General features: G+C 43.1%; 1 protein-coding gene across 3 annotated transcripts; it reads right to left on the bottom strand.

Moving 5' to 3' along the window:
* Window positions 1-7,217: 7,217 nt before the first annotated feature.
* LOC148012128 (Tetratricopeptide repeat (TPR)-like superfamily protein) lies at window positions 7,218-52,147 on the bottom strand. Of its 3 annotated transcripts, none has more exons than XM_087668869.1 (7): window positions 51,462-51,600; window positions 10,513-10,689; window positions 9,976-10,266; window positions 9,636-9,878; window positions 8,431-8,555; window positions 8,238-8,336; window positions 7,218-8,087 (listed from the first exon to the last, which is right to left on the bottom strand). In XM_087668869.1, exons 2-7 carry the CDS (start codon window positions 10,609-10,611, stop codon window positions 7,670-7,672), a joined length of 1,275 nt encoding a protein of 424 aa, XP_087524995.1. In that variant the 5' UTR covers window positions 10,612-10,689; window positions 51,462-51,600; the 3' UTR covers window positions 7,218-7,669. The 3 variants fall into 3 exon arrangements, with proteins under 3 accessions (XP_087524995.1, XP_087524993.1, XP_087524994.1); XM_087668867.1 differs by lacking the exon at window positions 10,513-10,689 and adding an exon at window positions 51,980-52,147 and having other exon boundaries at window positions 7,219-8,087; window positions 51,462-51,858; XM_087668868.1 differs by lacking the exon at window positions 10,513-10,689 and adding an exon at window positions 51,980-52,127 and having other exon boundaries at window positions 7,219-8,087; window positions 51,462-51,832.
* Between the last annotated feature and the right edge of the window lie 19,942 nt (window positions 52,148-72,089).

The raw sequence follows: 72,089 nt of genomic DNA on the forward strand, positions 1-72,089 counted from the left end.
AGTCACTACTCAGAAGGAATTTGGCGCCACATAGGGTGGGTCTCTTTGAGACCACCATTTGGCCAATCACTCCTCTTAGACCCGTCATAATCTGGGCTCCTAGTTCGGCCATTGTAGCGCGGTTTTTAAACCAATGTTCTTCAAATTGACTTCGACCCTTTGATTGTTGCTTAAGTTGCTCTATCTCTAAGAGATTTGTTGGCAAAGTGCTTCATTGAATGTCACAGTTAAGCGTAGTTCATTGGCCTCCTCGTCAGAGATGAGTTGCATGCGCTTATGTAGGAGCGTGTCATAGTGCATGTTAAGACATTCTTGCTCTTCCCAGGATAGAGGACATGGCAAGTATGCCTCAAGCTGATCCTTAGGGAATGTGCCCATGTCTGCAAGGACGTAGACGTGTGTGAATAATTTGAGTTTAGCGTCCAACTCGATCAAGCACTCTGTGACACTTCTATGTTCTATGAAGGCTTGCTCGATAGCTATTTCCTGTAAGGTTCTAGGAGTTTCTCCAGGCTTTAGAATCTGGGGGGTCAGGTCTAGATGAGCAAGATCGGTCAATGCTAGGTTTGCTTATATTCTCGGGGTTTTCTTGTTTTTCCTTAGGCTTTGCTGCTATTGTGTCATGGTTCTCCTCGGATGTGACTAGTATAAATTTGTCACCCTATTGTGACAATGTTGTTTCCACTCTTGATTGGCCAATGCAAGTTCTGTCGTTGACGATGGATTGAATGTTGCAAGCAACCGTTGATGGTACTGGTTGCTTTGACTTATCAGAACACATGAATGTGTCTGAGGTTTCACCATTGTTAGGAGAGATGGCCATGGGTTCCTTAGTAGGTGGACTCAATGCTTTATTCCCAAGCCCTTCCATGCTCTTGGTCTCCGTCTTCTTGGTGTCCCCAACCACTTGTAACTACCATTGTTTTCGCTATTTTCTTCCCTTTTTCTTGGTCAATGAAGGTGTATCCCTTAGAGACTCAAGATCCTGAACTAGGTCAGTCGTTGATGTGTTTGGTTGGGCCTCAGCTTTCTCTTTCTCTGGTGTGTCCTCACGGGACGTAGCTGCGACCTACTGGACAACCTTCCTAGGTTGTTTGGTTAGATGTGCCATCTCCTTGGCCACATCTTCGAGAGGTTTCTCCTCAAGCCTAAGCTTTAGGTGCTTTGACAGTGCTAGAGGTGTGAAGGATGTTGATTGTAACACCTCTTCCACAAGTGAATTGCTAAGGACATGTTCTGCAAGAGACATCGTCACGGCCAAAGGCTATGATGACTGCTGTGATTCCTAATTGGAAGTAGTAGCGGCTAGTTTAGTGGATTGGCTATTGTTGGTGGATTGCGATGCCAAGTCCTTAGGCAAATCAGAAGTGGTCGTGTCTTCTGTTTCCCTTTGAGTATTCACTCGTGTAGATCGAGCATCAGTTGAGCTAGTCACAGTGGATTGCACAAGCATATCCTTAGGCTGAGAACTAAGGGTGGTGTCATGTCCCACCTCTTGGACATTTGGAAGTTTAGATGAAGATAGAGATTGGGACTGAGCAGCTGCACTTGGCGACTGCTGCTATGCTTCCTGTGTTTGTTTAAGGAAAGAGGGTGTAGGAGATTTGGGGCTCCTAGGTGGGCTTAGCACTAGCTGAAAGATTTGCTCATGACTATTAGATGACTCTACCATTTGCTTTGAGCAATTAGCCTTATCATGAGCAACATTGTGCCTGTGGCGCTCATTATCCTTTTGGGAAGTCAAAGGCTCCTTGAGCACTAGCGACTTTTGTACACACTCGACAATTACATCTGATATCCCCTTGTTAAGCACGCTAGGCTGAGGATCTACCTTTTGAATAGTCCCGTTTGGTTTCTTGATTTCAATCGTGAGGGGCTTAGTCACTCCAATGTTTTTGACTTGAGACTTGTTTTTTCGTTTAGACTTTCTCCTGCGCTTCTTCGCTCTTGATACATCCTGGCCTTCAGCTGTCAGAGGTGGTTTAGCAGGGGGTTTTGGCACCCAAATCCATCAATTACCTGCATAATACCCTTGAGCACATAGCAACGCTTTGGATATCCATCGCAGCGTTGTGCTGGCTCTCCATTGATGCCTTCGTCTATATGGCTCGGGCTTCTTTTGTAATCTTCTATGATATTTATAGGCCCAAAGCCTATCCTTGGCATTGTCGGCTGACCTTCTTATTTCAAGCATGGCCTCGCTCACTGGTTCTCTCTGTTCAACATGTGCCTGTATCAACTCTTCCAACAAGTCCTTGCTCTCGTTAGTAGGCTTGCTTGTTATGTCAGTACATTCCTTGTCTTTCCCTTGAGGTTCGATGAGGTCGCCCTTGCTAAAGGTTGTGACTATCCTCACACCCGGTAGTGTCAAGTGTATCCTCTGTGCTACGTAATCAGCTTCAGACTTTGTCGCCCTTTTGAAGGGTCATCTTAGGAGGGTTTCCTTTCCACAACTAGCACTATTTGGAGGAAGATGAAATAGAATAAGCAAGCTTTCAGTTTCAATAGTTACAAGGATTTTTCACTTTCCTATGAGTGCTTGTGGGTGTCCCCCGTATTGACTAAGAGTTGCATTAGTCGGTGGTCTTAGGAGGGTTTCCTTTCCACAACTAGCACTATTTGGAGGAACATGAAATAGGATAGGCAAGCTTTCAGTTTCAATAGTTACAAGGATTTTGCACTTTCCTATGAGTGCTTGTGGGTGTCCCCCGTATTGACTAAGAGTTGCATTAGTCGGTGTGAGCTCTAGTTGGCCTAGCAGAGTCCATGCTTCATAGGTCAAGATATTAAAATATGCCCCTTCATCGATAAGATCATCAACACTGCTCTCTTTTTGCGGTGAGCTTGACCCTAAGATAAGCAGGTGGTACTATGTCTTCATCTTCTGGGTCTTGGCTTGTAAATTTAAGCCTTCTCATGTATGCCCTTGAGTCCCCAACTACCCAGCTAGATTTGGATTCTCTGCTGATATCTTGGGTCGTTTGTGTAGTGCCGTTCAAGGTGCATCTATCCTCAGGACTGTCATGTCGAGTCATTCTTGTAGTTGTAGCTTGATGTTGTTCCGTTTCGTTCTAACTAGATGCAGTCTGAATGCAACCTATACATGTTTTTGTGGTGTGGCCTTTTTGCCCTTATTGGCTAGATTGGCCCATTAAGGTTCTAGGGCTTCTTGCTGTGTCGTCTTTTTTGGTTTAGGTTCATTTCAGGGTTTATGACTCCACTAGTTGCCATTAATGCGCTAACTCTCTCAACAACCTACACAAGCTACTAAGCGGTCGTGTCTCGTGCATTCGCCTATTCCTTGCGCCAGAATTGAGTTCTGGGCATCGAGATGGCTTACCAAGGTTTGCACAATTGAGATCTAGTTGGGTCTGGTTCAATCTTCCAAAAAAATTGCAAAAATCTAACTCTGCCCAACCCGTCCAAATTGCAGGGGCCAAGTGGATTCATACGGGCCGAGGGCCGAATAGGAACAGTGGCCGAATTTGTGACTCAGACGGCCGAATGGACATGGCCAAGGGCCGAGTCAGTTTAGTGGGCCAAGTCGATCGTTCAGATGGGCCGAGTCAAATAGGGCCAAGTGGAAATGGCCGAGTTGGTTTGGGCCGAATCCAAACAAGGCCAAATGGTATGTTGCGACGGGTCGAGGCAAGAGGGTGGAGGGCCGAATTTAAAGGAGTTGGCCGAGTTGTCCATTTGGACAGGCTGAATTGGCCAAATGCAAAAGAGACAAGGGTCGATTCTGAGACTCGACCCAAGCCAACTCGGATGGGTTGAGTTGCAAGTGACGACAGCAACACCGAGGATAATTTCGTTAAATCCAATGTTCCAAGCAATCACAAGGTACACAAACTTCCAGATCACAAGGACGTAGGAGGAAGGGTTTGATATACCTAACGCATGCGAAGAACTCCCCGACGGCAAGATCAATTTGAATCACCAATGAAAGCGCTCTCTCTCTCTCTCTCTCTCTCTCTCTCTCTCTCTCTCTCTCTCTCTCTCTCTCTCTCTCTCTCTCTCTCTCTCTCTCTCTCTCTCTCTCTCTCTCTCTCTCTCTCTCTCTCTCTCTCTCTCTCTCTCAATGCTAGGGTGAAAAATGAGCTCCTTTATGGTCTCCTTGCCTCTTATTACCCTGCCCAGCTCTCTCTCTCTCTCTCTCTCTCTCTCTCTCTCTCTCTCTCAATGCTAGGGTGAAAAATGAGCTCCTTTATGCTCTCCTAGCCTCTTATTACCCTGCCCAGCTCTCTCTCTCTCTCTCTCTCTCTCTCTCTCTCTCTCTCTCTCTCTCTCTCTCTCTCTCTCTCTCTCTCTCTCTCTCTCTCTCTCTCTCTCTCTCTCTCTCAATGCTAGGGTGAAAAATGAGCTCCTTTATGGTCTCCTAGCCTCTTATTACCCTGCCCAGCTCTCTCTCTCTCTCTCTCTCTCTCTCTCTCTCTCTCTCTCTCTCTCTCTCTCTCTCTCAATGCTAGGGTGAAAAATGAGCTCTTCTATGGTCTCCTAGCCTCTTGTTACCCTGCCTAGGCCTGCATTCACCTTAGTCTTGCTCCTCTTACCAGCATTTAACCCAAAATTTTCATTTTTTGTCCTTTTCCGCGTTTCAGCCTGTTATACAGCAACACAAAACCCTACTGCATGCTCAAATATTTTGCTTCTATCCTACTTAAATGCAAAAAATAATAATAAAGAGTACCTACGCTACTCCAACCTACCTTTCCAATTCAAAAAAACCAAAAACCTACTTGCTAAGGAGATCGAATACCTCTTCAAACTCCCTCCCTTCCTACCTATCTACCTCAAGCATTGGTTCAGGGAAAACCCTACTTCAATGCTCGATTCGAAGCACGCAAGCGCTCAAGGGTTGAATCCATGAAGCTCTTCTCCCTGCTCCTCCAACTTCTCACAGCTCAGCTCTAGCTCACGACAAGTGCATAAGTTCATCTCCCACTTCTTCTCATTGTTTACCTTAGTAGCCATGGCCAAGCAGCACCTACCCTGCTTCAAGCTCTCATATCTCTCTCTACAAGCCAACTCTCACTAAGCTTCCTTCTAGAGAAGTGTTCCCCTGCTAGTAAACATTTTATGTATTACTTAAAACATCAACATACCCCCAACTATAGCTTAGCATTGTCAATTTACTCAAGTTTTGCCATGTGTGTCTTCCATAGCCAAGATGACCCAGTCAACTTGGAGCTTCTAGATCTCATCACATAGGCCATATCTTTGAGAAATTTCTTCCAAGGAGATCTTCTTAAGCTCACGACGCCCCTCTCCATTATCTCATAGCAAGGCATTGTGCATTATATAGCTTGGCATTGTCGTTTTTGGAGCTCGCTGTCCATGTCAAGCCTAGGTCTGTTCCCACTTTCTTCTTTCTCCTCGCACTGCGATCTGGCTCAAATACATAGGTCTTTTGAAGCCCATGTCAAAAGCTTTCTTTTCATAAAAAAAGTTTTCAAAATGATCAGTATCTAGCTCACACAGAGAGAAAAAAAGCAAGTTCTCCCAAAAACCCTAAGTGCAAACTCCATAGCCAAAAACTTGAAAGCTTGGCATCCTTGTTCTTTTCTCACCACCATCATCGTCATTTTGATCATTCTGACATTAACTCTGAAGTCTATTGTTGCAGATCTAGAAGTACCCAAGGAAGCTTAAAATTTACCCAACAACATCAAGCCCAATATCAAGATCTTCAAGACATAGTATCTATTGATACTCAATCAGTGTCTCTTGGCACGTGTATTTAGCTCACTCATGAACACGCTATTCACTAATTTTATCTCAATTGTTCAAAAACTCATTCTCGGTACTTCTAATGATCTAAAGCCCTATTGATCAAATCCATTTGTAAGTCTCAATTTGACAGGATAGACACTGCCCGAGTGTTCTCGTGGTAAGACCTTCCCATGCCTTTAAAAGGGAAATATTTTATGCATAAATGCCAAGAAAATCCAATGCCAGTGTAATGCCAAGCCATTTCAGTGAATATCATCATATAACCACCACTCATCCAAAGCTTCAAACTCTATGTATCCAAGCCCAATGTCATAATGTGATGTCAAGCAATGCATTCCAACATGTCCCAAAGATATCCAAAGAGAAATATATATGTCTTGCAAAGGTGCATGCAACCCCCAAATCTATGTATCCCAAGGATTAAGTCATGTCAAGATACATCAATGTACATGTTTGCATCCATCTCAAACTCACTGAGAAAGAAGACCAAAAAGACCTCACAAAGAAAACTAGGGCATAAGATAATAAAGAACAAGTCAAAGACGAAGAGCATAAGACCAAGACCAACAAAGATCAAAGATTGGAACAGAAGACCAACAAGATAGATGACATCACCAAAAGAAGCCACAAGAAGATGAAGAATATACTTTCCACTACTGATAACAAAGAGTTTTTCCCATAGTGGATCTTTATTTCCCGTAGTGGATGGAAAAACCCTACCAATATATAAAGTTTCAAGCCTTAACTTGACTAGGCTACCAAAGAGCTAGTCTCCTGCAAAAACTAAATGTTGCCTGTCACAAACACAATGAATATGCTTCCATGAACGTGATCAAGTTGATACCCTTAGAAATGCAATGCAAAATAGCCCAAGCTCCTCTATCTATGATAAAATGATGAAGCTCACAACTACGAGATAAAATGCATGAATACATAAAATTCCAATAATTACGTGATGTATCACTTGATCTCAATAAGTGTTGGACAGTTTATGATGGATATTAGAGCACTAAAATGATCAAAACACTAAAATGGATCAAAGATGAGTTTTCATGATTAAAATAGCTTTTAAAAAGTCATTCATATTGAGCCCATTGGTAGCAATACTATCTAATTTCCACATCCTCATGTGAACCAATGCTTGCTGAATTGTGTTTCTCGCCTATCACGTGTGTAGAAACCAAATGTTACGTTCCATGAGCAGAGTGAATAGGCCTTCTTACATATGATCAAGTTGATGCACTTTGAAATGCAATGCAAAATAGCACGAACTCCTCTATCTATGATAAACTGACGAGGCTCACAACTAGAAGATGACGTGCATGAATACATGAAATGTTAATAATGATGTGGTGCATCATCAAATGTCAACGAGTGTTGGATGGTTTTATGGCGGATGTTCAAACACTAAAATCGTAGATCCAATGGATCAAAAATGAGTTTTCGTTATTAAAATAACTAAACAAAAGTTGATCATTTTGATGCTTTCTACTTAACAATAAACATGAACCTTTTTTTGTTATTAACTCGCTAATTCTCACTCTTCTCGTAGAAGAAAGAGAATCATGATATAAACCCTATATTTGAGAGATGGTTACAAGAAATTGCTCTTGAATGAAAGATATCTAATCAAAATGGATGGATCTAGCACATGCCAAACTTGCTACACAAGCCCTCATTAAATGACTCAAGACTCTGAATAGCTCTAATTTGGACATCACTAAGGTATTTAAGCACTTTAGGGCCGAAGTCTGCTTTTACTCCGCCTGAGGTGTTAAACATGCCTGTATTTCACCCAATAAGCGTATCCCAATTCTGAAGAGCATCTCCCTGATGGGTTCCTCCCTTTGTGTGTGTGTGTGACAGAAACAGGCATTTTCCTTACATCCAGTGAGAAATACAGGTAATACATAAGGAATGTGAAATAAGCATAACTTTATTTTAATAGACTCTCAAGAAACTCTTGAACCTCTTGCTGTCTCTCTACGGCTGCAGGTAACCCTAACAGTGATCTGCGCGCTCTTTCATCTGGTAAGTGACCTTCTTCAACCATCTTCTTAAACCATGATTTCGCCCTACCTAGACTGTCGTGTCTTCCAAAGGCCTGGATCATAATAGTGAACACTGTCTGATTCGCTTTTAGACCTTGCGCAATCAATTTGTTATAGCTTTTGAGCATTCCGTCTAGATCCCCCACTTCGGCATAACCTTTGATCAAGGTGCCATAGGTCACAACATTAGGCTCCACTCCTGCAATCTTCATTCGTTCAAATACCTTCTGAGCTTTCTCCATGTCAGCGACATTCACATAAGCATTCATTAATGTTGTGAAGGAGCGCACATCAGGGGTACAACTGCAACGAGAAGGCACTATTGAATGCTCAGCAGATATAGCGATACATTTTTTGCCATTTGACACCAGAACTCAAAAAATATCAATCAGTTACAATCAGAGCTATGGCTCACACAAATCATTGGAGCTCAAAAGTCGAAAGCTATTTTACCCATCACGTCGCATCTGTTTGAGAGTGGACTCTGCCTCTTCCACCATTTTAGAATTTGCAAGCGCATCCAAAAGGACATTGTAAACAGTGCCATTAGGCCTGCAAAAGGGGTCAGATGCTCTAAAGAGTTTAACAGTAATCATGTTTGACAAAACCAGGTGTTTCAAAATTTCAAGTCAGGCACGAAAGTAACCTGATCCCAGAAGCAATCATTGTCTTGAAAAAGTAACATGCCTCCTCACCCCTCCCAGCTTTGGCAAATGCATTCAATCGAGAAGCATAGGTAAACACATCTGGATCAATGTTGGCTCGCTGCATCTGACATGGGATGAGTAAATACCTGTCAGATATAGCCAGGAAGCTACATCAGAGCATCCCATTACTAAATGTCTATTTATGTTAAAGAAAAAGCACCTGGGTTAACACCTTTTGGTCAATGGTGGTAGGAGATGCAATTAACCTACAAAGACATACTATTCCTACCACTACAGATTCTTGAAAAATTGAAGGATTCAGTGAAGGAGGCAAAAGCTAAGTCGAGCACATCACAATAGGCAGCCTCTTTTCCAGGAATTAATTGTGATCATATACCTATCAATACGGTATTGATGAATGATATTATCAACCTCTAATACCTGTACAGTCTATAGACAACCCAACAACCGTCAAGATGATAGCAGCTTGAGAGAGAAGCAAGTAATAGGGATTGGGGAGAAGATTAGTCAAATGTAAATGCTGTATATTATCATGCACAAACAAGCCACAATCTGCAACTAAATCACAGAAAACTTAAAAAGAGTGAACCTCTCACCTTGGAGGCCAAGCTGGCCACTTATGGAGACATGATTACAAGGCTGGAAATAAATTGAGACTACTAATAGGAAAAGCAGGAAGGACACACCTCTGACAAGAACACATACAGTTCAGAGGGAGGATGAAGCAAAACACAGCTTGACACACAGCAGCCTGCACCCTGATCCTTGAGTGTGCCGATGTGATACAATTTACAATAATTCATATACCAGAATAAACTGGATAGAAATTCCAGTGGTGCTTTGTGGCATCATGTGCCACCTTAAATGGGTGAAATCTGGACATGACTTACTGCTACGTGACAATATGTCTAACACCTATTGCTACCTCAAAAGGATAGATAACTTATATGCACCATGTCATAGGACCACTACTTGTTGCACCTTCCAGAGAGACATTGCAAGCACTGCAAAGTCACGACTCATGTCACTCATCATGAGAATTTGGAGGCAGGCTCTACCCAAGTACCAAGACCATGGAATATATGTGATGATATGAGGAGTGTCATCAAGCAATCACCTTAATTGCAGTTAGTTAAAAAAAATTTAATTGTTCAGAAAGGTACATGTTTAGCAGAGGAGTTACCTGAGAGAACACATTTTCTGCATCTTTCACGCCAGGCTGATTAGCAAGTAAGCTATTATATGTCACAACTGACAAGGGAACTTCCAGAGCCTTCATCTTTCTTGATAATCTGGAGGCTTCCTCAAGCTTCCCCGACTTCCCATAAGAATGGATCATCAGATTGTAAAGCTTTTGGTCTGGCTTGATAGTTGAACTAGCTTCCAAGCTGTTAAACAGTCGCTCAGCATCTTCATACTTTCCTCCCTAAAAATGGAAAATAATGCAAGTGATAGAAAATCTTCAGATTTTGCACATGTCAATGGTGCAAGAATAGATCACAACATAGCCATTACTGTAGTACCTTAACAAAAGCCGTAATTAAAGTTTGGTAAGTCAGCACAGTTGGCATGGGCCCCTCTTCAAGCATTTTAGTCAAAATGGCTTCTGCATTACTGAACATTCCCTTTTTTCCATAGGCTTCTATTAGGCTGGTGAAAGATGCAACATTTGGAGAAAATCCAGCCTTTTTCAGATGTCCTATTGCTCTTTCCGCTTTCTCTGGTTCCCCAAGCTTCCCATAAGCAGCAATGAGAAGATTGAAGTCCATTCCGCTGAAAGCCCACCAGTGTTGTTTCCGAAGCCATACAATCGTCTGCACAAACATTATAATCAACTCACATGAAGAGATCAGAAAAATAGCAGCTTGTTATAATAAAAATTTCGAAAATTAAAAGCCTTCTAAAACATGCTAAGAACACCAGATGCTAGAGCGCTTTCCATATTCTAAAAGGAACATAGAAGTAAATTGAATTCACAAAATTGAAAGACAAGATGTGTCTTAACACTATCCAGGCAAAGCTTCATAGCTCACCTAAAACAGAAGTCTTCAAAGATTTACCTGTTCTGCCATGAGCCGCTGCTTATTTTTCCATAAAACACAATTAGGTGAACATGGCACATCAGCCTTACTGAGCAGTCTCAGACCAGTTGGAGACATTCTTCAGCAGTTTGCAGCCTTTATAGAACAGCATTCCGTAGCTAGAGCACCCAGCGTTTTCCCTTTGCAGCTTATCATCTGCATCAACATCCTCTACTGTTATGATGACTATGGTCATTTTGTATGATGTCCCCTATCCTCAGCTCATAGGTTGTACAACTTTACTCTGGATTCATAGGTTGTACCATACATCTAAAAAACACTTCCACCCTTCCACCATCACACACAAGATGAGAAGTCCCAGTCTCACCCAGTGTTTACTCCCACGTCTTGCACATATGGGAGGCTATATATGGGTATAAACTTATAAAGAAATGCTTGGAGAGAGAGAGAGAGAGAGAGAGACTTAAAGTGGATAACAACCAACCTCCATGGCTTAGGGGAGCAAGGATGAGGTGAGCTGAAGGAGTTGGAGACACTAAGGTCAATCAAGTGATTTAAAGGGCTGAATTAATATGTTCATGGGTCTTGGCTGTCATGTATGCAAAGCTTGATGTAAGAAGGTGAAAGGAGGACTCTAAAGCAATCATAAATAGGATTTTTTACATTTCTATGGGATGATTATATATTAAGATGTTATCATGAATGATCAGACTTGTTTTTGAACTATGAATGCTATGTATGTTGTCCAAATCTATGCGCAGTGGATTAAATGCATGAAGGGTTGAATATAGCCAGATTTTCTCTGGCCATTCAACTTTGGAATCAATGTTTATGTGGGTATACGATATGTATTTTATTTGGAAGTAAAATCTTATGCAATATAAGTTATCTACGAATTTGATTCATACTCTGAACAGGTCATGAAACACAGCAGCAGCAGTCTAAATATTGCAGGGCCTGGAATAGTGGGAAACGCAAGACCTCCAGAGTGGCCAGTCTGCTGAGTCACCAAGAACAGTGAGGCAGCAACATGGAAGTGAAAACACAGCTCGTAATGTAAAACAGGTCACCAAGATGTGGGCAGGATGATCACAGCTGGACAAGATAATAATGATGCCGTTAATTTTGAGGAAGCTATCCAAATCAGGTTGCTTGTCTGGTAGACTGTGCAATAAGTGTCCTGCACAGTCATTGCCTGCTTGTGACAATCTGAGTCAAACAGGGACATTAGGAGTTCTGACATTCAGTCTGCCATGTGTTTTGAGGCAGCTCTGTTTAAAGCATGCATTTCTTTTCCAGAGAGTTTCGGGTGTGTTCATACTGCTGGCATACACTTTCCAGCTCATTTGCATTTCTTTTTCAGTGGCTGGAGGACCTATTCACACCTGGCATTATTATTTTGCAATCAGCAATTTATGTGGTGCCAGTATTATCTTATTGCTGGAGATGCAATCAGCCAGCATTTTAGGGGCCAATTTAGACCAGGTTGGCCAAATTTGGGCATTTCTTGCTATTTATAGCAAGGTGATGTGATGTCTGCTATCATTCACAAGTTTTCTATTGCAGATTGCTTCAGCACACTCCGACTTCAGCCTCTCCACTATCTCTAGTGCTGCCATCTGTCATTAGCCTGATCCAGTGCCCTCACTAATACCTTGGGCTGTGTGCAGGGACCGATCAGTCCACTCTTTTGTACTCAGCTTTGAAAATTTATAACTTTATTCTCTTCTTTGTTTGGTGTCTTCCTCTTCCCTTTCTCTCCTTGTTCATGTTTCTCTTCCATTGCACACACTCACATGGTATCATTGCCAAAGGACTTGGAGACTTTACGAAGAGAAAACCACACTTAGGTTGCTGTTTGAAGTACATTTGTTGCGAAGGACACGACCTTGCTGCTTTGTTCAGGCTTTCTAAGAAGTGTGCAGAACATCTACAACTCCTTGCAGGGTGTAGCTGTTTTGCCCTCCGTTCAGGCTTCCCAACATCAAAATACAGATTTTTTGAGTGTATTTGCAGGTTTACAAGAGTTATGGAGTACCATTAGTTCAATGCTTTTTATGACTCAAATGAGGGGTCTGTGTGTTCTTCTGAAGATGGCAGTCCCATCAGTCAAATCATCACCAAGAGCAATAGAAAGGTCAACATTCAACGCCTCATTCTCCTCTCTTAGATTGAGAAGATCAGAGTCCCCCTTCTCTCTTCTGCTTCTCTACATGTTTCTCATAGGGCCATACTACAATTCCTCACATAGCCCTAGTAGCACCTTCTACTCCAAGTGCCCATGCTTCCTTCTTTCCCAAAAGAAGATTCACTTGATGGTGCAAACTACTCCCTTTGGTGCTACAGAGTGGAGTGTATCCTTGACACCTTCGGCTTGTAGGAGTTTGTTACTACCCCGATCCCCCGTCCAATGGAAGATCCCTACAATGGTTCTACCATGGACCAAGCAACCCTTTGGGATCAGCTCAATTCTAGAGCACAATCATTTCTCTTCATGACTCTGTAGGATTGTGTTCTTATGCACATGCACAAACTTCACACTATAGCAGAGGTGTGAGCGAGGCTCTCCTCTCTATCATCAAAAGGCCTTTACCCACCACATAACCATAGAGAAGAAACTCCAAATGCGTTTTGTTAATAATTCCCCTTGTATGCATGATCACATCAACAAGATAGAGGACATACATGACAAGCATGTATCCCTTGGCAGGATGATTTCATTGGAGGACATAACGATGATTCTCCTTACTCAATTGCCATTTCTCAAGTATGATGTCTTCTACAGCAAGTTGCTTACCTCCAAGGTTTGGAAAACTCTTCTATGGGAAAAACTAGATCCGCTTGTTTTGGAGCACAAAGAAAAGACTCAAGGAGATTGGTACAAGTGGATCCAACCTTACCAAGGCTTTTACTACAAGTTTAGGAGGGGCAACAAAAACAACAAGAGGGCAAGAGCAAGGAGAAGAAGAGAGTTAAACTTTCGAAGTCTTCTTCATGCTTTGACACGGATTCAAAGAAGCCTAAATGCTCATATTGTGGGAAGGGTACCCATTCCAAGGAGAAGTGTTGGAAAAAATACCCTTGCCTTTGTTCAGGAGCGAAGGATGGAGCTAAATCATTTGAGCCTACCTTGACCTCTGCTCCAACTGTTACACGATTCCATGTTCCTTCTCACGTCCATGAGATGGGGAAGCCGCCTTCATCAATTGTCTCATCTTCAAAGAGGGCTTGGCTCATCGGCAATGGTGCTTCAAGTCATATGATTCCTTGAGGAGGTTTGTTGTAGGATCTTTATCTATCAGAGGGTACCCATTCCAAGGAGAAGTGTTGAAAGAAATACCCTTGCCTTTGTTCAAGAGTGAAGAATGGAGCTAGATTATTTGAGCCTACTTCGACCTCTGCTCCAACTGTTACATGAGTCCATGTTCCTTCACATCCATGAGAAGGGAAAGCTACCTTCATCAATTGTCTCATCTTCTAAGAGGCCTTGGCTCATTGGCAACAGTGCTTCAAGTCGTATGACTCCTTAAGGAGATTTGTTGTAGAATCTTTATCCATCAGAGGGTATAGTCACAATTATGACATTTGTTCAGTGCCTATTAGTAGTGTTGGCTCTTTGCCATTATTGCTTGACCATCCATTGCACTCCATTTCAAAAGTCCTACATGTTCTAGAATTGGGCTTCCTACTCCTCTCACTTTATGGCCAACATATAAGTGGAGAGAGAGAGAGAGAGAGAGAGAGAGTGTGTGTGTGTCTCCATTGCGATCAGCATTTTATGTGGCCACCAACATTATTTTATTGCTAGAAATGCAGTCAGCCAGCATTTTAGGGGCTAGTTTGACCAAGTCAGCCAGGTTTGGGCATCTCCTACTATTTAGCAGGGTGGTTTGGTGGCTGCTATCATTCACACATTTTCTACAAATTGCTTTAGCATACTTCCACTTCAGCATTTCCTCCATCTCCAATACTGGCATTTGCATCAGCCTAATGCCATGCCCTCACAAATGCCTTGGGACTCATCAGTCCACTCTTTGTATTCAAATTCCATTCAAATTTAGTGCAGATATATCACTTCATTCTCTTCATTCTTTAAAGTCTCTCTTTTCCCTTTCTCTTTGCTCATTTGTGTTTCTCTTTCATTGCACACTCTTACAATTTCTTATTTTATCCCACATGATTTAGTGGCTGGCCGACTAGTATTTTGATGCCAGTTTGTGATTGGCCGACTAGTTATCATTGTGGGCATACTTTCTACCTAGTTAAAGGCAAGAACCCTCCTCCTCAATCACTGTCATCACATACTCATTCTTCAACATGATAGCTTCCAAGTGGAGTGAGGGAGATTGGTGCACACTACCAGCGACTCAGTGCTACAACCTTTGTATTGTTCTTGTGCCTTGGTATATGGATTATACTCTTGAGCATATCCTATTTGAGTTTTCATGTCCTTTATGGCGTTCTCTTCAGGCCTTTGTGTTCTTGGAATCTATCGAAGCAATGTCTTTTTGCTTTTGGTTGCTCACTCTTTTTTATTATCAAAGCCTGTTCTTCTTGGTTTTGGTGCTGCCTATTATTGAGCTAAATTACCATTAGCTTTATTTAAACAGCCCCAAAACTTAAATTAACTAATGAATTTTAACCATTCTTTTAAACCAAGAGCGGTTTGAGAGTAAACCCTAATTTGGGAGGCCCCAACTTTCTATAAATAAATAGCCTACCCTCCCATTCAACAAATCTCATTTTTGCAAGTCTCAAATGCTTTAGCTTCGTTGCCCACATCCCATTCGCGGAGGACATCTCAACCAAGGCTGCCCGACATTGTCTACATCCATCAAGCACTTTTACCAACCTCCATTGCACAACCTGCTATGTTTGTTGCATCAACCACATCATCTAATAGTGGCAACCTGCTGAACTGCTGTGTTTTTTATCAACTGCTGCTGTACAAGCTGCCATGCCAGCAAATCTATGTTTGTGCTGTTCTCGATAGTTTGCCACATTATCACTAGCCTATTGCATTTGGAGTTCTCTCTCTTACTACCTATCTGACACTAATCCAGTATCACCTTTGATGCGTTTGTTGTTGTTTGACATCTTGGAGGTTGTCTTGCTGTGTTTCGAAATTCGTCAAGAGTATAACACTCTCTCCAGCTCATTACCTCTGCCTTGGTCCTCAAGACAAAAGTTTGGGGTATAGTAACTATAAAGACTAGGGCACACTCTCCAGCTCATTACCTCTGCCTCAATCCTTGAGACACAAGGTAGTGAAGGAATACTATACCCCAAACTCTCAAGACACGAGAGCTTGTCTCAAGAGTTTGGGGTATAGTTTGTGTTCGCTGCATAATGCGTATGCTGCATGAGATTTGTATTTTTCAAATTCATTCATTTATGATCTTCAGTGTTCATTGTCTCTATGTTACTCTAGCCCTAACTATGTTCAATTGAGTTTGTGCTTTATCATATGTTTTTATTTGTGTTTCTGCATTAGGATATTTCTTCACATGGTAACAAAGCAAAGATCTCTTCCAAACCTAGGCCTTTGATCTAAAAGCCTTCACAAGAAGCAAGAACAACAGGAGGGCAAGATGACTTCAAACACAACATCATCGCTTCAGTCTCCCAAGCCAAATCCATTGAGACTTCATTCACTGCTATGTTAGGTACGCAAAACAACACTTCTCCATCTTTAGAGTTTTCTTCCTCTTTTCAAAGTGATATAGGTGATTCTTATGAAGAAGGGATATGTAAACTTGGTATTGGTTTATAAGTCTTAAAGAAGATAAATTTTTGTATTGAAACACACACAAAGGTGATGAATCCAAAAGATTAACTCAAACACTTGTATGTTCTCCTACTTCTTTTCCTTCAATTTTTCCTTCTCAATGTCATTTTGAAGTTAGTGAACTTCTTCATCTTCATTTAATGCATTTAATGAATAAAAGAAATAGAATTCATTTCCAACCACTGCATCAACCACAATGACTTGAAAGTCAATTCGGTTGACTATCAGCATCTCCTCACCATGTTCTCTACCATGGAGGTTCTTAAGTCCTCAGAGATGATCAAGTAGCAAGAGTCTATCGTTTGTTTAATCCTCGAACAAACAAGGTGATTGCTAGCAAAGATGTTTTTTATGAGAGTGATATTGTATAGTCTTCTATACTAAACTCTACACCGTTCCCTGAGATAATTCCATTAGAGATAGTGTCTTTTGTGTTGGGTCTACTGCTTGCTCCTAACCTTCCTACAAATTCTTTAGCTCCTAGGTCCCCTCCACGAGACTCATTACCTCGCTGATACCAGCAAACCATGTTGGATTTAAGGGCTTCCTTTGCATCATTGTTTACAATTGATTACATGGCACATTCTAAGCTAGATAGTTGGCAAGAGACTCTTAAACATCCCCAATGGCGAGCGGCCATGGACAAGAAGCTAGAGAGTATTGACCAAAATGAGAATTGGACCCTAGTGGATTGTCCGAATCACAAGAAAGTCATTGGGATGAAGTGGATTTTCAGGAACAAGCTAAAAGCTTATGGGACTTTAAACAAATACAAGGTTCACCTTGTACTACAAGGGTTTTGATAGAAGCGAGGCATTGATTATGACGAGACCTTTGCTTCAACTGCAAGGTTGATACCATTCCGTTTGTTGGTTGCGCTAGGCGCTCACCGCGGTTGGCTGATCTATATTAGATGGACATCAAAGGTGCCTTTTTGAACGATTATCTAAAGGAGGAAGTCCATGTGGAGCAACCACTTGGGTTTTCTTCTATTGATCGGAAAGATGAGGTGTTTCACTTGCAAAAAGCTCTTTATGGGCTAAATCAAGCACCGCAATCTTGGTTCCAGAGGATGGATGAATTCCTTCAAACTCACGGATACCATTCTACACCTTATGACTCGAACTTACATGTCCACATCACTTCAAAGGAGGTTAGCTACATCCTACTTTATGTAGATGATTTACTTATTACTCGCTCAAATTCTCCTGCCATAGTAGAAATTAAGGTCCAACTCTGTGCTACTTTTGAGATGAGAGACCTTGGTTTATTGTCATACTTTAGGGATGGAGATAGTTCGATCCTAGGGATGTATTTTTGTGTCGCAGCAAAAGTGCACTCTTTAATTGGTGGATCAGTATTCATAGTTGCCTTCATACGATGTACGAATGGATTCATACCATCATACTCATACAGTACCATACAAATTCATATGAGATTTTTAATGCATTTTTTCCACCCACCATGCAAATGCAAACCGGTTGTCCAAAACGATTTCAACACATTTTCACAGGGCTTTGGGCCAGCGTTTGGCGAAATGGGACAAGAGCTAGACTTGGAGCTCATTTGCACACTCTCTCAAGTCTCACTCTCTCCTCAAGGCTCATCCCCTCCCTCTTCAAGCATCATCTCCTCTTTCCCCCATCCCCTCCCTCTTCATTGTTCTTCCAAGTTCCCCCCATCCCCTCCCTCTTAAAGCATCATCTCCCCACCCCATCCCTCTTGAGTCTTCAAGCCTCTAAAGCTCTTACTCTCTCCTCTTCCTCCTATCCCCTCCCTCTTCAAGTATCATTGTAATCGGAGTGATGAGTCTCGACTCTCTCCTCTCCATCGGGCCTCGCCTCGATGCCTTCGCATCATGACACGCGAGAAGTATGAGGCCTTCAACTTACATGCCATCCATGTGGAGAAGGACATAAATAAGTCCAACTCCTACCACTGGACATGCAAGTATTATGAGAAGCACTACACAAGTGGTGCAACCCAGCTTCTTCAACATCTTTCCAAGACAAGGAGGCAAGTTGCCACACGATCCCTCAACATATTGCAGAGGAGATTCTAACCAAGATGAGAGGGATCCACTAGAGAAGGAGGGAGGGGCATATCCGCAACACCGGCCACACCTATATCTGCTTGTAAGGAAGCCTCAAATGTATGCATATCTTCAACTAATGTGGGTGAGGCCTCCATCATTGGTGGTGCCAACTCCACATCCACTTCTGGCTCTGGCATTGGCAAAAGGCAAAGATTTTAGGCTCATGCAACACTAGAGAGGCAAACCTCTCTCTCTTTTTTCTTTTCTTTTTTTTCTTTTTTTTTCATAAAAGGTAATTGTATTAATTACGAAAAAAATACAAGATTACTGGATTACAAGATACATGATGACACAAAGCCATCATGTGAAGCGGCTTTCTCTATCTCTCTCTTTTTTATCTGATTACAAGATACACGAGGGCCCTAGGCCAACGTGTGGGGAAGCCCCGTAGTGATGCACTGAAGAGATTACACCAATCATGGCAACGACCCAGAGGCAATTGCCATATGCCACGGATGCAAATCCTCCCGAGGGAGCAAGTCGGAGTGTCGGATGATATCTAGCTGCCAATGCAAGAGGCCTTTAAGCCTGGCAATATGTCGGGGTACATTAGAGGCCGAATCAAAGAGAAAAGCATTGCGTGTGGTCCAAATGTGCCAGCATCCCCAATATCTGAAAAAGTGAAATAAGAGCTTCTCATGCAACTGTGGCGGTGCGGGATACTTCGGGCGCACAAAAACCCAGTCGAAAGGAGTTAGCGAGGACCCCACCACCGCGCGCCAAATGTGCGACAAGAGCGACCAGATATTCTTGGCGAGCGGGCAAGAGAGAAAACGATGTCGGGCCGATTCCGCCGATGTGATACAGAAGAAACAATTGCCATTCGAGATGCGACGCTTGGCAAGGGCCGAGGCCAGAGGAAGACCACCAATCATGACCCGCCAAAGAAAAACCTTGCATTTGAAAGGTGTCTTATTGAGCCAGCCTTCCATCACCGTTTTCTGCCACCATGACTGCGATTTCCGCAGTCCCCAAACAATATTAGCTTTCTCTCCCAGCCATTGGTGATCTTGAACAAGAAGATGATACACCTGATTAGTAGAGGCCTTTTCCAGACTGAGGCGGCCTGCAAGGTCCCAGTCCTGCCAAGGGCGATCCACAGTCAAGGCAGGAAAGGGTTGCCGACCCTGAAGTTCCGACGAAAGCTGCTCCCATAAATCACGGTATCCACGCGGGATCTTGAAGAGTCGCCGAGCAGTCCGAAATGATACGAGAACATTGCGAGTGGCAAGGGTAGCATCCGCAACCGACGTCATACCTAAACGGCCCATGCGATTGAATCTTGGTCTGAGTTGATGTTTATCTTCCCAGGAAAGGAGTCTCGATACCGCCAACAATTCCTGCTGAAAGGAGTTAGTCTGCAAGCGGTCCCCTACTGGGTGCCAACGGGCCTTTTGGAGCACCACTTTCCAAGAGCCGACCAAGTGCAGTAACAAAGAGGAAGAGGGACTGGAAATACGAGAGTCAGCATTAAGGACATGCCACCAGGAGGCCCGAAGCCGTGTGTTGCCATGGCAGAGCCCGCCGTCCTCAAGAAAATAACGGGCTATGATGGTCCATGGGTGATGGTCCACACACATGGCACAAAAAAGAGACCAACGGAGAGCCAACATGTGAGTGTGTGCATCCAAAATAGCTCCTCCACCCATGCGCTTAGGGGTACATGCGTGTGACCACGAAATCCAGGAAATGCCGGCCTGCAGTGAATCCTTCTTCCACAGCATGAAACGGATGGGATGAGTGAGGGCCTTCAAAGTAGTAGGCGTCCATGGCAACAAAGGCAGGAAATACGTTAGCATTGGAAGCATGATTGTCTGGGCCACTTTGAGGCGGACATGGAATGGCCACGCTTGCGACTTCCAATACATAAACTTCGCCGCCAGCTTTTGTGAAATCCACTCCAGCAGGTCTTTCGGCCGTACATCCACCCCCAATGGGTATCCAAGATGCCTGACAATGGATCCACGGGAAACCACCTGGCCTTGCCAGCCTAAGGACTGTAAATCAGGCTCCGTGCAACTGAGAATGGCTGACTTGAGGGCATTGATGCGAAGCCCAGAGGCCTGACCAAAGAGTGTCCAAACATCTAATGCCCTGCGAATGTTGTCCCTGTCCGCCTGCAAAATCATAAAGGTGTCATCAGCCAAAGATTGGCTAACGAAGTGCTGACCCAACAGAAGAGACAGGCCGGCCAGCTGAGCAGAGGCTGCCATGGAGGATAACATTGAAAGGACCGGATGAGTCGCCAGGGCAAAGAAGAGAGGGCTCAAAGGACAGCCCTGTCTGACCAAGCGTGCAAGGACAAATGGCTCTGTAACTCCACCATTAAGCATAACTCTGGACGAAGCCTCAGCACTAATGGTGTAGATCAATCGGGACATTCGGGTACCAAAGCCCATAGCCGACATGAGGTCTGCAATGAAAGACCAGTCCACATAATCAAACGCCTTTTCCAAGTCCAATTGGATCAATACCACTTCCTGGCCGGAGTGCCGCGCATAGTCAATAGCCATTTGCACATTTAAGATATTATGCAGAATGTTGCGGCCCTTAATGAAACCATATTGGAGAGGATGCACAATAGCTGGAAGGTGCTTGTGAAGCCGATTTGCCAGCACTTTGGAGTAGATTCTATACATGGAGCCCATCAAAGAGATTGGTCTCCAGTGTTGCAACTTTGACGGCGAAGGGACCTTTGGAATGAGTTTGATAAGAGCTTGCTTCCATGAGGAGGGCATGACTCCCGTTTCCCACACCTGCTGAAACATGGCCACCAATGGCTTCACCAACTGCGTGGCCGAGGTCTGAAAGAATTCATTAGTGAGACCATCCCAGCCAGGACTTTTATCATTCGACAGGTGCAACAAAACATCCATGACCTCTTCCTCGCAAATATCCGTCTCCAAAGCGGCTTGCATATCAGCTGGAACCTGCTGGCGGACCAGACGATAGAAGACCGAGCGGGCATGCGTAACCTGGCTAGAAGGCGAGGAAGAGGAACCAAGAAGGTCCATAAAATAGTTTCTGCACATAGTGACAATGGTCTGCGGATCCGTGACCATGCGACCTTCCGAATCCTGGAGTCTGATCATATTTTCGCGAGCCGGAGACGCATGCAAGGCGCGGAAAAACTTATGAGACTGGCAGGCGCTATCTTGCATTGTGTCCGTCAAGTTGTGCAGCTTGGCCTGTTGATAAGATTTCAACTGAAACACTTGACTAAGATGGGCCAACCGCCTCTCCAGAGACAGCAGAAAATCATCATCAGGGGAATCCAGGAGCAAGGAACGGACCAAAGCCAGTAAGTCTTCTGCTGCATGTCGACGTCGGCGGCAAAGCGAGGCATGATGAATCCCATACTGACGAGCAACCCGCTGCACATTAGAGAGCAGCCGTGCAAATGAAGGCAAGCCCTCAGAGGCGAAGTCCAATAAGAACCTCTCAATCAACTGCTGCATATAGCCCTGGAAAATTGAATGCTTCAAATAAGAGGAGTTGAAACGTAAAGGGAGCCTATCCAGGAATTGCACAAAAGGTGCAATAGAGTGTGCCCGCATCTCAAGCTGGAGGGGGAAGTGGTCCGACAACGCATATTGCCGCAAGACCTTCATTTCCAGCATCTCGGGGAGAAAATCATCGCCCTGCATGATATACATTCTGTCCAGTCGCGACCAGGTAGTTGCATATTGTGCGGAATGAAAAGTAAAGCCTGAAAAAGAAGGGTGAAGCCACGACCAAAGATCTTGCTTGAGCACGTGCAAAGCAAAGGAACTCCACACCCGGCTTTCCGGCGTATCCATTACCGAATGCCCTGAAGTGGATTGAGAAGAGTCAACACGCATATTGAAGTCTCCCATCAAGAATCCCCTTCGGCCGAGTGACATGGAGCCCTGCAAAGTGGACCAAAGATCTCGTCGGGATGCAGGATCATTCGGAGCATAGAGGCCCAACAGCCATAAAATCTCTCCTTCAAATAAGACTTCAATCACCAGAAAGCGCCCGTGCACATCATTTTTAACAAGGACAGGCTGATATTTCTCATGGACAATCATCAGCACGCCCGAATAGTGCGTAGCATGGGTCCCTGCATAAAATAGACGGAATCCATGACAATCCATCACTTTTCCTGCTTCATCGTGACTTTTGTGCTCAACTGCACACAATACATCCCACTGGTTCTCGTGCAAGACGGTCCACATGGCATGTTGCTTATGGCGAGAGCAAATGCCTCGCACATTCCACGTGGCTATCTTCATGTATCCTCAAAGAAGGAAGTCAGGAACGAGGCGCCTGCTGCCTCGATTTCACCTTTTCTGCGAGAGCATCCAGGACACCCTCATCCAGAAAATCAGCCAATACTGCGAAAGAATTCTGGCGACCTGCTTTGGAGGTAGAAGGGAAATCCACTGCCTTGGGAGAGGGGCGGGGATAACGCCGATCCCAGGGTGTAATAACATTTCCTTTGGCATCGAACGCCAGCTTGGCAGGTGGGCCTCTGGGGCCGTCGGTATAGGCTCTCCTTGGAGACTAATTGCGGGGGCCCGACGGGGCCGTAGGACGCGCAGCCTGCTGTGAAGTGGCCATTTCTTTCTGGCGCGTATACGTGCGCACGGAATCCTGGGAAGCGGGAGGCCCAGGATCCGCCAAGCCTGCATCCAACTTTTTACCTTTTTTAGGACGTGCCTCAATCCAGTCAGTGCGACGGGGATCCACACTCAGGACCTGTTGTTTGCCTTTATCCATGACATGAGGAGACTGAAGGGCTTCCTGGGGCGTGGCATCAAGCACCATGTCGTCCTTGGGCAGCACAACCTGCGCATCCTCGGAAGACGATTGCTTTTCAGGGCATTCGGCCATGAAATGCCCCAATTTACCACATGAAAAGCAGTGGCCCGCAAAGTTGCCCCATTTTAAGCGAAAATACAAAGGATGCATGCCCGAACAATTGAGGCGAAGCCACGCGGGCCTTTTCCTGGCCGTGTCCCATAGCATGCATAAATGGTTGCGGTTCATCGCCCTGAGGCTTGGGGGAACCAGCACTGTTCCCACAACTGCCATCGCATCCTTCAACATGGGCCAATAGACCGCGGGACAGTTTTCCACCTCCACCCACACCGGGCATTCGCGTTGAAGCAGACGCTGGAAGTCGGCCATGGGGCGCCATGGCACAACATGGACTAAGCGGCGATCAAAGAATAGCGGCAACTTGGACAGGAGCTCAGCGCGATGCGTTTCCGATTTCAGCAGGACCTCATAAAACCCGCGAGGTCCAAGGAAGATCTCGTCAACAGACTCCCCTTGCAATAGATGGTGCAACCACTGGCGAATGTGCGAAAGCACTGGGATCCTGCCGGTGAAGAAAAGTATAACTACACGGTCATAGAACACCGAGAAGGATCGCAAGACGGATTTGGGGTCCACCGTGGCTTCCAGCACATCATCCGTTCCCGCAACAGAAAAAGATTCGGTATTATGCTGGACATAATCACCAAGCAGAGTATTGGCGAAGTCCAGCAAGTGCTCCCAGTCAATTTCCTGCGAATCCACAGGATCAGAGGCCACTTGCGCATAGGAGCGTTCCGGAGGACTCATGGGCTCATCGGGCGTATGCTTGGAACGTTTGCCGGCAGGCGGCTGTTCAGAACTCGGCGGCAACTCCTCCGTGCATGGCACCATATCTTCCGGCTCGTCAGCATCGGAATCAGGGCCAAGGGCTGCCACCGTCCGGTCAAGAAAATCCAAATCCAGGCCAGCCATACTGCTGTCTTCACACGCGTCCTGGCAGAGGGCGAGCTAGGTTAGGTGAGGTCGATCCTGCGCAGGGACGTATTGCTAGTTCCCAGCTTCACGCAGGATCCAGTCAAGCCTGCGCTGCCCTGGAGGACGGGGCCAGGCGGCGCGCAGGGCGGGATGGCGAAGGAACCACAGGGCAGGGCGGCGCAGCACGCAGGCGGGACAAAGACGAACGGCGCGCGGGGGGGCGACGAAAGGCCGCCGGGTGTAGCGACCGGCGAGAGGGCAGGGCGGCACGCAGGGCGGCGCCAAGCCCGCAGGTCAGAGGGGCGGCGGCAGGAGGGCCAAACGTGCGCAGGACGGCAGACGAGCGCAGGAGGGCTAGACAGGCGCGCGCAGGGCCAGACGTACTCGCAGACGCTCTCTCTCTCTCGCGACGAACAGAGGCGACGACAGGGCGTCAGGCGACTGGGCTGGTAACAGGGCTTCAGGCGACGACGACTGGGCTGGCGACAGGGCGTCAGGCGGCGAGGACGCAGACGAGAGCCGATTTAGGGCGCGCCAGAGCATTCGACGACAGGGCGGGACGACGCAGCCATCGCGCTCCTCGCCATCGCCTCTCTCAGGTACATCTTCATCTCTCTCTCTCTCTCTCTCTCTCTCTCTCTCTCTCTCTCTCTCTCTCTCTCTCTCTCTCTCTCTCTCTCTCTCTCTCTCTCTCTCTCTCTCTCTCTCTCTCTCTCTCTCTCTCTCTCTCTCTCTCATATGCTTGGATCAGTTGCTTTTCTTAGAAAAAGGCAACGACGAGCGGACAATGAAATTGCACGCATAGTGATTGAGTGCAATCTCGCATTCAATGTCCTAAAGCATGAGCAACAGAGAAAAATGGTGAGAGCCATCACCAATGTGAGCCCATGTGAAGGATGGAGCTATGTTACAAACAATGACATGAGGACGAAGAAGATTAATCAAGAGAAGGAGAGAATTGATAAAGCCCTTGATCCTATTCAGGCCGCATGGACAAAATACAGTTCCTCCATCCTCAACGACAAATGGAGAGACCATAGGAAACAGGGCATCATAGATATACTTGTTTTATGTCCACTCGACACATGTTTTTTGCGGGCTGTAGCTACTGGCAAGAGGAGAAGTGAAACAACTGCCGCATTCATCTACCGCCACATTCGGCAAGCTATCATTGAAGTATAGATTGTCTTTTTGAATTTCAAAGATGTTGCTTTTATTATTATAATTTTGAGTTCATATCCCTTTGAAGCTTTTCTTATCATAAATTTGAATTTGTGCCATGTATGATGTGGTTGTAGATGGGCCCATCAAATGTGGTACAAGTTGTTATTGACAATGCATCCAATTATCGGTGCACGGGCTGTTTGCTTAAGGTTGAGTTTCCTTCAATAATGTGGACTCCATGTGCAAGTCATTGTTCAAACTTGCTCATGGAGCACATCAAAAAGCTCAAATGGTTGAAGAGGGTAGTGCATAAGGCTACATCAATTGTCACCTTCACAATGAAGGTGAAGGTGCTTGCAATACATTGCGAGAAGGTGTTTGCGATACATCACAAGCACCTTCACAGTACTTGAGTTGAAGAAGCCTTCTTCAACTCGCTTTGCTAATATGTGGTTGTTGTTGGAGCACCTTTATGAGGTGAGGTCTGCCCAGATAGTGGTGTCTACTCTATGGAATGAGTGGGATGAGCATGAGATAGAGGGAGGAGGCAAAAGCCATGCAGCACTTGTGCCTTGATGAGCAATTCTGGCAGAGAATCCGTGGGATCATGATTGCCGCGACTCCAATTCAAGAAGTTCAAGTTGCAACAATTGCTAGCAAGGGCATGGCCATTCAGCACCCTCTGAGATCGACGAGGGGTGGTTCAAGTGGTTTGCAGACATATGTGAGGCGGGGCTCTAGTAGCACTCATCTGGTATTTGATGATGGCATCCCCCCCTTGCCTACACTTACACAGACATTGCCTAAGGAGCCATCATTTGATGATAATGATAGTAACCTCATCAATGAGGATAAGTATGAGAGTGTCTCATCATCCGATACCAAGGGGTCATCTTTAGACTCTCTTGATGAGCGCTCAGGTGATGATAATGATAATGATGATGATGCCAATGCATTATTGATCATTGTATCCAGATTAGCAAATTTCACTCCTGACTCTTGAGTCCATCGTGACTCGTCCAACTCGTGACTCCTATGAATAATAATGTATCATGTATGAATTCGTTAGCTTTTTTTTCTTACTAACATTGTACCGTACCTTATAAAATCATAATATACCATTTAGTACCGTATTTTACCATACCGTACCATATCGTACCTTTCATACTTGACAACCATGTCGACTATGATATTGCCATGATCAAACACCACTTATGGCCACACCTCTTAATCCCACTATCCACTTGTCTGAAAATATCTTGTGTCGGCCCTTCAACGAGTACACCATAGTTGCACTAGTACGTAGTACGAACTGGTTCGTACTATACAATTCATTCGTACCCAAAAACAAGCCCTTTTTTCTTTTTTCTTTTTTCTTTTTTTTTTTTTGGGCGTGGTTGTTGTTGGTGGTGGTGGTGATTTTGTAGCCTTGATCAATCAACCAAGAAAGGGGATGGAAGCTTTATTAGACTCCTCATACATATTTTGTTATGATTTATCCTAGAGCCAAAGGCCATACATAAGGTATTCAAGCAGTTCCAAACGTTTCTAATTGATGTCCCATGATTTTTCACAATATGTTAGTGTCATCAATAAATAAATTCAGCACCATTTGAGAATCACCAAGCAGCTTAATCCTATTGATTTTACCTTTGTTCACAGCTCATTTTACACCACCCAACCCAAAGCATTAGTACACATTGCTAATAAAACTAGGCCAAAGGATAGCTTGGCCTAATGTACCTTCTGAGAGTACACGAATTAGTGAATGTACCATCAATAGCTACTTTAGCCTTAGCAATGCCAAATAAACCGTAACAAAATTCATAAATATTTTACCAAAACCTTTGGTGGTTTGTTTGGTAATTGCTGGTCTCACAGGTCATTTTGGCCTCTTGTAGACATTAATAAAGCATCTCATGTCATTTCATCTCTCTCTCTCTCTCTCTCTCTCTCTCTCTCTCTCTCTCTCTCTCTCTCGCACGCGCGCGCGCATACATGCCTCTTATTTATATGATCATTCATGTATGATGTATCCACTCCTATATATGTACTTGTAAGTTGTAGCGCATGTTGTGCATGCGGCATATGCCATAGAGGTTTTGGCGTGTTATCCTCAAGTATTCATCTTATATATTCCAATAGCATTGCTACTTAGACTTTAAACATCTATTCTATCATCTATAGTTCGAAATAATGAAGTTAAATTTTTTTCCCGTACTAATATCGTACCGTGCCTTATAAAATCTTAAGGTACCATTTAGTTCCATATTTTATCGTACCGTACTTCTCATACCTAACAACTATGGAGTACACCTATAGATCTATAGTAGTGAAATTGCTTGGTTAATTCATACTCGGCCAAGTGTAGGGTGCTTAATTAGTTTGCTCATCGCCTTTGTTATCTTGGTAGGTCACTGGGCAACCGACATACACCGTTTGCTCAAATGCCCTAGCTACTTTAGGGTGGGATGCCTTGGGAAAAAGAAAAGAAAAAGGACTTAGGCTTGTTTACAGTCTCTTACTAGTTTCAATTTTGGGCCTAAATGGGGATGTTGAGCTAAATTATCATTAGCTTTAATTAAACAGTCCCAAAACTCAAGTTAATTAATGAATTTTAACCACTCTTTTAAACAAGAGCAGTTCGAGAGAGTTTCAATGTCCCACATGTAAACCCTAATTTGGGAGGCCCCAAACTTTCCATAGATAGACAGCATGCTCTCCCATTTAGCAAATCTCATTTTGCAAGTTTCAAGTGCTTCAACTTTGCTGCCCACACTCCCTCCGTGGAGGACATCTCAATCGAGGCTACCAACATTGTCTACATCCATCTAGCACTTGTTTCCGCTCTTCGTCGCACAATCAATACCGTTTTCTGCATCAGCCACATCATCTACAACTAGCGACCTGCTGAACTACTGCAATTGTTAAATGCTGCTATACAGTCTACAGACTGCACATCAGTAAATCTATGTTTCTGCTGCCAACAGTTTGCCACATCATCACTAGCCAGCTGCGTTTGCAAATCTCTCCCCCCTATTGCCTATCCAACATGGCATCACCTTTGCTGCATTTGCTGCGGTCTAACATCTTGGAGGCTGCCTTGTTGTGTTTTAAGATTCATTAGGAGCACAACACACACTCCAACTCATTACCTCTGCCTCGATCCTTGAGACATGAGAGTTCGAGGTACAATATTCCTTCACTATGTAGTGTGTTTGCTACATGAGCATTGTACTATTCATATTCATTCATTTATGATCTTCACTATGTTCATTGTCTCTATGTTACCCTAGCTCTAACTATGTTCTGTTGAGTTTATGCTTTGTCATACGCTTTTATTTGTGTTTCTGCATTAGGGCACTTATATACACCTATTAAGTTTGACTACTGATTTGAAGTGTCATCACACATAAATTGTACCAACCAGCCTGCATTTGCTGCTGATTCCTCTCCATAGGTCCAGGCATATGCTTTTGTGCATGGCATTTTTCAGCCCCAGGTGACCATCCTACTACCTGCATTTTGTAGCCTGCCCTTGCGTTCTACAGGTTCAGCCTCTATTTTGTGTATTTTACAACCATTTTCATCAAGATAGCCTGCCTTTTCATTTGGACAGCTTGCTTTTTAGCATTTTCTGCAAATGATTTTGCATCAACTACTAACGATTTGCTGGTACACCATACAACTGACTTTTTTTCAAAAGTAGATCTGCTGTCCAGTAGTTTACATTTTTAGTCTGCATGTTTTGCTTTATTGGACCTTCTTTGAATTGTACTGTTTGCACTAAACTCCTGGTTTTGGGCCAAGTCTTTGCACGTACCTATGTCTCTCTAACCTCTTGTTTTCTTTCATCTTCCTTGCATCTCCTCTCAAATAGCACCTCCATGTTGCTCCACAAATGAGAGCCTTGAAGAACCTGACTTTCTGACATGGATTGTTGTGACGAAAGCTGAATTTGTACAAAGTGCCTATGATACATCATTTCAAGAACCATCTTATATCCCCATTTGCCTTCCCCTATTCTAGAGCATACTCTGCTCTTCTCTGCTTCATCTCTAAAGAATCATCTTATATCCCCGCATGCCTTCCCCTATTGTAGAGAATATTGTCAGAAGTGGTGCAGCAATGGAAGCGTAAAGAATATGCTGAAATAAATGCTGAAACACAAGACAGAAGAAAGAATGAACACAGTAGACAGATGAGAACTCAGATGTATGCTCGGGAAATGGAATCCATATCGAACACGAGACAGCAGCATACAACGGTGAGTCACTGGCTGCGTGGGCTCCTCAGCACCGGCTCCTCTCTCCCAGAAGGATCTCCACTGATGGCTGAAGCACCGAAGACTGTGGAGGAGGAGCCCTATAAATAGCCACAAAAGTGGGGAGCATAAAATGCAGGTCGGCCAGCATTTAATGCTGAATAATACATCATAAATGGCCACTAAAATGTGCCATAAAATACTGCATAAAATGCCCAGCCTCTAACACAGACTCACACCATGAGCTGACTAATATCTGCTAACACCCTCTCTCAGATCATGTGTGATCGGATACAAGGAAATAGTACAATGATGGAGAATCATAAACTACACAACAAAGAAACACCAGAAGGACCATGGATGTCCAAGCGGTGAGTGGCCAGCCCACCACCAAGAAGCCTCGGAGAGTATCTGATGTCGATGTCGATCATACCAACAACACCTGAAAATAGAGAAGACTCATAGCAGCTCTCTGTGTAATGTCACCTATGTCACTCAGGACATACAAAGCCAATCTGCCAAACATGTCTCTGAACATGTGACCATGGAGTTCCCGCCTTTGGCCAAACCACCAAAGTGTCCCCTCATGTGAGCTCCAGACGAAAGCCTCTCGCTCTCTGTCAAGAAGAACAGCTCATCATGAACCCAGAAATCAACTCCAGTCTCTAGGATTTCACTGCCAGATACCGTCGATGCGTCAGGGACGTCCCTCTCTGGAACCTGTGCACCTGTATCAAAATATAGATGAGGCACTGCAGCCCCACCAACACACCCTCTCACAGTCCCTCTCTGGCACCGAGGAGTCATGAGGGATGACATCATGCCATCATTAGAAAGCAGCAGTGGAAGGGGCCATCAATCCCTTCCCACGATCTGTCGAAGACGAGCCCTTCCGCGTCTTGGCCGTGGCCGAGGCTGGAGGATCGGAGTCAGAATCAGAGGCAGATGATGACTCATCGGAGGAGTCCGCATCCCGCTTCGACGTCTTCGCCTTCTTCTTGGACGCCGCTAACTTTATACAATCCTTCCGTAGGTGACCTTTCTTCCCACAATGGTAACACTGTGGCTGCGACTTCTTCTTCTTCGAACCCCTCTCTGAAGCTCCAAGAGCCTCACCTGACCCTCCATACTGTGACGGAAGCCGTCGCTGTAGCTTATCTTCACATGAGGTGCACGGAGGGGCCATCTGGAGGAGGTAGAAAAGAGAAGTAGAAGAAAAGAAGGTCGTTTGGAGAGTGAGCACAGCCAAAACGCAACCAAAAACACCAAAAATAGTGAGTTCACATGCAATATAACCCAAGGGCTGACCAAAATAAGCCAAAAGCTGCTGCACAAAGTGAAAAAATCAGGTTAAAACTGCCAAAAACAGCAAAAACGGCCTGAATAATCAGAAAAACAGGCAAAAATAATGCTGTAAACAGCAAAACGCAGGCTGCAAACTGAAGAAACAGGGGCTAAAGACTGTTGCCAGCAGGTTGATGAAGAAAACACGGGCAGCAAAGAGTGGAACAGCAGTAAACGCAAATCTGTCCAGAAAAACACAAAACGCAAATGCTGAAACACTGTCGCCAGCAGCAAATCAGCAGTCGCCAGCAGAAAGGACAGCTGCCTGATCAGCAAGAAGGGTGTAAATCCTGAAAAGAGCAAGAAAACACAGCACAAATAGGTTGCAGCCTGAAATCTGATACCATGTCAGAAGTGGTGCAGCAATGGAAGCGTAAAGAATATGCTGAAATAAATGTTGAAACACAAGACAGAAGAAAGAATGAACACAGTAGACAGATGAGAACTCAGATGTATGCTCGGGAAATGGAATCCATATCGAACACGAGACAGCAGCATACAACGGTGAGTCACTGGCTGCGTGGGCTCCTCAGCACCGGCTCCTCTCTCCCAGAAGGATCTCCACTGATGGCTGAAGCACCGAAGACTGTGGAGGAGGAGCCCTATAAATAGCCACAAAAGTGGGGAGCATAAAATGCAGGTCGGCCAGCATTTAATGCTGAATAATACATCATAAATGGCCACTAAAATGTGCCATAAAATACTGCATAAAATGCCCAGCCTCTAACACAGACTCACACCATGAGCTGACTAATATCTGCTAACAAATACTATGAGGAAGACTATTAGCAGTCATGATTATCATGCCTTGTCATCTCCTACCTGTGAGCCTCAATCTGAGTTAAACAAGGACTTTATAGGAGCTCTAACATGTCTGTCACTTGTTTTGATGGAGGTATCTCATTCTAGAGCACTCGGTTTATTACCTTTCAGTACATTTTCTTCTCCAATCGGGATTTAGTGTGCATCTCCTGTAAGTAATTTCTACATTCGTCAATCTATCTCACTTGCCAAACATTGTCCACATTTTCTAGGATTTTTTTTTAGATTTTCTGACATTTTACCAATATCAAATGCTGGTCGGACTAGTATTAAATACTAGTTGGTCATATTTTGGCCCCGAATTTCAAGTCGGCCAGATTTGGAGGTATTTGGCTATTTATAGTCTCCCCCACTCAGTTTGCTGGTCATTCATTCATCTTTCTCATTCCTTGGTAGATGCACACTCCAACACCGTCATCTTCCTCCATCTTTGGTGCTGCCGTCATCGTCAGCCTAATCTAGTGCCCTCATTGACATTGTGGGCTGCCTATAGGGACTGATCACTCCTCCTTTTGTATTCATCATTCTTTCCTTGTTCAGTGCAGATTTCTTTCTTCTTTTCTTGCAGTCCCTGTCTATTCCTTTGTCTTTGTGTTTCTATTTCTTCTTCCCTTGTGCACTCTCACATGGTATTATCACCTAAGAGACAAAGCTGATTTCTTGCGGAGGAGACCACCCCAGATTGCCAAGTGGCCTTGCCACATCAGCATTTTTCTGAAAACACAGCTTTCTTCTTGAAGGCAATAGCTTCTTTGTGTAGGCAATAATTTTTCTCCCCTAGGCGGAACATCTACATCAACTTCCTTGTGATCCTATAGCCATTTCCTCCTATTTTGGGGCTGTCTACCACCAAAACCCAAATTTCTTGCGGGCTTGCAGGATTTTGAAGATGTCTTATCACCGTTTTGTGGCTTTGATGATACACATGAGGACCCTTCTCAACACTTCTCCAAACGGCGGCGAGATTATCATACAGACCGTGAAGAATGGAGGTCAGCTAGCCCGTTTGTTTAGGAACCCTCTCCTCCCCATTCTCTCCGTGTCTCACAAAAGGCCCGTGCTACTAGCCTCCATATGCCATCAATGGCACCCTCTATACAGGTACCCATACTTCCTTCTTTACCCAAAGAAGACCAGCTTGATGGTTCAAACTACTCGCTTTTGTCATATAAGGTGGAGTGTATCCTTGATACCTTTGGTCTTTGGGAGTTTATTACCCACCCTATTCCCTATCCAATGGAGGATCCCAACGTTGAATCATGCAGCTTTATGGGATCATCTCAACTCTAGAGCTCGATCTTTTTTCTTTTGTGAGGTTATAGGATTCTATCCTAGTGGTGTGCGAAGGTTGCAAAAAGAGTGGAAGAAGCTTGCTTCTTTGTACCATCAAAGACATTTGCCCACCAAATTACTCTTGAGAAAAAATTACGGATGCTCCATGTTTATGATTCTTCTTCCATTAAAGGATCATATTAATTGATAGAGATTTTACTGAGCTAAGAGTGACTGCCATAGATAACACACACACACAGTAAAAAGCAGTAGAGAGGAGAGTGAGCACGACACACTTGATGTTTGGTACAAAGACTAGTGTACCACTTTTTAGGTTTTGATAATATATTTAAAGTACAAGTGTAAGGTGCATTCACACCCGAACACGGTAAAAGGCACGATGAGCCTTTATTCCCAACAATCTCCCACCTAAAGGCAATGTGCCTGAAGGGAGAGAAAAGAATCAGCTAAGTCTATGTATGTACAAAGCTGAAATACACATATACTATCCAACCCCCATCGTCTAGTGGCAATGAGCAAACTGCTCAACTAGAAGACCCTTCATGAGAAAGTCTACAAGGTTATCATCTGTATGTACCTTGACAAGCTCAATACCCTTGCTATCAAGTACATTCCTGATAAAGTGATACTTCACCTATATGTGCTTTGTCTTTGCATGAAAGACACGGTTCCGTGCTAGCATGATAGCACTCTGACTGTCACAGTGGACGATAGGAACCTCTATAATACCAACTCACCAGACGTGAAAGCCATAAAGCCTCTTTGCATGCCTTCGTGGCAACCACATATTCTGCCTCTGTAGTAAACAATGCAACACACTTTTTGCAGCCTAGATATCCAAGAGACTGCTCCTCTTGTGAACATGACCGGATATCCTGAAATAGACTTCCTACGGTCAAGATGGCCAGCATAGTCTGCATCCGTGAAACCGACAATAGATGACTTCTGCTTACCAAAACAGATACACAAATCCTTTGTGCCCTTAAGGTATCTCATGATACCCTTCACTTCGCAAATGCAATGTCAAGACGTGTAGCAACCATAGCATACATCAAGCTACCAACAGCTAAAGCATAGGGTATCTTGGCCATTTCAGCCTTTTCATCATCTGATGTAGAGCTGTCATCTGCACTAAGTTTCACATATGGAGGCAATGGTACACTAATGGCTTTCCCCCCCTCCATATTGAAAGGTTGCAGAACTTTCGTAACATACTCCTACTATGACAGATAAAGAAGACCCTTTGATCTATCTCTAAGTATATGCATGCCAAGAATGTGATTTACTTCACCAAGATATTTCATATCAAAGCTATTGTGTAAACTCGGCTTCAAGGAGTCCAAGGCATGGACATCCTTGCCTGCAATCAATATGTCATCCACATACAAAACCCATCTCACCTTCATCACCATATCCTAGGAAAATACAGTCACAGGACTTTGACTCAAGTTTGTTGCATTCTTCCTTACAAATGTGCACAAATGCCTCGCAGCCAAACCCTCTCAGAGTGAGCATGCGAAAGTAGATTGCCCGACCACTCTTCGTGGGGTTGCCCGACTACTCTTCGTAAGGAGTCTCCCTCCCCCCCCCCCCCCCAAAAGACCTATTTAGTGACCGATTAATCAGGTGTACGGCTATCATAACAGCCTCTACCCAGAATCCATGGAGTAAAGCAACATGTGACAGCATTGTACCGACCTTGTCTTGAATGGTTTCGTTCGTACACTCTGCAACACCATTTTGGGGTAGACTATGAGGCGCAATAAGCTCCCTTTTAATCCCTTTGTTGCCACAAAATTCTTGAAAGGCTTTGGACACATATTCCCTACCATTGTCAGAGCGAAGGCATTTTAATGTCTTGCTAGTCTAATTTTTAACAAGTGCTAGGAATTTCTTAAATTTATCCAAGGCCTCGTCTTTCCTACAAATTGGATAAACCCAGACTTTGCGTGTAGCATCATCAACAAAGGTAATGAAATACTTCTTCCCCCCTAAAGATAATCCTGGCATTTGACATACATCTGAATGTACCAACTCTAAGGGTAAAGACTTTAGATAAAGAGATTTTTTGTGTGACATTTGAGCATGTTTACCATAAATACAATGATCGCACTGTTCAAAATCAGTATACCTCAAAGACGGTAAATTACCCAAATGAGAGAGCATTTCCATTCTCGAATGACTCCTGTGTCCTAACCAGCTATGCCACAAAGAAACACTTGGCTACTCAGTTAAGACTACATGGTCGCACACACTAGATACATGCAAAGGATACAATGTATCACTTTTGGACCCCTTAGCAACAATGCAAGAACCCTTACAAATTTTCCATTTGCTATCACCAAAGGTGGTGTGATAGCCTTCATCATCTAGTTGTCCTGTGCTTATCAAGCTCTTCTTGAGCTGAGGTACATGTCTCACATTATGCAAAAAAACATGGAACCATGCTGAAATTCCAATTTCACGCTGCCAATGCCTGTAATTTTACATGCATAGTTATCCCCCAAGTGGACAACACCGTGTACACCACCATTGTAGTCAGAGAACCACTCATGGTGTGGTCTAACATGAAAGGACGCACCTGAATCAAGTATCCAAGTGTGCATATCATCCTCAAATTCTGCAATCAATGCATATGCACTCAAAGAAGAAGTAAAAAGTACACCACCATCACTGTCATTATCATGAGTAACTACATTAACATCTTCTATTTTCATTGCTCTTTTTGGCAGGCTGGTTGTCCTTGTCTCAGCCTTGTTGGCTTCAATGTTTTTGTTTTTGCCCTTCTCTTTCTTCAATTGAAAGCAACCCCATTTGTAGTGCCCTTTTTTGCCACAATGATGGCACTCCACATTTTTCCCACAAGATTTGTTGTGTGCTCCGTTTTCAGAACTGCTCTTGTCTTGAAATCTGCCTCTAGCGTGTAATGCATTAAAAGACTTGTTTGCTAAGTTATGCTACCTATTGAGTTCTTCCATCAGCAAAGAACTCTCCACATCAGAGTATAACAGCTGAGCATTCGAATTACTCAAGCTGTCCTGAAAGTATCCCAGCTTTCAAGCAAAGTGCATAGCAAGAAAGTAGCTTTGAACTCTTCATCAATATGGAAATCCAAAGCAATCAGCTGACTGAAAATTGAGTTAAACTCATTCAAATGTACAAACATGGTTGTACCTTCTTTCATGCGAAAGTCCATCAGTTTTTTCAACCAATAAATCTTGCTGGCTGCACTTTTTTGAGCATACAATTCTTCAGGCCTTTGCCACATTGCATATGCTGAATTCAGCTTCTCAATGTTAAAGAGCAAGTTGTCTGACACTAAAAGCTCAATGGTAGAGTGAGCAAGCTCATTCGAGTCATCCCACTTGTCTTGTTCCATGTCTGCTGGTTTCATTCCCTTTGTTTTGATGGGCTTTACATGTTTCTTATGCACCAAGACATTGTAGCATTGTTTTTGCCAAATTGCAAAATTATGTGCACCCTCAAGCTTCTTAATGTGCAAAAGATTACTACTGTCACTGTTTCCAGCCATAATTTGCAGTCCCAAATTGACTAACCGGTCACCAAAGGCAAGCCTAAATGTGACACAAGTAACCACGGTACACAAAAGTACCAACCGGCAATGATCTGCAAAGAGATTTTCAGAAATAAAAGGTGTCTATTGCTGCACTCCTCAAGCAATTTCTGACACATTTAGAGACCAAGCCACCAGTTACATGTGAAATCCCCAAAATTTCACTGCAATTTCTGCTCCAAAGGCATTCCCATGCACAAATTTGACCATTTTGATCAAAAGCCCTAAAAATTTTAGACAGTAATCCGTTCAAATTGCATCAACACAAGTACCCAAATGCATATACCATGCAATTCTTGCACTCTTTGATGAAATTCTGCAAAATCCCCAATTTACCCGGGTTCAATGTGCTCAAATTTCAATGAAATAAAAGAGATTTCACTAAAATGTGAAAAGCCCCAATATTTCCTAGGCAAATGTGCACTGATTTTGCAATTTCTCAATCAAATTGTCCAATTCTTCATTAAAATCTCCAAATCCGGGAAAGCCCCAATTTTTCAAGTTAGGCTTGCACACTGTGCATGTGTGTGCAAACACCCAGTTGTGGGAGGGAACAAATATGAAATTTTTTTTTTTTAATGACAACATTGATTGCCAAATCGTGTGACCCGTGACCCGTCTGGTCACGAGTGACATGTCGAACAAGTCACCACCTATCCCATCAAAGCACCTGTTCAGCCCATCTCGTCCGCCACTTGGTCCTGGTCACATGCAAGTCCCGCATGACCTACGTCGACCTATCACTTGTCGCTTGCAGGAGGCGTTGACAAAGCTACCGCTCGTTGGTCCCCTACTCGCTACACCTATTGGTCCAACTACCTCTATCAGGTAGTCGAATGTTGACTCTCACATGCACCTGTTGAACGCTAACTACTGTTGCCGACACCTCTCACTTGAGGTCGCCTTACTAACTTGTCCAACTTCGAGAAGCGTGCACTCCTTGAACTCTGATACTAGTTTGATAGAGATTTCACTGAGCTGGGAGTGAATCCAACGGATAACACACACATACACACAAAGTAGAAAGCAATAGAGAGGAGAGTAAGCAAGACACACTTGATGTTTGGTACAAAGACTAGTATACCACTTTTTAGGTTTTGATAATATATAAGTTGGAGGATATAAGAGATGAGCTTGCATCCCTTGGCAAGATGATCTCTTTAGAGGATATGGCTATAATTCTTTTGACTCGGCTCCCATCTCCCTGATTTGATGTCTTCTAAACTATCCTTCATACATTGAGGACCTGTGAGAAGCTTCTATGGGAGGAGCTGGCCCTGCTTGATTTAGAGCATGACAAGCGCCCCAAAGAGGTTGCCAATGGATCCACCTCCACCAAATCTTTTGTTGCAAGTTCAAGAGGAGAGAAGAAGAAGAAAGCGAAGTCAAAGGCTTACCGACAGGAGAGTTCTTCAGGCTCTATAACTTCAAATCGGAGAAGCCTAAATGCCCATATTGTGAAAAGGGGACACATCTAGAGAAGAAATGTTGGAAGAAGTACCCTCACCTTCATCCAAGAGCGAAGGATGGAGCTAAAACATCCAAGCCTTCTACCTCTACTCTAGCGGTTACCCATGAGTCCATGTTCCTTCATATTGTTGACTTAGAGGAGCCTTCTTCAGTGGTTGCCTCATCTTTAAAGAGGCCTTGACTGGTTGAAAGTGGAGTTTCTAGACATATGACTCCGGAAGGTGATTTGTTTTAAGACCTATGCCCTTCTGAGGGTTCAATCATTGTTGGTGACATTGTATCAATGCCTATTAGTGGTGTTGGCACTTTGCCTTTGTTTCTCAACCGCGCTTTGAGCTCCCTTCCACAAGCCCTTTATGTTCCAAACTAAGGCTTTTCACTCCTCTCATTTTATGGCCTTACTAGGCTTGTTATCGAAGTTGTCTACCCCAAGCACGCCATTTGTATTGAGGATAGGTAAGGTAGACCGACGAATGCAGAAACTGCCCGGTAGATGCACAGTAAATCCCAGTTGGAGGACAAAATGTGTCACAAGATGTGGATCTAGAGCATGGCATGAGCTATGGAGGATGGAAGATGTAGACAGGATTCATGGAGACAGAGACACAAACAAGATCAACTGTCACACAAGTGAATTAGATTTCAAGATTGAGACTTGGACTCATAAACATAGTCTTATGTATTTGACAAAGACACAAACACTTGATTGAAGGACAAAAAGTACTATGGCATTGCATTGAAAAGTGAACCAAGTACATCATTATATAGTCTCTGACCTTTCTCCACTCTCTTCACAATGCATCTGGGTTTCAAGTCATCTCTTCCTGGAGCATACATCATTTGTCATTTCTCAACACCCCCCTTCAAATGATGAGTTCTTACAATTGCTGGCTTTTTCCCCCCCTACATGATGGCATGGCCCGAGAGACTAGCTTATACGCAGCCTAGTCAAATTAAAGCTTGAAACTTTACATCTTTGGTAAGGGTTTTCTTTTACAAAGCAGAACCACTAAGGGAAACAAAATCCACTATGGAAAAGATAGTTTCTTTAAAACAATCTGTCAAAGTTGTTGTTGATAGCGGAAGCATCTTATTCTTCTTCTCTTTCATTCACAAATTGATTCTAGTGGTTACCATTCTGCACCTGTTGTGCTCTTTTACGGTGGAAACATTCACTAGCTATATGGCCAATCTTACCACAATAATGACATGCCATCCGAACTTTGTTGTGCATTCTTGTTCTTCTGTTTATTCTCTTCATCAGGAAGAGAGTGCTCAATATCTTTATGTGACAAATTAGGTATATTTCTGAGAGTAGAGACAAGATTTTCATAAGGATCCTGGTTTACACTAGCAAGGAGTACACCAATGACTTCATCTTCATGTATTGTTTTCTTCAAAGTGGCAAGTCGAGTTTTAGACTTTTGAAATTGTTAATATGCATGGTCATTGAAGTGCTGTTTTTTATGTCAAGCTTATAAATCTGCATAAACAACTTGATCTTAGAGTTTTTGGTTTAACTTCCAAAGTGTCAGAGTGCACCGATGCAGAAGCGTGGAACCAAGACTAAGAGAGAGTGAACACAGAGAAGAGAGAGAGATAGGAGACAGTGAAACGCAGAAAATCTGCAATGGAGAATGCTGTATAGGAATACTGATATATACACGGGTGCAGAGAGAATATTTGCGTATGTCTCTGCCTTGAGGACCTTGATCTCCATCAGCCCGTGTGCTATCTGTTACCAGCAGGCTGTCTCTGTCAGATACAAGTGATCACAATGTGCTGAAGGACTGCAGAAAGGACCAAAAATGACCAGGTTGGCTCAGCCAACTGACATAAATCTGTCCGACAGCACAACCTGAACTGTCTGCGACTGCAGGCTGCCACATGGCACCTGCGCTGACTGCTGACGTGGCAATGGCGTGTCTTGCCTGTTGCACTGTCTAGGGAATGACATCTCTAACACCCCCTCTCAGATCCTAGACAAGGACAGGTCAAAGAGGAATCTGACATGTCTCCGAAGAAAAGCCTACGGAAGTGCCTTCGTGAACAAATCTACAAGGTTATCCTCTGTCTTGCAATACTCCACATCAATGGTCCCATCGAGAAGCTTCTCTTGAATGAAGTGGTACTGGATCTCAATGTGCTTTGTTTGGGCATGGAATACAAGATTTCGTACCAAGGCAATGCTACTCTCATTGTTGCACCACACAGAAGAGTAGGACAAGACTGGGGGCAGCCAAGCTCCTCCAACAATCTTTGAAGCCACACAACCTCACACGTGGTGGAAGACACAGCCTGATACTCCGCCTTAGTAGAAGAAAGGGCTACCATGGACTGCTTCTTGCTACTCCATGAGATAACACCTGCACCCAAGGTAAAACAATAGCCTGTAGTAGACCGCCGGTGGTCCACATTGCCAGCCAATTCGAGTCACTCCAACCTGCAAAAACAAGATCTGAAGCACCTATACGTGCTGGATAAGAAATCCCTAAGTCAGAGGTGTCCCCCTCAAATACCAAAGAATCCTTAGGGCAGCCTACCAATGCACCCATTTGGATTCACTCATGAACCCCGCCAAAAGACCCACAGCAAAACAAAGATCAACACGAGTGTTGAGTAGCCAAATCAAGGATCCAATCAGTTGACGATAGCGGGAAGCATCTGTCAAGGGAGAAGTTGAGTGTGAAGTGGCCTTCCAATTCAGATCCATAGGAGTAGCCATCTCAAAAGTCACCAAGAGCTCTTGAATGTATCTCTGTTGAGAGATGAAAATCCCCCTCTGAGACTTATAAATCTCGTGACCCAAGAAGAAATGAAGAAGTCCCAAGTTTGTCATCTCGAACGTGTGATGTAAAGCTATCTTTGTCTCATGGACTTTCTATGCATGGTCACCTGTAAGAATCAAATCATCAACATACAACACAAACAACACACGACCAGCCTCTGAAGTGTGCACATAAGGCTGCGGATTGGCCTTGGAGCGCCTGAAGGAACGAGTTAATCTTCTCGTTCCATGAGCGCGAAGCCTGCTTGAGGCCCTCAACCTGTATACTTTCCCATCCGAGGATCCAAAGCCAGGCTGCTACTCTACATAGATCTCCTCCTACAAGTCACCATTGAGAAAGGTCAACTTCACATCCAACTGATAGACAAGCCATCTCCTATGGCCGGCCAAGGCAAGAACAACTCGAATAGTCATCATACGAGCAGTGGGAGCAAAAGTATCATGGATGTCAATGCCTGGGCGCTCAGCAAAACCTTTAGTAACAAGGCGAGCCTTGTGCTTGTCCAAAGAACCATCACTAAGGTACTTGGTCTTGAAGACCCACTTGACTCCAATCACCTTCGTGTGAGAGGGACGAGGCACAAGGTACCAAGTGTCATTCCTCTCAATAGCCTCCAACTCTGCTTTCATAGCTTTCCACCAATGGTCAGACTGCAAAGCCTCCTTCACAGAAGTGGGCTCTCAATCCTGCACAACACGAGTCATCAAACAATAGTTAGAGCAAACAAGCTCCGTAGAATGGATCTGGTTCCTCCATGACCTCCGCGGTCCATCCTGCAGTTCCTACTCCTCAGGGACCCCCTCGATCCCTGAATCTCAAAGCGTGTCAAGGGCCCAACAAGGAGGACGTTGAATCTCTCCTCGTCGCTCTCCCTGCTGAAGACTCAGATACATCCACCGACGAAAGCTCCACAGGGGTGGCCGCGGGAAGGGAAGACTCTGAATCAGAATAAGAATCTCCATCAAGAGGCTCTCGCTCTAAAGAAACTATCTCAGGAGTCCAAATCTCCCCTGGATCTCCAAGGACAGGGTGCTCCTCACCCCCCTCTGTGGCCAGAACTTCCACAAACCGCACATCTCGGCTCGTATAAACAACCCACTTAACGGGATCAAACAACCGATAACCTTGGGACTCAAAGTGGGAGATTGATTAACGGGATCATCCTATCAACAGCCAAAGTGGGAGATCGATTAAGGATGTGAACTGCCATAGCCACTGTCTCGGCCCACAGAAACTGAGGTGTCTATCGGTGCTCCATCATGGTGCGTGCCATCTCAATCACACTTCGGTTCTTCCGCTCCAAAATGACATTCTCTTGAGGAGTATTGGTATTAGCAAACTCTTGATGAATACCCCTATCTGCACAAAAATGAGCAAACTCATTAGATACAAATCCACCACCCTTGTCTGATCACAAGGTCTTTAGTCTTCGGCCAGATCCGTTCTCCTCGAAGACAAGCCAATCCTTGAAGTGGGAAAAAGCCTCCAACTTCAACGTCAAGAAATAGACCCATGTCATCTTGCTATCTACGATAAACATGAAGTACAAACTCCCCTTCAGGGACTCGGTCCTCATTGGGCCACAAATCCATGGATACAAGCTCCAGAGGTGAAATAGACCGCCTCGAAGCTATGGTGGGAATCGCATCCCAATGCAGATTCCCACGAATGCAGGAGACACATGGCTGTTGGTTCACCACTATGTCCCACAAACCTCGAAAAAACGATCCTCGCGACGCCTTCCGAAGATACTCATAGTTAAGGTGGCCAAACCGAGCATACCATAGCTCGGACTGCGTGTGAGAGGTAAGAAGAAGAGAGGTAAGAGCTGTGGAAGACTTCAACTTGCAAATACTGTTCTCCTCATACCCTGAAGAGAAAATCTTTCTCGATCCACAATCAAGAACTCGAACAACATCACTGTCAAACTCCACCAAGAGGCCAAGAGAACAAATCTTATGGACCGAAAGTAAATGATACCCTAACCTGGCACATGCAACACCTCGGAAGTGTGGGTTCCACCGCATCCATCTAGAATCAATTACATCTCACCCCATGCAACAATAGACACAGAAGAGTTGTCTCCAATGAGAAACTGCCCACGCAAAGGTCGCAAATGGGCAACACCAATGAGAGGAGTCATGTGCTATGAGGCACCATTGTCCACCACTAAGTGTATAAAAGCAGCTGATGAGGGTGCAACCACCGCTTCAAAATCCTTCGGGTCCTTTTTGTCCTTGTCGAGACAACCCTTCTTCCAATGACCAGTCTTACCCCAAATATGGCATGTCGATTCTTTCTCCTTGTCCTTCTTGGATTTGTTGTCTCCTCCTTCTTCTTTTGGTCCTTTCCCTTCTTTTGAGAGGCTTGACCAACCAATGCGTCCGATTCGAAAGCATTCTATCCCTTCAATTGTTCCTCTTGTTCCAAGACCATAGAAACCAGCTCTTTCCATTGAAGAGTCAACTCCCGCCCTGATGCAATAAGAGTAGAATAAAAAGTACCAAATCTTGGCAGCAACTAGGACAATAAAGCGATCGCCATGTCTTTGGAGGAAATAGGCTTCCCAGCATTTTGAACCTGCATCCGAAGCTGCTGAAACTTGTTGAGGTGTTCCCAAAGCGAAGAAGACTTATTCGTGGACAAGGTCCGCATCTGCATCTCCAAAGAAACCCTCTTCATCAGGGTCACCCGGTTATACATCTGGTCAAGCTCCAGCCATATATCTCGAGGCCACCGTCAAGTGCTCAATGTGAGCTATTACAGCTATAATACAAGACAAAAAAAAAAGAACGAATCCTGGCATTCAGTTTGTCCCAGTGAGACTGGGCCTTGGTCAACTCCGCACGAGCATTTAAAGAGAGTTTGGACTCATCTCTCACCAAGGGCCGATTAATCTTCTCCATCACAAGCTCCGCCAAATCATAAGATTCCAAAATGGCCAACATCATCATGCATCAGATGCGGTAATTGTCACCATCAAGCTTCTAATCCGATGGAAGAGTCAAGAGGACAGGCACCTTCCGGACCATGATTGCCTAGAACTCCAAGTCGGTCTCTATAGACATTTTCACCTGCAATGCCTGCACAAACGCAAAAGCAACCACTAAAGACTCCAAAATGGCCAACATCATCACGCGCCAGATGTGGTAATTGTCACCATCAAGCTTTTGATCCGATGGAAGAGCCAAGAGGAAAGGCACCTTCCGGTCCATGATCACCTCGAACTCCAAGTCGGTCTCTGTAGACAATTTCACCTGCAATGCCTGCACAAACGCAAAAGCAGCCCCCTCTAATTGTGAAGATGCAATCTACTAGGGCTCTTTCCTCCGCTTCCCAAACCTTCTTCAGCCGCCAGAGGCGATGAAAATGTAAAATCAGCAATGGAAGGCCTAAAACACAGCCTTCCACCCCTTCAAACAGCAACAACCTGCAGCAAATTCACCAATTGCACTCCTTTCCCACACATCCACGCTCCCTTCAGCCTTGTTCCAATGCGCAAACCTCTCGCTCTCCCTCGAATGCTGAAAACGCAACCTTGTGCCACGCTAAAATCTCCTCTTCAGGTAGGTTCTTGACTCATTCAGTCCAATTTCACTGCTCTGATACCATGTCAGAGTGCAACGATGCAGAAGTGTAGGACCAAGTCTAAGAGAGTGAACACAGAGAGGAGAGAGAGAAAGAGAGAGAGAGAGAGAGAGAGGAGACAGTAAAACACAGAAAATCTACAGTGGAGAATGCTATATAGGAATACAGAAATATATACGGGTGCAGGGAGAATATTTGCGTATGTCTCCGCCTTAAGGACCTCGATCTCTTTTGGTCCGCGTGCTATCTATCACCAATAAACTATCTGTGTCAGATACAAGTGATCACAATGTGCTGAAGGACTGCTATAAATAGCAAAAAAGAAAAGGCCAAAAATGACCAAATCGACTAGCATAAATCTATCCGACTGCACAACATGAACTGTCCAACTGCAAGCTGCCATGTGGCACCTACACTGACTGCTGACGTGCCCTGCTAACATGGCGATAACGCGTCCTACCTACTACACTGTCTAGGGAATGACATCTCTAACACAAAGATCCTGTCAAGCTTATACCAAGCCTTTTTAGCATCTCTAATGCCAGAGATATGGTGCAATACATAGTCAGGTAGTCCCCAGGCAATGATGCCTAGCACCTTGTTGTTCATCTTTTTCCACTCTTTTGTCTTGAGCTAATCGTCCCTGTCTTCATCATCTTCCTTATTGCTATCTACATCTCTTGCATCATCCTCAAATAGATCCCACAAGTCCTTCCGCATAAGGTGGTACATGGTCTTCTCCTTCCAGGCATGAAAGCCTTCTCCATTGAACTTGGCTATTTGCTCAAGTTCTGCCATGTTGATCAGCTTCAAATAGCTGACATAATACTAGAAAGTAAGTTGCCCAAGAACACAAGTAGATTAGTGCCAAATAACACTAGTTGAGTATCGATACTATGCTTGAAGATTTGAAGATCTTTATGTTGACTTTGATGTTGCTGGTGATTTCTCCCCTTCTTTGTGATTTGATGTGGAAAAGAACTTGCTGAAAATTGAGTAAATCACCAAATCTGAATTGCAGGAACATCCTTGAGCTAAGAGAGGTGTGAAAATGAAGTGAAAAGAAAGCTTGAGATGAAATGGGTATAGAGTCTTGGTCTTCTCTTGAATCTTCATGGATGACTTCTAAGCTTACTCAAGCACTTCCAAATCTGTAGTGAGCTCCAAAGAGTGTAGCTCAATGATTAAAATCACTGTTGATAGCTTCAGTGAGAAGAAATTGTGAAAATATCAAGCTTTTAAGCTTTGGCTATGGCAGCCATGAAAACTGGAATGAAGGTAGACGTGAAAATGAGGTCATAAGCTAGCATTGAGTCGGACTGAAGTTAAGAAAGCTCAAGAGAGCAGAGAGGAGAGCTAGATTAAGCTGGGCCATGCTCAACTAAGCTCTAATACCATGTCACAAGATGTGGATCTAGAGCATGGCATAAGCTATGGAGGATAGAAGATATAGATAGGATTCATGTAGGCACAGACACATATAAGATCAACTGTCACACAAGTGAATTAGGTTTCAAGATTGAGACTCGGACTCATAAACACAATCTTGTGTATTTGACAATGACACAGACACTTGATTGAATGACAAAAAGTAATAGGACATTGCATTGAAAAGTGAACCAAGTACATCATTACATAGTCTCTGGCATTTCTCCACTCTCCTCATACATGTGGGATTCAGGACATCTCTTCCTAGAGCATACATCATTTGTCATTTCTCAACAAAATGCATTGAAAGGCAATAAATTGAGTGCTTTAGAATGATCTACCTTCTCCATCAAAACAAGTGATAGGCAAGTCAGAACTCCTAAACTCCTTGTATGACTCAAACTAAGGCTCACAAGAACGAGACTATTGCTATATGGTCTACACTATCGTATAGCCTCCTGTTGTTGCCGGTGATCAGCGACCATCATCTTCATCTTTTTATTTTTGTGTTTTCAGCACTTTTCTTTGTCGGTCATTTGCTTCAACTAGTGGTTATTGCACTCGGAGTGAACGATACACATCAATACCTCCCTCTGCTCACTTCCACAAGAGCCACCGGCTATTGGGCAGTTCTGCCCTTGAGCACCTTATACATCCTTCCCTTCATTTATAGCATTCATTCATTCACTTCAAAGTTCTCTCTCTTATCTCCTTGCATTTTGCATTTTGTGTTTAGGGTTTGAGTTTTGCACGTCACTATCTAAGTCTGTGTTTCAATCATGGTCATACTTTCTCTATTTCCTCAGTGCAAACCCCGCCATATCTTCACATAGTATCAAAGCCGATGCTCTTGTAAAGAGTATCTTATGGATATTGTAGAGGCTTGGTTTTATGTGAGGTACATGCATAACATGTAATTGATTCATAATGTCTCAAACACCTTCTTCTCGAATTCCACGATCTCTTATTAGGCTTCTCCATCATTTGATGTCCAGAGGAGGTATTATGGACTTGGAGAGAAAGACAACGACCCACCTTCACCTTCACCTTCTTTTTCTTCTTGTATTTTAGATTTCAATCTCACAAGAGAGGAGCTTGAAGAGTACTTGTGCATCACATATAGTCAAGTTTACACCCCTCCTACTAGCATTGCAACTACATCCGAACTGGTTGGTGAGATTGATCCCCTCTACAATCATGGAGGACATACAACATTTGGGACAGCTAACAACCCATCTTCTTCATCTCAACCCGCCCACTATCACATTCATACAGCCCCTTTCAATCATATGAATCAAAACCCCCTCCTATTTCTCCTTTTGGTGTGCAAGATCCAAATGATTTTCAATAGGTAAACTTCAATAGAGGGACTCTCAAAGCAGACATCCTTCATCAAGTATATCTACATCTTCTATTTCCTTCGAGCGTAAACCAATCTTCTCAAATCCCTCCCATCCCACCCTCTTCTAATCCACACCTCAATTTCCTCTCTTCTTCATTCCAAAACCTCCATTTGCACTTCATGTCCACATCCAGCACACTAGGATTTGGATCCTCCATCTCCACTCCTAGCACTTTCTCTTTCTCCACACCAGGTTCTACCTACCCTCACTTCACTCTTTGCACCATAGTACATCATTAGGGGGAATGCCACCCTTTAATGTGCCTTCCACAAACCCACAAGTGAGCACTTCTTTTCGCCTTGGGACGGCTATGATGGGCATCCTGCTCACTACTCGCGGTCACTCCCCTCCCTATTCCTTGACCTTCCAAACGTAGGGATTTCTATTCTTTGCCTATGGGTGCATTGTCACACACTCCATGGGTCACTCCTACACAAGGATTTTCATCTTCTACTCCACATGTAACTCTCTCTCCACCATGGGCCACTCATGTAGTCACCATGCCCATGCTTAGTCAATCCATGCCCAAATTTGGATCCACAGTGCACACATCCCAAATGTATGGTGGGCACTCTGGGATTAATTCTAAAGTGCACACCACTCCCCCACCCTATCACCCTATCCACCTTTCCCATCCTACATCACTACCACTATTGTTGCTATGGCCAAGAATGCCTTCACAGAGAGACTTGTTTCAATAAGTCAAATTTCACCACTTGGTTGAACTTCATGTAACAAGTGCCTAAATCTTAGGGACTTTGGGACATACTAGTTGATCTTGAGTCTCACCTTGAGCACACCTGTCAATGGAGAGCTCGCAATTCCACAGCCAATGTTAAGCTTGTACGCAGGTTGCTTCTTGCGTTTCACTCTCAGTTACAATATTTCCCCCTCACATCTAAGCATTGAAGTCATCTCATTGGCTACTATGCGGCACAAGATCGCACTCAGCATATCAATCTCAAATTTGAGCTTCACTAGTTTTCCATTGAGAAAGGGAATGATTTGAAAATCAAGTTAACTGAATATAGGTTGTTACTCGTCGAGTTTGCTTTTACCAGCTCACCGAAGTCAAACAATGATCAAGCTACATTCTTTTTAAATAAGTTGCCTGAAAAAACTTCCACTTCATTGACTGCATTATCTCACTGCCCCAATTCTATTAGTTCAAGTCTCAATTCTTGCATTATGCAAGGCTCCATGATCAAGTCCACAAGAAGTCATCCACATACTCTTATTCAAAGAGGGGTCTGATTGCTTTTTCTTTGAAAGGGAAAACTGGAGGTGTCAAGAACTCACAAGATGCGAAGACAAGCCAAAACAAGGATGACACCCCTTCCTCACATGGAACAAAAGAAACAATACCCATCTAGTAGCAACTCCCTTAGAAAAATAGGTTTTGCACCTTGCCAGAGATTGGTCCATGTGGACAAGGAGTGTCATACATACCAAGGCCCAAGGTCTTTCTCCTAAGAAACTTCAACAAACAATTCCAACTGCCTCCACTCCTGCTAGAAAATCCAATGGAGCTACACTTCACGCTATTGCCCCATCTACTCTACCCCAATGGCCATTGGACATGTGATACGTCAACAACCTCAAGAGCCTATATCTCCTCCTAGCGGAATAGCTTATCGGTTTGCTAGCTCCTCAGCCATTGCACTCTTTGCATCCATTTCTAGGTCATCCTCTTCACCTCCTTCTAGGACCACTTCTCCACCTCATCAAACATTTCATTGGTTGCAACTTGTTGTTAGGCATACATGATGGTGGCCACATCCTTGGTCTTTCTTTCTTTGGTCTTCTCTTACATTCACTCATACACACACACACTCATTGAATATATTTCATTTAGCTTTACTTTTTTGTTTTGTTTTGATTTGAATAATCTCACTATTACTAACCTCTGCTTCACACAACATTCTTATCTCTCTAGCAGGGTTTTTGTCTTTTAGTGTAATGCTAACATGCAGGTTTGCACCAGTCCCTCCTAGATTGGAGACATGGGATATGCACCATTTCTTTCATGGTTCTCATGGAAGTGCCTTCTACCTTGCTCTTCCAGTTGAAGTGCTTCATGCTCATCTTCATCTCTCATCATGGTTCTCTACACCATACGAAGACCGACATCAGGCTCCTCTTCCTCTTTCAACATCAACATCTAGGATTGAGAGGGGATTCCTACCCTTTCATGGTATTCTATAGGTTTCGATGCATCTTTGGCATCGGTCTCCCTCCCCCTACCCCCCTAGATTGTACATTCTCCTTTACATTGCATGATTTCATCATCTTTGTAAAGGGTGGTTGGGCAAATGAACAATTTCCCCACGGGGACCTTGTCCAAGTGGCACCTATTGCATATGCATTCTCATCATGTAGCACACTACAATGCATCTCATTGTGTAAAGCACCCCTAAGTGAATCTTGAGTTGTCTCCATCGGTGGTTCTTCACCACCTTACTACTTCATCACCCTTTCCCTCGTCACCAATACCCTTAAGTGATTGAGTTAGCTTGTTTGTTTTGTGATGTGTTGGATCGAACCATCTCTTTTCATTTTTCCCACAAGTGCAGTTACTTGAGAGGCTGCAAATCATATCTATTCTCACCAACCAACCCACCAAAAAAACACAGCCCAAATGCTCAGACTCAAGCTCGAGAACTGCTACATATTTGGACTTGCTTGGGACTCCACACGAGTGGCGATTGGATCGCACAATCACACATATGATGCAAAAAAGGGGGGGCTGATCCAAAACACAGCAGTGGCAACAATGATGGCAAAGGCTCTAGTGGGAACTTTCACAAAAACTGCAGACCAATCCCACAGACTGCACACACTTGGTGATGTGCTGACTGCCAAAATGACAGCAATAGAGGCCTTGAGGGCTGGCTAAAACCTGAACTGCAGACCAAACTTCATCCAGCGGACTGCATGCACTTGGCGATGAGCTGACTATCAAAATGACAGCAATAGAGGCCTTGAGGGCTGGCTAAAACATGGGCAATAGTGCAGGCTGCAAAACACAGAAGTTTGCTATCCTAATCAGTAATGCATAATCAGGCTGAGATGCAACATGCAACCATGGACGCATGCATGCACACCTGTGTGCGTACATGTGTATGTATGTGTTCCTAACTTTTCTAGCTTGTCACTTGAATCTTTAATGGTTAATTGCAATAGGATAATTTCAATTAATGATCTCTTCATTTCTTCCTATTGATCCTACCACCTAAGTGCAGAAAATACTCTCTTTCTTTCTTCCTTACTGAAAATGAGTGACCCAACATATTTGCAAAGAATTGCAAGATATAATTTCTTGAGACTACTCATTTTTTGCACAAGAAATAACAACCCAACTGCTTATAAACCTATCAGTAGAGCATCCATTTGACAAAACATGATACTTTGGTTCTTGTGAGTATTTTTCTTAAAAGAGAATGGTCTTTCAGCCTCTTGCCAACCAAGCACTTCTGGAAGTTGTTCAAAAGAAATAACAGGCTCATTTAAGTTTTGATTAGAATTATGGGCTCTCTTACAAAATCTAATGAGAAATCTTTGGCTTCTACCAGCATCTTGTAGCAACTACAGCTGGGTGTTTGCTTTTCAGCTGTATCCCACAATCGGACCTTAGGAAAGAGCCAAGCCCAAACAGGCTTTAATCCCACAGTTCAGAGGATGCATGTACCACCAATGCAACCTGCCAAGGAGATGGAGAGGCTCTTCTACTCACAGCTGTAGCCTTCCACCTTAACCATCTAGGTCACTGAGGATAAACACTTTGACACTGAATTGATGTGAAAGGACATTGCTCCTGCTCCTCACTGGTTCTTCAACTGTCGGCCCTAGGTGCCTCAGTTAGTGCAATCTAGAGCTGAAAGATACATGAGCTCTATCATTTACCTGAACACATACATTACCACCAAAAAACACACCCAGATCCTATGCTCGCATAGAAGAACTGTGGAGTGGAATTGTCAATAACCATCAAAGCATATGTCTTTGTCTACTAAGAAGCTTGCATGAGAACTCGAACCCTCGTAGTAGTGTACCAAAGCATCAAGAGAACAATATAAAAACGTAACTATAAGAAAAATCAACACCATTACAAACATAGTTCATGTTGGACAGAGCCAATGACTCTCACAACATCCCCAGGAAGACATATATACAGGAGGCGCTTACCTCAGCAACAAATTGCCACTCTTTAAGCTTCTTCAACTCCATGAGGGTACCAACCACAGTCTCCTTAGACAATTTTCCTGCTTTTCTGTATGATCGAAGGACCGGTACAGGAGAGCCAAGCTCCTTCATATCACCTATTATCGTGGCCCATTCCGATTGGTCTTCTGTATTGGGCTTTCTCCATCTCTGCGCCCTGGATGCCTTCTTCAACATCTGCATGGCTGCCGACGAAGGGCTGCCAGTGGTGGAAGATGGTTTAAGCTCAGCCTGTGGGGTTTCTTTCACAGCTACCATCATCCATGGGCAGCTTCTATGAGAGCTGTGTGCTGGGAATTGATGTGGAACAGGGGCCTTGGTTGCAAGGTCTTGCTCTGGATGGAGAATGGAGGAGGAAAAGCTGAGTAAGATAAAATGCAACACATCAGCTGAAATTGCAGGGCAAGTGAGAAAACAACAGGAGATATACTGAATGAGATAAATGCATCACGTCAGCTGAAAATGCAGGGCAGTGACGTTACTTGAGGTTGTGCAGCAAGCTGAAGCGAGTCATGATTGTAATTCGAGGTTATGTTCGTCGCTTGTATTCAACTAAAACATCCACATACCACCCACAGAGAGAGAGAGAGAGAGAGAGAGAGAGTCCCGCCTCTCGACGAACAGATAAGCTGACTAATATCTAGGCGACTATATAATAACTTGGCATTCTGAGAGAAGGGCTTGCCAAATGCAAATTGAAAGTAAAATAACATCACATAATTTAGGTTGAGTCTGGTCACGCGGAGGTAGAAAATGCTTGCTCTAGTTGTGGTGGTTAACGACCTAGGTATGTGACACTATGACTAGGGCTCTGGAGCGCACATCAAGGGACTTGGAAGTTGTCACGGTTGTGATAGTACTTCAAAAAATAGAGGTACTTGGGAAAACTCCCTTGAACCCCCTCGTCACTATATTGCATGAAGATCTACCTCCTAAAGTGATGGAATCAACGGTCAAGGGGCTTGCACTCATCTCAAGATGGAATCTAACCGTCCACACATATCAAAGTAGCATAAGCAAAAGAAGTAACCCATGTGATTGAAATGCGTGTCAACATAGCTAGTAGCCTAGTTGCATTTAATATGGACATTATATGGTGCATGATTAAATGACTTAATTTTTGAATTTTCGAAGTTCAATATCCTCTCAACTTAATTTAAAGCACATGCATATTAACATGGGCACAACATGAACTAACCCAAGTTAAACAAATAAGCCAAAACTTAAGGTCCTAGTTTCTCATATGTGGTAAATTTGTCTTTTTGGTGTTTTCGCTTCATTCACCTCGCTAAGAGCTCATCGTTCCTAATTGAGCATATTGGGTGGTGCAACATGTCGGATCAAAAACATACATTGCACTTGGATCTACTATTTAGTGGCAATAAATCTGCAAGGAGCATCATGTGGGATTAGAGAGCCATGCCTGTCAACTTGAATCAACTATGCAATCCAAGCTCATCACTAGAAGGATGAGAGTTTGCTATGTTGTGTGGTTCATGTCCCCTATTCAATGTTTTATTAATGTACATAGCTGGCAATCAAATGCATCTTGCATTATGGCCAATGGGTGGCACTAAAGCCACATCTTGTGAACACTCCAACTACAATCTAGGCATTATGGCCAATGCACCACTCGTCTATGAAGTCACAAGTGGCTTATATCAATGCAACCACACAACAAGTATGGTTTTGGGTATTCAAAGTTATACTAGCCTTTTCACTGTTAATAGCCCGTGGTCCTAATGTTGGCTTGAGAACCAATAGATTATGCAACATTAAGTGTGATATACCAATATGTTCACCTGCATGATTGGTCACCGAAGCAAAATAATATACAATAGCTATATGCATGGTTTGATTATTATGGATTATCATTGTTCTTTAGATTTTTGTACATGGACACTTGGGTGATGGTTTGGATGAGACATCTTCAAATTATATGTCCATTAGTAGCAAGGGCACACTATTTGAGGGGATGAAAATGATGGGATCAAAATACCATAGCATTGTATGCCAAACCCATTTGTATACATCTGAAAGCACTATTTATCTTCAACAAAAATGAGTTACCCTTTCATGGAGTCAAATTTCACTGGGTCCAAGCCTATTACACTAGATATGCCCAAAGCACATGTTTAGACTTAAAGAAGTGAAGGAGGATGAGTGATGGGTTATCTGTAGCTCAATAGCCAAATGGATTGCCACACATATGCTTGAGATTAAGGGGGCACCCAAGGATTGTGGAGTCTTCCACATGAATGCTAAGAGCAAGGCATCTCATCATGGGTTGAGTGCAACAATTCAACGCCTAAGAGAGCAATATTTATTTAGTCATTAAATGCCACATGGGATCCCTATTGCTCATGTGAAGGCATTTGATGCTTATGGGTGTAATGGATTGAGCAAGGCATCATCCATGTGCACTATAGATTTGTATCTTGGGAACCAAGTGGTGGCAAATGCGGAGATGAGAAAGCTCTATACCACCGATCGAACTGATCTAGTGGGTTAATGCCAGAGATCATGATAGTGCATAAGATACAAATTGTTCTTCATGTTAACAAACACGGATCTAGAGCTAGATTAGCTATATATATCATACATCATTTGTATATTTTCCAACACATCTTTTGTTCTATCTTCCAACACTCAAATGCTCTACTAAACATATGCCACAATCGTCATAGTTCATTGTTGCCAAGTATTTATGCCATCAAGGTAGCAAAAAGCTCCACAGATGTAGAAAGATATGAATAGAAAAGACTCTAAAGAAATGTGGTTGCTCATTTCGAGTCATGGTGCAATTTGTGCAAGGTTTGGACAATGTCCAAAGTGCATGTCTATGCTCCTAGTTTTGGACATAAGAGATATTCTCATGGTGCTCTACACCAATGTTCTCCTAGTACTTTCTATCAGGGTTCAAAGCACATGTGTCAATAACAGTTAGGGCACTTTACATCCTAATGCACATTTCATGTAGCAAGAGGGCTCATGGGTGGTTGAGTCACAAAGAAAGCAACTGTGAGAGACTCCAAGGCTTTTGTGTTATGCACAAGTATTTATGTATTACACACACACACACACATGTATATATATATATATATATATATATATATATATATATATATATATATATATATATATATATATGTATATATATATATATATATACATATAATATAATTGTATATTATTTCAATAATATATGTATTGACTATAGTTATTAATACATTTACATAATTAATTACCTATTAATTAGTAACTATTAGTATGTTGATCGATTATTAATCAAAAGATGTATAGCATACATGTATATAATAATAAATAAATAGGTGTGTGTGTGTGTGTGTGTGTGTGTGTGTGTGTGTGTGTGTGTGTGTGTGTGTGTGTGTGTGTGTGTGTGTGTGTGTGTGTGTGTGTGTGTGTGTGTGCGTGCGTGCGTGCGTGCGTGCGTGCGTGCGTGCGTGCGTGCGTGTGTGTGTTATGTATATGCATTAATATATAACTATAACTTATAATATTAATTAACATCTTATTATTTTAACTAATAATAATTATGTATAATTATTTTTCATGTATTATTTATATTAATGATTATTGTAATATATGTACTATAATTATTAATAATTTCATGTAATTTATTAGATATTAATCATTAATTATGAATACATCAATTAATTATTAATGAATGATGTATAATTGTAAAATGAAATCAAGAATATTTCTCACATTGTGCCTACAAAACACAAAGTGCAGCACTAGATCTATGCTTTACATCAATATTAATGGATATATTAATGAGGTTAACTTAATGTTAATATATTTATGCAATGCTCTTCTTACTCTAAGACATGCTTTGGATGACTAAATATTGTTGGCTAGACATTATATCAAATTTCACACTTTGTGCAAAATTCACCGCACTTATGCCTTAATGTTTCAAGGTAAAATGATATTTGGGATACAATGCACATATTACATGCATAGACGTATGGAGGGAGCTTAATCCTTTTATAGGGAATTCAAGCTATGTGCATGCATGCGCTCTAAGGTCTTGTCATGTAGATTTTTTCGGGACACCTATCCAATCTCTCTTCCACTCTACTTTCTCTCATACTCCCTTTGGTCTACTTTCTCCCTCCGCTCTCTTTTCTCTCTTCACTTTACATTCCAAAAGAGGACCCTAACATTGGTATTAGGGAAGATTAGGATTTTTGGGTAAGGGTTAGACTTGTTTTGGGCCATGACAAGGTTTTAGGCAAAGGATTGAGGGTTTTGGACATGAAAGGTTGGAAAGAATAAGGTTTTCATGAAAAGAGGTTAGGTCTTGTTAGAGAAGGGGATGTTTAGGGTGGGAGTTTGGGCCAAGAGGAGTTAACTGGCCTTGATGTTGGGGCTCCAAGGGGGCACCCAAGGTCTGTATATTTGTGCAAATGTAGGTGGTGTTCTCTTTCTCTCTTCCTCCCTCCCTCTACCTCTCTACTCTCACTACTCACTTAACAAACTATTGCTTGTATATTTCATTTTATCCAAAAAATTCACACATATATGCAAGAGGTAAGACTTTAAAAAATGTTTATTGGATGCCAATATAATAATATTTTTGTACTATATTATATTTGGTGAATAAATTTAAACATTATTATATGTCAATATTATTCTTAAACATTTTGGTCTATATTAAGTTTAGTATTATGATATAAAATGTCTCTTATTATTATACATGATATATGATTTTCCATATTAACATAGGTCATAATGTGCCTATATATAATGAGCATTTCTAATGTTTTTCCATTATTTAATAAACATTTTTGTATATAACAAAGTATTCTAACTTTTGCTTTATGTGACATTAGAATTACATATAATAAATGGCTTTATATACATAATAAATATTCTCAATATTTTAATATATTGAAAATTATTTAAATTTTAAATATTTTTACATATATAATAATAACTAAAAATTTACATATTATATTATTATCAATTATTAACACATAATAATAAAAACACTTTAATATTTTAAATAAACCTAATGTATATAAGTTTTTATGATAACAATAAGATTTATAAAACCTTGTATAAATATAGTATCAATAAGCATCATTAATTTGTAAGATTTTAGTGTTACTATATTTACAGGTTTATTTACAGAAGGGTTGTTTTAATACCATTTGAAAAACAAACTGCAAGTTCCTTAAGAAAAAAAGGTCACGTTATTACTTATGACATGTAAGTAAAGGGCGATTTTTAATACCCTTTGAATGCACATGATATGGATGTTGTCTTATAAGTGCACTCCTGAGAATGCAATATATTAAAATCTTTTCTCTCTCCGCTTCAATGACAAAGCCTAGCAAACCCTCACCTCTCTCTCTTATTTCTCCCCTCCCCTCCCCCCCCCCCCCCCCCCAAAAAAAAACATTTCAATAATATATAGTATAGATTTGTATCACCTTCCAATCTAGCCAAGTGTGATCCATAATTGCATGGATAATCTATTTGATGTGGGCATATGTCATCACATGGCCAAAACAAGCCTCTCTAAGGATAAGAAGATTGTGTGACAGTAATTGGATCTCAATGTGCATGAAGGCAAAGGAATTTCTCAATGAAGGCAAGGTTTCTACTTCTAATCATACAATCCCATGGTAGATAACGAGATCGAGAAACCATTCATTTTGATCATTCAAGAGGAGTGGATACTTGAGATGGCAATGCATGGGTTGTTTGATAGCACTTTCAAAACCAATGTGTATGGGCTTCCTCTCTATGCAATAGTGTCATGTAAACCAGTTGGGGGTCGGCATCTACTTATGGTTCATTATGTGTATGTGTGACCCTAGCTCTAATTAGGAGAGAGTTGCTCTATGGATAACTCTTCAAAAGGTTTTCTCCTACATGAAGAATGTGCAGCCATTAACAATCCTCATTGTTGACAAGTGTCTCTTGGAGCTTGAGGAGTTCTCAAAGGTCATCAATTGTAATCCCTACTATTGGGTTCTAGACCACAAACTAGGGAAACGTCAAGTTACTCGTCACATTCTCTTACATCGATTTCATACAAAGAAAGCATGGGCTGAGAATCTATTGCCACATGTGCTCTATTACTCTTATAGGCTTTCCAGAAACTTGCTTGGGAATATAAGAGATAATAGTTTGGGAACCTTAATGTTTTCTCTGCCCACATGTAGATGCTTGCACACTCTAGCAACATGATCTATTCATATATGTTAAAGTCAATGCATTTATGCATTGAGGACAAATTTGATGCTAACCATGTCCTCCTTTAGAACACTCTGGAAATCCCAATGTTGAAAGGTGCATTACTAAAGGGTGGTGTGGTCATGCTTGCATTTGGAGAAAGGATTTGGCCCTAGTTCAACCATCTATTCCAATATGGCAATATGGACACTACAAACTTGGTGAAGAGACAATGGTAGTACATAAAGTACACACTACTTGATTGCTAAATTAGTCACTCTATCTTGAATCTACTCCATGCCCTTGTTGGAGACTCAAAGTTTGGAGCTTGAATGGTGGGGAGAGAACATTGAAGTTCTTTAAATAATAGTACAGGATTGGTGTACCAAGTTTCCAAACATAAATTTGCATACTTTAAATGTGTGTTTGACAAGCCTTTTTCACACAATTGATTCGGTCAGATGTAATACCATGGCTCTAGTAAAGCATATGCAAAAATTTTGGCGCAAAGAGATCATATTTTCTTAAAACATATGAGGATGATCCTGCATCCATAAAGATCTAAAATGAGTCCATGTTGTTGTTTAGGATGTGTAGTATGTCAAGCCCAAGCATGTGGTATCACTTTAGCATGCAGTCTATTGATTATGATTGCCTAGATTTAACAACAAATTACAAACACCTCTATTGCTTACAGTTGATTGTCCTGACATACTTCACACATTTAAGTACGGTCCTTCCATTGATAGACAATGCATGAGCATTGTGGTCATCACACCTTACAATAGTGATGAGGTTCTCACTATTGAGACATCACAAGTATTCATCAAATAAATTGGTTGCAATGACTTGGAGGCAAAAAAATTTGGAAGCTGAGAGTTTACCTACCAATGTGGTGGAAGCATCGCTCAAGTGTCTCTCATAAGTTATTAGGAACCTCCACTGTAATTGTCTCTATATCTTGCATGGGTTGTGGTGCACTCTCATGCATCAAGGGATAGGTCTCTATTGCATTATTGCGTGATGGAACATTTCTCCTTGCATGTTGGGTAGGCTCCATTGTAATCCCATGCGAATGCTAATTGATGGCCATAGGAGGCAACATAAATTTAAACATATACTTCGTGAAAACACGTACTGCTAGTAGCAAGCTTTCACTGGTCGAACTCAAAGTTCACAACCTCTTCAATTTCTCAATTGAAATTATTTAGTAATGTTATTTGCCTTTCAAATGAAGCAAACAAAGTACCTTCAGAAAAAGCACCTATAAGAAATACAAGAAGTGGAAAATAAAGAAAAACAATTTAGGTACAGTGCAATCCAACAACGCATGACTTAAACTTTGCCATGCCTTGTGAATGGTCCACTACTATGGCAACTCAATGACTAAGATTTGCCCCAAGGGTGCACTCACCAATGATCATCATTGTTTCAATAGTGCTTGTAGACACAAAACACTCCTAGTTTGCATGATTCCCATAGTAACCCTCCCATCCTCAAAAAATCCATGTGATTTGTAAATCAATCCAATAATATTTGATTTTCCAAGGTAACCTTGCCAACATCCGAGAGCCCATGCAAACCATAATATCCCACATATGAAACCATAAATGTATGTCTGATTCATAACCCTCCCACCCTAAACCATACAATTTGAAAGGTAGAGCCCAAGTCGAAGCACATAAGTGAAAGCAAAAGTAAAGCAAGAGCTATGGGGTTTAGAGCAAGAGAGCAAGAAAGAGAGAGAGATATCGTATGTGGGAACTTCAAGATTACAAGATTTTATTGGCCTCCCTTTATTCAATAGTCACTAAAAGAATAAATTGACACAATGGGCACATGCCACTTGCAGTGTACAAGTGTGCAGTCATGATGCGTGAAGTAAATACAAGGTGGTGTAGGCATAGGTGCCTTTTCCCCCAACAAACTTCCACTTAAAGGTGAATGTGCCTCTCGTGAGGAGACGATAAGAAAAAGTGACACATTACAAATGTAATAAAGTACAATAGGATGATGAATAGACGCCATCTTATCCTATGTTGAGGAAGGAAAAATATTCCACTGAGAGACTTTTAGTGAGTAGATCTACAAGATTCTTGTTAGTCGAGATCTTTACAAGATCAACAGACTTGTCCTCTACCACCTCCCTGATGAAGTGATTATGCATCTGAATGTACTTAGTCTTCACATGGAAGGCCAGATTCTTGGTCAATTGAATAGCACTCATAGAAATCAAATGTATGTAGGAGTAATAGTAATATCAAGGTCACCAAACGGCCCAACTATAGGGCCTCCTTACAAGCATGAGTATAGTATCTTGATCACTCTGGTAAATGCTCATATCTACAATGCCTTTTAGGTACCTCATGATACCCTTTACGACATCCCAATATTACCGACCATGTGTAGCCATATATCTTGCCACAACTCCCATTGCAAATGCAACGTTGGATAAGTGGCTATCATGGCATATATTAAACTACCCCTACGAATGCATAATGAATCTTGGCCATCTCAACCTTTTGCTCATCTATTTAAGTGACCTTCACATGGAAAAGTAAGGGACAACCAATAGGCTTAACATCCTACATATGGAAGCGCTCAAGTACCTTCTATATGTAGTCCTCCTATGATAAGTAATGGAGCCCCTTAGAGCAATCACGCATGATACTTATGCTAGGAATATGTGAGACCTGTCCCATGCCCTTCATCTCAAAGCTCTTCTTAAGCTAACTTTTTAAGGCATTTAGCTCTTCATGAGCTCTCCCAGCACAATCAACATATCATCCACATAAAGTACCAATTTAATAAGGTTGTTATCATGAACCTTCTTCGTGTAGAGACATGGATCCATATCACTACATGTATATCATTGTGAATGTATGAAAACACCAAACTTGTGGTATCATTCCCTAGATGCTTGCTTAAGGCCATAAAGACTCTTTCTCAACTTGTATAGTAGGTATTCTCTACCTATTTTCTCAAATCCCTTAGGCTAATGTATATAAATCTCATCATGTAGGTCCCCATATAAGAAAGTCATCTTTACATCCATCTGATAAAGGTCTAGATCTAACAGTGCAACCAAAGTCAATACTAAGCATATGGTAGCCATCTTGACCACACAAGAGAAAACCTCATCAAAATCAATACTATGCTCCTGTTCAAAACCCCTTTGTAAATCAATCTAACCTTGTATACCAGTTTGGGGTATCTAGGGATGCTCTTCAACTTGTGCACCCACTTACATGGCAAAACACGCTTTTCACTAAGCAAAGGAACCAAATCCCATGCATGATTTTTCTACAATGAGTCATACTCTAATTGCATGGCCCTCTCCCAAGAGTGACTATCACCTCTGTGCATGGCCTCATCATAGGTAAAAGGCTCACCAACATTTGTTACCATAACATAGTCCATGGATGGTGCAAAGCAATTAGGCTGATGTCTATCTCTAGTAAACCATTGCAAAATAGGCTATGGGGCCTGTACATCTTGTCTATCATCATGATCATAGGCCACTAGAATATCAACTATAGGCTACCTAACTTGTTGTATGGTAACAAGAGGCTCCTTTTGAAATATCACTTTGTGTACCTCAACTACTTGCTCAAGCTACTTATGCATCTTCTCCTCATGAAAAAAAGCATCCTAGCTATGAATGACCTTCCAAGCCTATGGATCCCATAGGTGATAGCCTATCTCACTTGCATCCCCATAACCAAGAAATATACATTTTACTAATTTAAGATCTAACTTATTGTGTTTGTCCTTAGAAACATGGCAAAAAGTCTCACATCCAAAGATATGCAAATGACCATATGATGGAGGTTTTCTAAACCATACCTCCTTTGTAGCCTAAAAATCAATAGTAGTGCTAAGGGATTTGTTTATAATGTCTATGATAGTAGTAACGGCCTCAATCAAAAAATGCTATGGTAAGCCTATGTGGCTAAGCATACTACAAACTCTCTCTTAAATCATCCTATTTATGTGCTCTGCAACACCATTCTAGAGTGGGATGTAAGGGGCAATCAATTGATGTTTAATACCTCACTCATTGCAAAACTGCTCAAATGCTTTAAAGACATATTCACCCACATTATTAGGCCCTAGACATTTCAACCTATGCCTAGACGAGTTCTCAAAAAGAGCAAGCCAATGCTAAAAGGTTGCTAATGCATTTGATTTCTACTTTATGGAATATGCCCAAACCTTATGAAATAATCATCAATGAACAGTCACAAAGTACTTTGCACGACCTAGTGATTGACAGGGCATGGGACCACATATATGGGAATAAGTAAGAGCTAGAGGCTCAACCATTTTTGTAATGTCAAACTTCTAATGAGAACTGCATGTCTGCCTACCACCATAAAGATAATGATTACATGAATCAAAATATTTGTAGTTAAGGGACAAAAGATATTGTAAACTAGAGAGCATTTTCATTCCTTTAAAGGACATGTGCCCAAGGTGAAGATACCATAAAGATACATATGGTATATCAACTATATCCAAAACATGGTCAATAGATCCAAATACAAGCAAGGGATAGAGGTTGCTAGCCTTGGTACCTCAAGAAAGATAAGATTTCCATGGGTAATCTTCCACACAAAATTGTGAAAAGATATATGAAACCTTACATCATCCAACTATTCAATAGAGAGTAGTCATTTATCTTCTCAATTTTTACATTGGACTTACTAGGTGTTACAAGACATGTCACGAACACGGACCATGTAGCTAAAAAGAGCCAGAGAAAAACTAAGGAAAACCAAGTCAAATAGTGAATGAAGAAGCTCATGGGAGCTCACGCTCAACCACCAAGACCCATGGACCTCTTATTGCTTCAAGCATGTCAAGCAAGCACAAATGGCTATCTCTCACCTAGCCAATGCACCTTTGATCCTACGAGGGTGTAGTGACTTACCTTGATGCCCGAATGAGTAGCCTCCCCCCTTAAGCAAGCTAGTGGCTCCACGATTTGAGATGCGAGCTCAACCAACCTCAAGCCTCCTCCAAGGAGCTCCATCCTCCATAGCCACACACGAGAAGAAGAAGAAGAAGAGAGGAGATGATGGAGAGCTTTTTCTCCAAGATCCCTCACCCTCACACACTCACTCCCTTACACTCCCTCTCTCAAGCACACACATGCAAGCAAGAAGGAGAGAAGAAGAGAAGGAAGAAGAGACTACTTTTGCCACACACCAAAGAATGAGTTCCTCATTCACTTTTTAGGTTTTTATACAAGCCCCAAATCCCTCGGGCACCTGTCCCCTTTTTTACAAAACCAAGCATGGCAATCCCAAGGTCCTCTTTCCTTATTCGCTTCTAGTTGCCTTATCCCTTCACCTATGTCCGTTTATACTTTACAACTTGCATAGAAGGGATCTTGGCGCTCTTATAAAATGAATTACATTGCACCTCACACTTTCCTTGCGAGAGCCCTCGGAGGTTCTCCTTCATCCTTGAGAGAGCCTCTTTCATCCTTGAGAGGATCTCCTTCATCCTTGAGAGAGCCTTGCTAGAATATTTGGTGCTCTCCCACGTTTGTTTTGAGCTTGCCTTCTCCTCCACTTTTCTTGCCTGGGTAGACTGAGCTTCTTCATTCACTTTTTGACTTGGGCTTCCTTGGCCGTCTTCTGTTCTTTTTGGTTGCATGGTCCGTATCCATGACATCTCTTGTAACATTACCCCCCTCCTAGACGAGTGGCGGTCCCATGGAACTTGCGGGTTTAAGCCGATGAAGATTCGATGATTTGAGAGGCGGTCATGTGAGTCGATGATGATGGGGCCTTCGAAGTTAGTGGCTTGCATTGTTTGGAGTTACCTCTTAAAAAAAGAAGATGCAATGTGTGGGGGTGTCTCTACCTTACCGTGTGGTGCATTGTGCTTGTGCTAGTGGAACTGGGAGTTGGGCCTAGGTGTTGTTCCACACTTGAGGACCCAGTTCTTGCCTAAGGGGATGTGGTGAGTGTGGCTTAGGGAGATAGGTCTAGGCGAGGGTGACCTCCCGAGGTATGTCTTGCCCTTGATATGCCCTAAGCGTGATGTGGGGAATAAAAATGGGCTAGGGGGTTAGGGACAAAGCCGGCCGATTGTAGCCACTGGATGTTCCTAACTCGAGGACCCCTAGATGTAGTGCCTATGGCCTACATGTAATGAGATCATTCAATTGCCTTCCCTGTGATTTCCTTCTAGTGATCTTGTAGTATTTCTCTTCTTTTCTTTTCTTGTTTTTTTTATTTCTCTTCTTTTTAAAATAAATATAAATAGACAAAGATCGAGTCCTTGTCATCATAGTCATGAGAGGGAGGAGTTAGGGGCTTAAGAGATTTGTTAAGGAATCTCCAGCTTTGCATGTACCCTTTGAAGTTCATTTGTGTTTGTAGAGGAGTGGTGGAAAGAAAGGGATGATTATAATGAGTGAAGCAACTATCATTCATATCTTTTAAGGGGGCCACGCAAAAAGATGGCAAGAGGGTAGCCCACATCATTAACCTGGTCATAGCGCAACTATATATGCCGTTTGGATAAAAAAAGGGTGGTGGCAACCGATAATCTTGTGATGTAGGCTCTTACTTCAATAGTACCCTAAGTAATCTAAGATAATTACATGTAGTTAGAAAGGCTGGGTCGAGGCATTAAGTGAATTCGTTGAGAAAGTGGGCTATGGAGTTGTATAAATCTTGTAGCATAAATGTGAGGGCTTCCTCAGGCTTGGTAGCATTGACATTGTATATTCTAGGGAAGTCATATCAGCCATGGATGTCGGGATTGTTTTCCCAGTAGTATGAAGCCTCTCTTCCCCATTGGGTAGGATTTCTCTCTCTCTCTCAAAGGTCCACCTATCTCTTCCAATCTTCTTTCGACATCAATCACCTCTTCCACCACCTTGGTTGATAATACCCTGCTCAATGTGGTGGGGAATCAGAAATCAAAGTTGAATGGCTCATGGTTATTCTCTCTCTACTCCCAGAATATGAGTTTAGTGTTATAGTTTATTGGGAAGCATTCTTTTCTCGGAGGGATGGGCACTGTTGGCATAGTTATCAGTTGAGCATTTAGCCTTCTTCGAGCTTGCTTGAGCATTTTCTTTCTTTTCTTTTTGAGCTCGGCTTTACGGCAGTAGGGATGTCCATCTGCTTGTTGCTCCTTTGGTTGTGGGGAGGGAGGTTGTGGGGGACTATCTCCTCCTCTTGTTGTCCCATTTTTGGGCTTGGCCCTACCTCTTTAGTTGGCCTTTGCATTTCCTCTCTTTTGTGCTCCTGTGGCCTTACTTCCTCAGGCCCTACTGCCTGTGCTTGAATGTGCAGTATGTGTCTCAGGGCCCTACGAGCGGTTTCTAGTTTTCCTCTTAGTGATTCAACAACCTCCTCCTCTTCAGATTACATGGCATTTAAGAGAGTGTCGAGAAAGACATGTTGTTGGGCTTCAAAACTTATTTGTGCGGCCGTTGTCCTACTTTCTGCTAACAGTTTGTCGCCTTCTACAAGGGCTAGTTGGCTCACCAAGTCTCTCACCCTTCCTTTGTTCCTGTCCACCCATTCATATGCTCTTCTCTTCATTTCCTCCAAGCTCTCATTGTGCCTTTGGGCTAATGCCCTTAGCATCCTCTCCTACTCCTCAATTTCTCTCTCCAAGCATTTTTGCTCTTCTAGCTCAGAGGCTACCCTCTTTTCAAAGTCCTCTATGTGCTTTTGGTGCCTTTGGCTTCTCTCTTCTTTCATTGTTGCTAGCTACTCCACAGTGTCCTAGATCTTTTCATTCTCCTTTTGCAGGTCGATATACAATGCTACTAGCTCATCATAATGGCATTGTAGGCTCATGAAGTTTTGTGTTTCTATTGCGAGCTTTGCTTGCCACCATTCTTCTTCTCCTCCCTTGGTCTTGATCTCCTCCTTTAGCTCATTTATTTCTCTTTGATACATGGCCACTTGGCGGGTTCTTTCTAACTAAGAGTTTGCCATAGTCTCCTTTTCAGCCTCGAGCTCAACAATAGCTATTTTCTTTCATTCTTTCGCACTCTCCAGCTATGACAAGAGTTCCTAAACATAGTCATCGTAGTTTGTTGACAACAACAGTGTGGTGGGGGTCGTGGTTGTAGATGCTTCTATCTTTTGCCTTTTGGGGTTCTATCTGAACTCCACATCCACTATTGCTGCTAGTCTTTTTGCTCCAATCATCATTGGGGTCCCTCCACTTCCACCTTGAACTATTTCTTTATTAACCAGAAACTATACTTAGACCACTAGGTTGCTGGCATCCATCATGGTAGAGGAGCCTTGGGTGGGTGCAAAGATTGGGGTGGTGGGTACTCGGACAGGCGAGATGGGGTTAATCAGACTTTTGCCCTTGCCCTTTGCTATTGGGGGTGGCATGTTTTTGGGTGCTTGGGAGCTTGTGCTTGGGTGTTCTTCTTTGTGAGGGCGCATGGTAGCCAGCTCTTCTTTCCTTGAAGGTTGCTTCACTGAGAGGCGGATGGCTAGGGATATGTCTTCTTCTTCCTTTTTCCTCAACTCCTTGGCCTCTTGCTCCGTTTTCCTCCTCCTCTCCTCTTTAGCTTTCTTGGATTTCTCTTTTATTATTTTTGCCTCCTCCTTTTCTCTTATCTTTCTTCTTTCTTTGGCACTTTTGAAGTCACCTTTTTGGGCTCTTACTAGATCTGTTTTTTGTTTTTTCTTGCTCTCTTCTTTGACCTTCTTCTGTGGAGTATTTTTCTTTGACTTCTTGGCCCCTCCTCGGATATATTGTGTTTCCCGCTTCCTTTCTACGTCACTCACCGTTCTTTTGTTGGATTGCTCCTGTTCTTGGTGGGGAGGGAACCTGTCTGTGGCATCTCGTTGACTTTCTCATCTTCTTGTGCTTCCCCCAAGACCTCTCTAATGATGGACATCAAAATCCCTCCGAAGCCAATGGTAGAGGCCTTTGACGATGACGACTTCCTAGCTTTGAAGGTTGGGGATTCTCCCTGCACGGGTCTTCCACCAATGCTTTCGCTGATGCTTATATCATTTTTTGCACGAAGCTGTTTAGATTCACCTCATTGAAGGACTTGGCAGCGATGCTTTCTAGCATTGGCATTCATCAATGCATTGTACCTTTGGCTGGAAAACAAGGTGTGCACCATTTTTGCTTGTAGTTGGACTTCGAGGTTAGGGATGTCAGCTAGGCCGATGCCATCGTTGGTGTGGACCATCACTTTGTCCATTCCCAACATGTTGTACACGTCCTTTTTTAGCTGTCTTTCAACTTTGTTGGGTAGGCCTAGTGCTCTCTGCATCAACTTAGGACTCAACTCGATTTCCACATGTGGGCTTCATTCTCTTGACACACCATGACACTATCGTAGTTCCTATTGAATGTTCAGAGGAAGTCCATGCACTTCTCATAGTCCATGCCTTGGCCCACCTTCTCCATATACTTTTGTAGTTGACACTGCTCCACGATTTGCTTGATAGCTAGCTCCTCCAAACTGTGTCTTCCAAATTCAGGATGTGCCTGAATTTGAATTGGCTATAGGCTCTTGTCTCCACTGCAAGGCCGAACTTTGCTTGCTCTTCCTTCGAGAACAAAAGCTTGCTGGTTTTCTCTTGTCCTGCCATTGTAGGTGCTTGTCATGAAGCCATAGCTCACCATCAGTATTCTTTAGGTAATTTTACAGAAAGACGTGTAGGAGATGGAATAAATGCTTATGAAAAAAAATTGAAATGCTTAAACATAGAAAGAGAATATTTCTTTAATGGTCCATGCATTTCACAAAAATTTATGACACTTTTACAACTTTCCTTGCTCTTCCTTTGAGAATGATAGCTTGCTACTTTTCTCCTATCTTGCCATTGTAGGTGCCTATCATGAAGCCATAGCCACCATCAATATTCTTTAGGTAATTTTTGTAGAAAGATGCGTAGAGATTGAATAAATGCTTATGATTTTTTTTTTGAAATGCTTAAATATAGAAATAGAATATTTCTTAAACGGTCCATGCATTTCACAAAAACTTTTGACACTTTTACTCAATCATGAGGGTTTAGGGTTTGTTTTTATGCTCCACACCTTTTATGAAGACCCTACCCCTTAGAGATGAGAAGAATCCTTCCTAGGATTAGAGGTTGAAGGGTGGAGACCATTAAATGCATACTCATTGTGTTTCACCTTCGCATGAGCCAAGTGTAGAAGTTTGGGTTGTACTCCATTTGAGCATAATGGTCCATGTCAAGAGGTCAGATGCTTATGTGGGTGAGGTAAGTGAGGACATTCGTGAGGAAATTACTAGAGTCCATTCGGTTGGCAATGTGTAGTTCCTCCTCGATCAACATGAGATCTAAGTAGGGGTGAGTTATAATGTGATCTTCGAGGGGCTGATTGCGGATGGTGGTCAACACCCTATAGGAGGTTGGGGCTACATAAGTTCGGTCGTATTCCAAGGTCTTGATTACATGTCTCTGCTCAATATTGGTCATGATTTGGTAGCCTTCTTGCTCCCATTGAAGTTTGAGAGTATACCATTACTATAAGAAAGAGTAGTCATTAGCAGCCAGCCATTTTAGCTTTGCAATTTCTTGGCTGTGCCCTTGGCATAAGAGGTAATGAGGCATTTCTTGCATGCTTGTTTGCGGGAAATCTCTATATCTATGAGTTTCTCAACTGCTTGGAGAGCCTCAGCAAATACAAATTCCAATTCTTCCCATGAGCGAGGTAGCGTGCGTACCTCTGTTAACCATTAGACGAACAAGGTGAAAAATCTGAAAAAGCTAAAGCAGAAGACAAAGGCCAAGACAAAAGTGAAATGGAAGACGAAGGCACGCCAAGAAAAATATGGAAGCACAAGAAATGCAGAAAAGTCCTAAATAAAGGAAAAGAACACACAAGAAAAAGTGCGAATCAATACTTTTGTAAAAGAGCACAAGCGCATCATGGTTTAATTTAAAGAGCACCGGGCTCTCACCTGTGCAATTTGTAAAGGTAGATGGGCGGTAGGAAGGAAGCTAGGAAGATAGAAGGGCAATGGGAAAAAGGGTCGGCATGTAAAAAAGGGGATAAGGGGATGATCGCCCAAAAGGGATTTAGGGTTTTGTATATAAAGTTGAAAAGTGAATGAGAAGCTCATTCTTATGTGTGGCAAAAAGTGGCTCTCTTCTTCTTCTTCTTCTTGCTTGCTTGAGCTTGTGCTTGAGAGAGGGAGTGTGAGGGAGTGAGTGTGTGAGGGTGAGGGACCGTGGGGTGGAGAAGCTCTCCATCTTCTCCTCTCTTCTTCTCTTCTCTTCTTTTCTCTTCTCTTGCTCACGGCTATGGAGCTTGGAGCATGGAGCTTGAGGATGGAGCTTGCTTGAAGCTTGCACTTGGATCGTGGAGCAGCCAGAGTGCACGGGAGAGGAGGTAACTCAAACGGCATGGAGGTAAGCTCACTACACTCGTAGATATGGATGGCGCGTCGGCTATGTGAGAGGTAGCCATTAGTTCTCGGCTTGGAACGCTTGAAACAATAAGCAGTCCATGGGTCTTGGTGGTTGAACGAAAGCTCCCACATTTTGGTTCCGTTTGTCGGGACCAACGGATTCAAGCCTTGAGCACTTGTGCGCTTCGAATCGACCATCGAAGTAAGGGTTTTCCCCGAATTGGTGCTTGATATAGGTAGGAAGTGAGGGGGTTGAAGATGGTATTCGATCTCCTTGGGAAGTAGGTTTTTTACTTTTTGAGATTTATGTTGTGAGATGGAGTAGTGTAGATATTTACTTGTGATTTGGATGCATTAGAGTAGGAGAAGACAAAGAAAAACAAAGAAAATAAACATTAGGGTTTACTGTTGCAAAATAGGGCAAAAACAGGGCAAGAATCGTGCAAAAATGGTAAAGAACTCGCTTGTGATGCCTAAGATTGGCATGTGAGTTATTGGGGGCATCGATACCATACCCAGGAAGGGGTATAAGGGCCAAAAGTGGCAAGAAAGGCCACATTGTGCATTGTAGGGTTTCAGGAGAGTAGGAGAGAAGAGGAAAGCTTGGTGAGTGGATCTGCTTCGATCTTGGCATTAGAGGGATATTTGCCCAGCCCAAGTAATTCTACACCTTCCCCTACATGAGTAGGATGGATCTCGAGCTGCTTGACCAGGGGGAAGGCCTCCAACACTCGGCACAACGAGTTTTGTGAAGCTCGGCAAAAAAACGCGCCACGTCCGGCGTGTCCAAGTGACGGCGATTCTAGGCTGAGTCCCAGAATCGGCCCTCGGACTGCTCGGCCATTCGGCCTCGGCTCACTTGGCCCAAAAACTCATTCGGCCTGGCCCAGTTGACTTGGCCCATTCACATTCGGCCCTTAGCCCGAACAATTCGGCCCTAACATCGACTTAGCCTGTCCGAGCGATCCACTTGGCTCTCGGCCCACACCCATTTGGCCGTCGGCCCACATCCATTCGGCCCTCGGCCGGCCGAATTCGGGACTTGGCCCAAAAACTGTAATTTTTCCATAATTTCATTTTGGCCAAAAACTAAGTTGCCACCACCAAAATAGACTTCAAAAATCATATAAAGCCAAAGGCACATCATAGATCTATCAGTAGGCTAAAATCCACAACAAATAGTTCAAAAATTAGCTACTAGAGGTCCTCCCAATCATGCATGGTATTTACCGTAATGGCCCTTCGGGCCGGGGGGGACTGCCCCCCCCCGGACCCCCGCAGAGGGGGCTCTGCCCCCTCTGCACCTCCCCCGGTAGGTTGGAGAGAAAACGCACACTGCAATAGGTCCTTCGGATTAGGCCCTGGTGTAGTAATGGCTCTACACAAGCATAGATCTTCACTTGCAAAGCAGCAAACAGAAGCCCATACCCAAACAAAGACAAACAAAGACAAACAAAGACCCTAGAACCTCAACGGGCCAATCTAGCCATCAAGGGAAAAAAGGCCACACCACAAGAACACATGTACATTGTGTTCAAACTGTGTCTAGTCGAAGCAGAATGCAATATCATCAAGCTATCAATGCGAGGATGACTAGACATGACAGTCCTGACGATAGATGTATCTTGAGTAGCACTGCACAGACGACCCAAGACCTCAGTAGAGAATCCACGTCTGACTGTGCAATTAGGGACTCAAAGGCATGTATCAGAAGGCTTGAAGCTGTAAACCAAGACCCGGAAGATGAAGACATAGTGCCACCTGCTTATCTTAGGGTCAAACTCAACTGCAAAAAGAGAGCATAGTGTTGATACTCTCATTGATGAAGGAGTAGATTTCAATGTCTTGACTTATGAAGCATGGACTCTACTAGGTCAACCAGAGCTTAAACCGACTGATGCAACTCTTAATCCTTACGGGGAACACCCACAAGCACTTCTAGGGAAGTGCAGAATCCTTGTAGCTATTGAAACAGAAAGCTTGCCAGTCTTGTTCTATGTTCCTCCAAATAATGAGAATTGTGGAAAGGAAATCCTCCTAGGAAGGCCCTTCAAAAAGGCAACGAAGTGTGAAGCCGACTATGTAGCACAGAGGATACACCTGACACTACCGAGTGTAAGGATAGTCACAACCTTTAGCAAGGGTGACCTTATCGAACATCGAGGGAATGGCAAGAAGGTGCTGACATACAGTCAAGCCTGCTGACGAGAGCAAGGACTTGTTGGAAGAGTTAATACAAGCACAGGTCGAACAAAGAGAACTAGTGAGTGAGGCCATGCCTGAAACAAGAAGGTCAGGAGACAATGCCAAGGAAGGCCTTTGGACTTACAAATATCGTAGAAGAACCCAAAAGAAGCCCAAGCCTTATAGACGAAGGCATCGATGGAGAGTCAATACAACGCCGCAATGGATATCCAAAGCGTTGCTACGTGCTCAAGGGTATTATGCAGGTAACCGATGGATTTGGGTACCAAAACCCCCTGTTAAACCTCCTTTGTCGACTGAAGGCCAGATCGTATCAAGAGTAAAGAAGCGTAGAAGGAGATATAAACAAAAAACCAAGTCTCAAGTCAAAAACAATGGAGTGACCGAGCCCCTCATGGTCGAAATCAAGAAACCCAACAGGACCAATTGGAGGGTAGATCCTCAGCCTAGCGTGCTTGACAAGCAGACATCTGATGTAATCATTGAGGATACGCAAAAGCCACTAGTGTCCAAGGAGCCTTTGATTCCCCAAGAGGATAGCAGGCATCATAGGCACAACATTGCTCATGGCAAGGTTAAATGCTCAACAAAGTAAATAGCAAAATCATCTAACAACCACGAGCAAATCTCCCAGCTAGTGTCAAAGCCACTTAGGAGTCCCAAGTCTCCTACACCCTCTTCCCCTAAACTGACACAAGAAGCATAACACTTGTCAAGTGTGGCTATTCAATCCCAATCTCTACCTACATCAGAGCTTCCAAATGTCCAAGAGGCAG

Source organism: Lygodium microphyllum, chromosome 27 (genome assembly GCF_053477565.2).
Source record: "Lygodium microphyllum isolate KBCC chromosome 27, Lygodium_microphyllum_v1.1.10, whole genome shotgun sequence".
NCBI lineage: Eukaryota > Viridiplantae > Streptophyta > Polypodiopsida > Schizaeales > Lygodiaceae > Lygodium > Lygodium microphyllum.

Bases quoted from the DNA above. Each gene is read 5' to 3' on its own strand.
- LOC148012128 (XM_087668867.1), bottom strand. From the start codon at position 52,011: ATGACTCGCTTCAGCTTGCTGCACAACCTCAA. The intron at 51,859-51,979 runs GTAACGTCACTG...TATCTTACTCAG, and splicing joins AGCTTGCTGCACAACCTCAA to CTTTTCCTCCTCCATTCTCC. The intron at 8,088-8,237 runs GTAAAATAGCTT...TTCTCGTTGCAG, and splicing joins AAACAGATGCGACGTGATGG to TTGTACCCCTGATGTGCGCT.